The following is a 58,482-nucleotide window of genomic DNA, read 5'->3' as shown; positions in this document are numbered from 1 at the left end:
AAATTTCTATCCTGTGGATTCCAGTGATTTCCGAAACCCAACCATTAGATAAACCTGGCTTTTCTACCGCGTTTTTCAAACAATGTTTCAAATTTGGAACGAGACGCGTACCGCTTGCTTCTGTTTGGAGAAGCTTGGATAAAAAGTTGCTTGAAGAGGCACTCTCCGATAGTTCGATAACCAACGATCTTCCATATACTTAGCGCCATTTCTATTGTTGAACTGTATCGAAATTATGTGCTGTGGAAGATCCAGTCTGACCTTTTTCGATCAGTTAGTTAAGGATTTTTTCAAAATGAGGTGTAATGTGCTTGTTGAAATCTTGCAGCCGTGCCTTCACCGCTGGGAAGAGTTGCTCTGGGACGTCATCTCCTCTGTAACAAAATCAGGCTTCGGTATTATCAGGCCAAAGTGGGGGCATTACAGTCTTATTCTTGAAGAGTTCGAGTATCTGTTGCACCGTCAATTTTACTTCTGAAACTCCTCTAGGTTGTGAGTGATGCTCTATTTTATTTAGTCTTTTGACATATTTGTTGGTTAGCTTGGTATAATGCTGAAGCCTATCTTCTGTCAACGCCTCTGTGTATTATTTCTATGCTCCTTTGAACTGCCTATATGTGTCGACGTCTCTAGTTCGTTCATAACCCGCTTATCACTACTTTTTAAAGCTGAGCATGAATGCAAGCTGCTAGTAACATTTTGGGACCATTTTGGATCAGACTGGTTTGTACAGCGTAATACATTGTTTAGTAAGAAATACCAGTGGACGGCAATGTCTAGTTGAGGGCGGGCTTCTCGGCCCATTTACCTTAGATTGCCCTATAAAGCTAAAACTTTCGAACGTTTGAAGTTCTAATGTCTGTTGTTTGTAGAATGTCTTCGTTCAGTTTTGTCAATAAAACTGAAGTCTGTGGTGGTGGGATAACCTCTTTCTTGGAGAGCCAGGACTGAACGTTTGTCAATCAGGAATTCATCGTTTTTAAATAGGCAACCTTAGCTTGGTGGTGTCTGACCGTTTTTCCGTCGGGTCGTTTACTGCGCAAGTTCTAATATGCTTAATTCTTCCATGAGGTTGAAGATTAGAGATGCGGCAAACTTGTCTCCCACTTCACATATGTGTTCAGCGAAGTTGGCTTAAGGAAGATTGAAGTATATGTATATTAGGATATTAGAGTCTCCGAGACGAATGGTACCGGATAATCCCCCTAGCATTATTTTGTCGTACTCGTTAGCATCAGTTATTTTTCTGTAGATAACTCGAACTTAACATCTTGAGGTGTCAGAGAGTCTTGCCAAGCACCATAAAGATTCATCAAAATTGATAAGCATTTAGGTGTACGCTTGACATGCCACCAAGCACGATAGCAGGTACAGGAATCCCATCCATCCTGTTCTTAGTGTTTTTGTCGTTAAGAAACAAGGATATGACGAGTATTGCCAGCTCACCCTCTGGGATTTGGGATGACCATATTTCAAATGGGTGCTCCCAGCGTTACTTGATTCTCGAAACTCGTCGATGTTGTTCAGTAAACTCTCAATGCTTGTGCATAAGTGGTTAGTACTTCCAATATGAAACGCGTGAAAGCCCTTGTCCCATTTGTCTGAATGTGTCTCATATGAATGAACAGGCGACCTTGGTATACAGAGCTACTTGAGTGGGTTGTCCCTGTCTCTTCCACGTACTTTTCTTGTTCATGACAGTGTAAATTAGAATAGTCAGTTCCAATATGCTTTTGTACAGTCCGTATGCATGTGGACCGCGGTTGGTGACCGGCGTCGACGGTCCACTTGTTGAGTCAATGTATGCTTCAGTTACTGCTTTATGAACGTCTAATCCCTTCTGTGAAAGAACGTTCCGCGTTTTCCTTCAGTATGTTCATGATGAGTTTGTAGCGTGGCGTCGAGTCGAGATTAACTATGAACACCGCTACCAAGAAAGCACGTGCCAAATGACTCCATAAAATCCCCCAGAAGCCAAATATCAGAAGACAATTAATGGACCAAGTCGAGATATATTTGCTGGCGATCTCGTGATATCAAAAGGATACCGAGATCGTGCCAGGATACAAGCTTGGTCCTTTCGAAATGTGCCCGCCCTTTCGTTTCAACGACCTTGAACGGCTTGACTAGAGGCGGTCATTCCGTATTTCAATTGCCGTGGGTTGGTTGGATTGCATGAGTATCAAGTTTTTTCATATATAAGTCATCTTATGTTACATAAAAAAGCACGAAATAAATACCAAAACCATTAATTTAGCGTTCTCTGTTTTGTAGTGTACACTTTGGCTCTGTTGTTGCTTTGTAATTTGATCTTTGATCCCAACAGCTGTAGTAAAGCTCAACGAAATGTCAAGTCACAGGTAAATCCTAAGTATTTGTAGTATTTCCTTGGGTTACTATTGTTGCAAGGAATAACTTTTTAATAATTAGTCATTTCTGTCTTTAGTGCTTCATGCTCAAGTGACATTTCAGTCGACCTAACCGATGCCTTTCGAAGTATGATACTGAAAAAGCGTTTCGTGTTGTGGGATGATTTTGAAAGCGCCTTAAAAGAGTTCCAGAAGGTATGGAATTATAATTTTATCGCTTCTCAGACTACTTATACTCGTTACATCCACACAGAAAGCAGATTGCTGAAGGATGTCAGGTTCAAATACCTGTTTGTAACGTTTAATTGTACGTTTGGTCATAAACGGAAATCGGAAGGTTTGAAAGTGAGGCAAAAATCGTAAGATCTTTAACTAATATTTTATGTTTAAGGTCTAAATTCCGTAATTGTCAATCTAAATTCCGTGTAAGACTAGAGGAGCAAGGATATGTCATCAAATCCTACAACATGCTCCACAATCATCCATGTAGTAGTTCATGGATGGTATGTGATCCATGGACAAGGAGATTATCGTCAGAAGAAAAAGAGAACTTGAAGCCCGTAATACTTCACTGTGAGTTAGCAGATAAAGTTATCGAAAGTATTAAGGAGAGAACTGGTAAGCAAGTAACTGCTGCCGATGTCAAAGGTATGAAAGCTACACTCTCCACTGGTAAGTGTATGTAAATATATTTCAGGTTGTTTTACTCGGAAGCAGGTAATGGATATGCTGAGACAGAAAGGCGAAGTGAGGGAACATTTAGAAAATGGATATGCCACGAGAATATGTCTCAGTAGTTATAACCAAATACAACTGTACAGGAAATATCCAGAAGTTTTGTGCATTGATTCTACGTATAATACTAATAATAAAAAGTGAATATGTTTATCGTTGTATTTTACTATGTAGATATTCGTTATTCCAGTTAGTGGTGACGGATAATTGGGGTCGAGGACGAACTGTAATGTTTGCGTGGACACGAAGGGAAAAGCGTGCCGATGTGATATGGATTTTAGATCAATTCAAAGAGATAATGGGTGACACAATGTTGACTGAAACATTTGTGATGGATTGCGCACGATGCGGCTGTCTGTATAACACACGGACATGCAAACATAATTTTGTGCGCCTTTCATGTAATTCGCGCTTTCCGGAAAAAGGTACACCAATGGTTGCTTGTATAAAATTGCCCTTAGACGAACGACAAAATACTGAAAACGTACTTAACTCGATTGGTAACTGCGGAGACGGTTGGAAGGTAATTTTTTAATGTGTTTATTCACTAGATTTAATCAATATTACAGAATAATAAATCGGCGGGACAGATTGATAGGTCAGTACCTGTCACGTTTTTGGATGACACGTAAGACAATGTGGGCGCGTGCGTTTTACGGTCATGTTTTAACATTGGGTAACAGCACGAATAACCGTGTTGAATCGCTAAACAGGCAAATAAAATGATATGTACGAAAAAGTGACAGTCTGTACAAATGTATGTACAAGGCTTTAAAATGAAGTGAAATGACGTCAACAAGAAGAAGTATCGAAGATCAAGTAATAGCCGGAAGATCTTATAAATATAATGCTCCACAGCGTCTTATACCCCTGCTAAACATTTTGACCCCATTCGCAAGATCTAAATTGTTATACGAACTTAAACAAATGCGTTTCGTCTACGTGGAATATGAAAGCGGCGACTGGTTGTTTATGGTTGACCGCGGACAACATTGTGAAGTGGATGTAAGCAGTTGTCAATGCAATTGTAGCACGTTCATGATGTGTCGATATCCCTGCCGTCACATGCTACTTGCCTACGTTAAAAGACGAAATCTTACAGGTAAGCTATATCAATTATGAAATACTAACTGCATAGCTCGTCAACTTCTTAGGTATTGTAGCAGATGGAAGTTACATAATACCCAGAACTTCCAAAATTATACATTAACTGCATTACCACGACGGAGTGAAGTGTATATAAGTATTCAACGAAGCCAAAGAATCCATAAGCATCGCATCATTGAAAAGTATGGTGAACGTTTCGCAACGGAAGTTGAGAAGAAAGTGGACAATTATTACTTAAGAATTCTTAATACCAACTTGTAAACTTGATTTTCTGCTTTAGCAGCAATGATTATTCAATAAACTTTCATAATTTTAATTTTCATCTTATTCCTACTTTCATAGGAATGAATAGCAATGATGTTCACGTGTAACTGTCTGTAATAATAAAGAATGATTAAGAAACCCTACATCCACGTACAGTCTTGCAGATTAGGCACCCACATATCATATTCACCTTCGTCGGATTACGTTTATCATCAAAATCGTATCAGTAGCTAAGTAGATTTTAATTTCATGTGATTAGTTCCGCTTATGAATTAAAATGAAACCAGGAGAAATGTTGATTAACAGTGGTATGCATTCATTATAACTAAATATGCATTAGGATTTAACAGTGATGTGGGAAACAGTTGACATACCTGAATATGAATAATTGAAATGACGTAGGTTATCAATAATGACTATATATATATATATATGCAGTTTAAGGTCAAAGGTCATTTGTTTTTACAGTCAATAACACATTAAGAATGGGTGGTGTAAAGTGGACTGGAGTTCACAGACAGATAAGTGGTGTGAAAATCTTATAGCTTATAAATGATCCGTGGATTTAAGAACTGAAAACTTGGGTTACGTAATAATTGATTACAATTTGAAGAGGTCACATAATTACAGAGGATTAAGTGAGCAGATGTAAGTGACAGGGTGCTGGAATAGATCGGTAACTAAATTTTAAAAGTGAAATGAATTATTACATAATCCATCTTATTACTTGTTCATTCCATGGATTATAAGGAGTTCATATTATTCTGTTGGGATATTCAGGAAAATATCCCAAAAATTATCCTGTTAAGCCTAATGCTATCCTTGGACATGAAATAGTATCATCTTATTGGTCAATATTTATTTAACGTGTTATTTTCCTGTTGGCCATTATTGTACAATGTTATTTTCTATTTTATGGTACGTTGTGGACTGCTTGACTGGTATATAAACAAAGTATGTTTGAAATATAATGATTCATATATCCGAGGCTGTGACTTGTGTTCTGGACTCAACTGGCTGGGTTAGACAGGGAAGCGAGACCAATCAGAACCCTAGGTCGTTCTACGTGTTTGTGCGTCTTTGGTCCGATCAATAATTCGCTACCCTTAATCCGCAGCAAATATTTTTCACGTTATAACATATTCTCTATCTATATTTGTTCTAGAGTCATATCGACTATTAATAAATACGGACACGGTTTATAAAGTAAGACACTGAGTGTAGTTGCTATATTTATATTTCACTAATTCATTAGTTGAATAAAAATGTTACTAGGCAATACGGAACACAGTTAACGTGAACTTGTGAACCGGTTTTTAACATGGTCTTCCATAATCACAAATTCCATCAGTTGTAGACCGGCGTAAACATCATCACAAAGCTTTGACGACTTTAATGGATTCATACAATTCTGAAAAACAATAAATCAGTCGTGAAATAAAAAATTAGACTTAGTTATCAGTATCACATTCAATAAATCCATCAAATAGCAGGTTACAGAATGTACCTATAAGTCTCTCATTTGCAGACAGCGCTAATCATTAGAGATTTCTATTTCCTTTAAAAAATTAATAGGTAATCTTTACAACACACATATCAGTGTTATTTACAAATTGCTGAAGTTAGTTTCGTCACAACATACAAGCGTAGTCTGACTTATGAAGAAAATGTAATTAATTAATGTGGCATAAAGGAGATATGAATACAAGGAACTTGTGATTCTGCTTCCATTGCTCATTCACTTTTCGTCACGTTGTCTGCATGAATTACTTCGGACGAGTCAGTCTGTAATGCAATGGGAATTCATGAATTAACTCATTATTAGTTGTTTTTTATTCAAGACTGTGTCGTAACAAGCACTAGGAATTTATTCAGTGTCTAACCCTTGTAGTATTTCGTCTATACATCTGGTATTAGCAAGAGAAATTGGTAAGCACCATTTAGATATTACTCGACAATATGCATCATAACTTTGTTCACATTTTCGTCTGCGATTGTGCATTTCGTTTACAGAAAATTGTTCGTCAACCCTATAACAGACACATCATAAATCAGTATTAAGTACGACATGGTTTTGTCACCATGCTCAGAAGAGACACCCATCGTTTTACTTATGAAGATTTTGTGCTTATTTAATGTGGTGTTATACACTGTTCCTGTATACGTTCAGAAAGCCGGTAAAAAAGACTATCAACGTCAATTGTTACTCACATAATTTTTCTCTGATACGTTACACAGTAATATGTCACTTCAGTACAAAACAATGCTACCTATAGTCCAAATTACCTTTTATGGCTAAATACAAACAATTTATATAATATTCATAGTTAGTTTAACGCTTACTTCTTTCTGATTACATTTTATAAACGACTACGGACATCTATGTTTGCCGTCACCATAATCAAGGAGGTGAACCATATATAATGCCTTTTAACGGCTTATTTTCATGAAAACTCAATCTGTAATCTATTTTTGACTAGAAAAATGGTGATTTGACTTGTTTGACTTTGTATTGTTAAAAATAACCATATTACGCCAACTACATATTTACTTAGGTGGTGAGCACGAAATACGTCAAACTGCTTATAAATTGAAATAAAAACTATCTTCCAATCACAAAGATTACGCGAAGTCACGTATGATGGATAAAAGGCTGTTAATAGCGGATAAATAACGATACATTAAATCCACGACAATATGTTACATGTGCGCAAAAACCCGTGACCTAACACGCATAGTGTGCCGAATTCGCGCGAAGTCACAATCAAATATGTGTATAAGAATGGAAGCACAATCTAGCTGTAATTATCACAGTCAAACAAAAGCACATTAAAACAAACACTAGTACAGTTGGTTATAATAATAATTGTTTCTATTAAACCAGTCGTGTTTTCGTGATAAATGTGGGTCACTACAAGTTTACCGTCTGAATTTGTTGTATCAGGAGCTATCCTCACATTCCCTCCAGACTTCACTAAGTTACTATCTGCACAACATCCTTCATGTTAGCAGTGTTAATGAATGTTACACAGGGTCTCGAATGATTTGAGTTTTCTTTAGGGTTAACTTAATGTTATATTCACTTGTGGCTTTGGTTGAGCCTGTTAAATGATACTGTTCTCACCTACAGGAACTAGCCTACAAGTTGCCATAATGTGATAAACTCAAATGTTTTTGTGAAATTTGGAATGATAAGCATGAGAAAGTAATATGTTCTTCTGTGTGTTAGGAATATTTGGTGAAACGCAGACCCAATAACTCGTATAACTGCAGTAAGTTACACTATCGCTTTTTTTGTATGACATTCTAAAAGTAATCACAACAAAGGTAGCATAGGTATTCGGAGTTTGGTAAGTCGTTTACATTTAAAACTTTTAAAATCAAATCACACCAACCCAGTCGAATCAAAAGTTAGAAATAAAGAAGTTCGAATGTGTATTTGGAAAGCTATCGATGAGTCGAGGAGCATTCGGTCCAAGTTGGCTTACGGTGGCAAGAGATGCGTAACACGGCGCACACATTCGAGATCTGGTGGGGATTCTTAACAGACAGTCTTTATTTTGTGGATTTATCTACCGCTACAACATTTACAACCAATATCTACCATTTGATTTCATCAATATAAGAAGGCTTAACTTGCAATTGATTGATGTAGCTGTTACTTTTGATGAGCTCGTAAATGCTATCTACATTGTTTCTTTTTCTGCTCTGCTAGCCATAGCCTGTGACTGAAGAGTATGAATGTTGTAATGACTTTAGGCTGGCAATCTAACTATGTAAGAAGTAACGATGAATGAGCCGTAAAATACTAAAATCATATTTTGGATTCCCTGAACTATATTTAGTCCAACTTCTTCGAGCAGTAGTTGTAGCAGGAGCAAAATATGAACTTGATCAAAATTGTATATTTGACGGAAATCAATTTGTGGTTGCATTTATAAGTTATTTATTACTTATCACCAAACGTTTAGTAAGTCAGGGATTCCGAAAACAAAGTGGGCTGCAATAAGAATGTTATCAAGATCCAGTGTCACCAGTTGCCGCTTGATGTTAGAGGTAAATGGATCAGACTTCTCACGGATTTATTTTGCTTCATTTGTCCTCTTGCACTTCCTTTATTTGGATCAATAGGTAATTTCGCCTATAAGTCAAAAGGCGATTTTTGTTTAATGATCGTGGCATCTGCTCGAGTTGTACGAGGATGGCGTGGCCTCCCAGCTTACATCAAAGTCACACCTAGAAGTTAACATGGGTTACTCTTTCGCTGTATCCATGCACTAAGGTTACTTTAGTGACTGTATGGCTAAGACATTACGTTATGACGAAAATGTATCTGTAAGAATAGGCAAAAGAACAGAGGTTGACTACTGTCTCATGGGCCAGTCCATGACTTGCAACTAATAGATGCGCGTTTGTTGTCCTTGGGATTGATGAGGGTCGGTAGACGTTCGACATTCAGTGGCCCAAAAGCCGAGAGACCTGGATAGGATCCTGTGATATCTTCCTGGTTCTTCACAAGAACTAAATAAACGCCAAAATAAAGCAACGGTGAGACTACAACTTTATGGACGGAACATTCAGATTCATAACAGTTTTTGGTTTTGGCGCGAAGCTCATCCGATTGACGAAACAGTATGATGGCCGACATCAGTTCGTAATGAAGGCCCTGAATGCAATTTTCAACCTTAACGTTCAATTTAAAACATTTATCATAGTTCCTTGCACTAATATACTACCCTAATTTGACCCGGATAAATGGGTATTCTCAAGGTCACACAAGGTCATTCCAAGGTCGTCCGTCAGACATTCGGATTTGTGTGGTAAGGACAGGAGACCGACGGCCTGTTATTCTTTTCCTAGTGTGATTCTGTGAGTATCTAGTCTTCTCTTGAATGTGTCAATTGAGGGGGCGAACACCAATGCTTCGAGTAACATGTTCCAAGGTTCGATTGAATGCTTGTATATATATCCAATATATATATATATATATGCCTTGGGTATTTTGTTCGTTCTTGGATTTTCTACTCGCCTTTTATGTCCTCTGAGATGTCTCAATCTAGTGGGAAAAAAGAGGTAATGTATTTGGTCCAAAATCATTTCTTAGTATTCTATACATCAAAATCAGATCAACTCTTAACCTGCGATAGGCCAGAGTAAAGAGGTCTAGCTTTTTAAGCCGCCCTTTGTGTGGTAGACCCCGAAATTCTGGAACTGCACGGGTATCAGCCCTCTTTAATTTTTTCCAGGATATCCGAGTCACCTTTTAAACATGAGCTTACAGGCTGAATGTAGTTTTCAAGCCTTGTTATATCTAGTGGGATCTATTTTATTTATTTATTTGAACACATAAATGCTGGTACAAGGGGCATCAGATACATATGCCTGGGTGCCCAAACCGAAGCAGGTGGTTTTCTTAGGGGCCCACACCCGGAGCCTTCGACCCAGAGGTCTGATCCACAAGGCAGTGGAGTATCGTAAGAATTAGTCCCATGTCACCCAGTGGCCAACTCTTCTTCAAGAGAGAGAGCTGACTCCCTCGACCGTACCAAGGCAACTGGAGCTATTACTATAGTTGATACTATAGTTCACCCTCTCACTGTACAAATAGTTTTCGCTATTTTCGTACACATATCTTTATGGCTCTAAGTGTAAACAATTCGAAACTGCCGTTGCGTTGTTATTCACAGGTGCGAAAACAGTGAAGAAATATCTTTTTCTTCTAAAGATTATTGAACCTTTGTTTAGACTATTACACCTTTATTTACAGAGCCTTCTTTTAAAATGCTGTGCATTATCTGACCCGAAGTTATGGCCTGAAAAATAACTTCCCGTTGATAAAATAAGTATATTCCCGTCTTTGTATCGAACTAGAAGCATAATAAATAAGACTAATTACTAGACCTATTTATTTTGAGAACGATTCTAATACCTATGGTTTACACTGCATTTAGCTGTAATAGGTGTTTCTGTGCAATTTATTTTTCAAATTCTTCTATTCAAAAACGAAGAAGAAATCTGTTCGCTCAATTGACTCAAACACAGCTCTAGTATTTCCAACTAACCCACCGGTTACTACAACCGGTAGTTCTGTTACTTCACGAGAAAAAAGACGTTGATTTCTGTTTCAATATTGAATGTGTGATTTTTTGTATCACTTACAAAATGTTTTGCAATAAATATTTGTATTTGATTCATTGTTTTGATTTTCTCCAGTAACATTTGTAAATAATTCGCGTCTTTCACTTAAAATATCGTCTTCTTTTTCAATAGAACACGGTCAAGTTTATTCTTTATGTAACGTCATCTCTTTGTTTCAGTCAATTCCCTATGTGTTATTTACATTTCACAACTTATTTAAAACATATAGCTAGTAAACTCGACAACATTATGTCTAATTAGATGAATTATAACCTGGCTAACTAGTAGAATAATTTCTTTGCGCATAAGGTCGCACGTCCTGAAATCGGTTACACTTGAACACGATGGAAGTAGATAAGTGATGCTGAAATGTGTATCATCTGTTGTACATAATTTGTTATCTGATCATGAAAGTGTGTGATGCCAAATATAGGACCAATCCTGAATTTTATTCTATGAATCATCACAGTAGACAACTTGTAGTTTCTTATTTCAAGCTACATCAAGAATATTAGCTTATTTAGGTATTCGATTACAATTCGATCTGCTGCATTAGCGTCTGGAATTGTTTTGAATAACTCACCGCCCCGGGCATTTCAGCCTACATCCATAGTTTGAAGTCTACAGCACACAATCCTTACACCATATGATTGGCTCACAGTTGTATGTATAACTGGTTTCCTGCTGACTTCCACTACGTATATACCGAGAATTCACGATCTGTAGCTATTTTTTAAAATTTGTAATCTTGGTAGAAATCTATCCTATTTTTCCATTCCTAATCTAGATTTTTAAGGTGCAAATACCTCACAGACTATTTTTCTATTGATTAGTCATACGTGTTAGTGTAAATAAATGTGATTAAAAAAGTTAGTAACATTAGCAACTTGCTTATTTTAACCTTTTAGAAATAATGACCATCGTATTGGGCATTGAGGGTAGTGCGAACAAATTAGGCGTTGGGATCGTTCGTGATGGTTCTGTGCTAGCAAATCCGAGGGTGACATACATTACTCCACCCGGCGAAGGTTTCCAGCCAACAGAAACTGCTAGATTTCATCAGTCTCATATTATTGAGCTTGTTCAGAAAGCCATTAAAGAAGCGAAAGTTGACCCTTCCGAATTGGATGCTGTTGCTTACACGAAGGTTTGTTTGAACAAATCCGCCCAACTGTACATGATGATCATTTTTAGTAATAAAATTGATTCTGTTTTCATCACTATAATTCCGAAAGATATTTTAATTATCTTAATTTAACTTCATTTCGGGGTTTCTATTTTATTTCATTTAAACACAAATATTTGTACGAATAGAGACCAAATAGATGTACACCTCACAACAAGAAAATGAGACTATGAAGAGACCGAGTTATAAACGAATAAAAAGATTTACGGGAGTATTATATGATAAGAAAAGCAATTCATCGAAAACATACAAACAGGAAGAATCCTTTCACCTAAAGAAGTTCCTCTCATCGTTAACTGATGACCGTTTAGAATTCTAGCTTAGTATATTATGTAACTTGAAGTTAGTAACTAGTTCGTAAGTGCATTTCACTCGTAGTTCTACTTCGAGAACCTTAATTCCATCTATTTATAAAGCAAACAGAGATATTGTACATTAGTTAGAAAATTCCTGTTATTTTCTTATCGAGGGTAAAATAGTCTCACGAATAAATGTTGTTTATTGAATCATCATAGTTGCTTGTAATACTCAGTGGCATTTTGCTTAATTCTACTGTTTATTCAGGACATTCCATCTGAGAAGTCTTTTTTGGTTAATGCTATTGCTTTTGTTTTTATTGATCAACTTCCATATAAACTGTTAGTTGTAGTTTTTTTTGAGAGGATGGAAAAAAGTGGAACTGATTTTATCTTTTAATTTATAAGCATGAATTATTACGATATATGCTTTCTTTGTCGTTTTCTTCACCGGAAAAAAATTGTATTCCTACTTATTAATCAAAAAAGTCAATAAATCCAGTGTACATGCTGTTAGCCTAAAAAAGTAAACCCACTAAATGTATTTCTTGTCAAGATTTCGGAACCTGTCTCTAAATACATACTCAAATATACTCAGTTTTACGTCCCACTTTACCTTGTTCGTTTTAGGCACCAGGGTATTATCACTAGCCTTCACATACAAGGTGTCGCTTTTAACGGCATGCTGGAAACCGTTACTTCATGAGTCAAATCATTATTAAATTGGGGATCACTTATCAGCGTTCATCATAAACATTTGTGTTTTTTACTGATTCCTATTTTTTGATTAGCTTAAGTGAACGAATATTATCACATGATTTAGTTCATTTCAGTGAACATTTCTAAGATCAAAATTTCTTGGATTAATAGATTTATTTTATCACAGTAACATTTTGATGATTTATACCGACTGTTAATGGTCGAGTTATTCTACATTATTTCGACCATCCACTGATTGTCTACAGAAGTCATTAAGCCTTGGTTGCAATTTTATTCTCTTTTGTTTGACTACGTGTTAAACCTTTAAATAATTTCAATGCCCTCGTACTGAAATCATTATGAAAATTTCAGTTTATCTGGTCTAAAACATCCAGTTTCATACATGTTTGTTTACTGGTAGTATCAATAATTATAATACATACTAATCTTTTATTAAATGATCGTTTACACAGATTTGGACGATGTTCTATAAATATTCGATTACATTTTAATGACTGTTTACTGCATTCTTCGTATGTAATAAACTACGATTAAAACATTATTACAAAATGTGTAAAACTCTGATTATTATTGCATTCTCCTACTATTATTAGGGCTATTCATTATTTATTCTTCTAGGCACAATTTAAAGTTTTAAAATTCCAAATGATTGAAGTGACTTTGGCCGTTTTTAAAAAGGGATTGTTATTAGTCTTTCTTTACCTTAGTGACAAGCATTCCTTCATTGCACCATGGAATTTCGTTAAACTTTTTCTTTAAATTAATTACTTCATTACGTCTTTTTAATTCAACTGTCTTCTATATTAGTAATTAAGCTTTGCTTATTCTTATTATCAACGTTTGTTGATTACATAACCGCTAGTTCCTAGCCTTTTGAACTTTTGCTACTATCATTGTTGTATAATGTTCTTCCACATAAAGTGTATATTTATCATATTTTATTTAGTCTGTTAAATCTATTTGCATCCTTTCTATACTATACTAATATGTGGCCAGAGCAGCTCCCAACTAATGTTTTTCATGTAAGTTATTTGAACTCACTTTGTAATTAGGATTCTTAAAGTATGACAGGTAGTAAGCAGCTGACAAGAACCAAACAACATAAAATGAATTTATGTTATTCTTCTGAAATCTTTGTCCTTGCTCTCTTCATGATGATAAACTGAACCATGTTTATGGAATGTTAACCACTTGCAAAAATCACGAAGATTTGATGCCCAATCAAAATTCAATGGGCTCAACAGGATTTAACGAATTAGATTGCACTTAAGAATAGTTTAGGACTAATTAAATGATTTCTGAGTAAACAAAAGGTGTACACCTTGCTACACTGAACGCAGTTCAATAACACTTAAATCAGTCACCATTTTCTAAATACTTGCAGTCGTCTCTTAGTGCTGATCTCTACGGTTAACGAAAAACGACCACAATGATATTAACATCACAATTGTAATATCTTGTTCAGTGAAGTAAAGAGTAAAATCATTGGTTAGTGTTGCTTCCAGTTTCAAACACGAAGCCACTAATGTGTGGATAAACTACCATTTTTTGCACCTGGACACATCGAGCACATTATGATAGCTCTAGAAGCAATTACTGTACCCTGGAAATTTAACGTTAGGTTTGAAAAAAGCATAATCGTTTTAATGTCACTCAACTACGATGATCGACCTTATATAACCCATCTTTAATTTTAACACTAAACTGAACTGTAAACCATCCTAGTTGGTAACAAATCCATGGGTGTTTGCGAAGCGGGAACGACAAGCGTTGTCTGATTCATTTCATTTCGCGTGCTCTAATTCTACCATATACTCACTTGTTTGTATAACGGCGAGGCTATAATTCATGGACCAACCAATCAGATTTAGGATAACAAGTCTTGGATTTTGGCACGAAATTCATTCATCCATTTAGTTAAATAGCGTTTGGTATTTTAGCTTATGACAGTTCGCGATGAAAACCATAAATCCATTTCCTAAACCTAACCACCAACTGTTGATCATAATCCTTATTTTTCACACTGCTTTATAAACGTCATTTAGCCCTAGTAAGTAGGTGGAAATTTTCACGATCACTTCAGCATCGCTCAAAGGTCGTCTATAATTATAGTCTCACCGACTAGTTATAATATCCGTAAATTGGGAATGAATATCTGACTAAAATTAACAAAAAAATGTTATTGGGTGAATTCAACTAAATCGAATTTTGGAAATGAGAGGATTAGAGAAGTGGATGTTATCAGCAGAATGATCGCCTGATGAGGAACTAATCGAAAACAATACTGTCCGCTTATGATATGTTTTTCTAAATCACATGGGAATTTTTCAAATTGTAATTAGAAATATTTTACAACTGATTAAATAATTCATAGTACACAACGTGTGTATTCGGTCATGCTAGGCACTTAATTTGATGACATGTAAATCAATCACTGTCCTTTGTTTCTATGAACATATATCTTTATGAAATTTGCATCCCGTCTTCAGGGTCCTGGTATGGGTGCTCCTCTTCTCACTGTTGCAATTGTTGCTCGTACTCTCGCTCAATTATGGAACAAACCTTTAATTGGAGTTAATCATTGCATAGCACATATTGAAATGGGTCGTCTTATCACTGGTGCAAAATCACCCATCATATTGTACGTCAGCGGTGGTAATACACAAATTATTGCTTTCGTTTCTGGGCGTTATCGAATATTCGGAGAAACGATCGATATAGCATTGGGCAATTGTTTTGATAGGTTGGTTTGTGTTAAGATTTTGTACCTATTATATGTCTAACGTACTCTTTATAAATCATTATTTTTCCGAACAAACATTAATCAATATTTTCCACCTCACATAATTTGTATTATGCCTATATCCTGAGATTGCTTAACATTAGTCTTTTTTATAGATTGTAGAAGTACTGTCCGTTTTCCAAGCCTCACTATTTACTCCACTGATGTGTCCAATTTTCACTTACCCATTTTGAAAGGTATTCTAGTTAAAAGTTTTTCGAAAGAGTTGGTACAATCGTATTAATTTTCAATGGGTATGTTAAATATGGTAGTCAAGTAAAGAATACCATTACAAAATGCTAAAGTTGATATTCCTGGTGAACAAGTATCAGTGATGTGGATCGATCAGTAATGCCCTAGTTGGGCAAAACTCCAACTACTGTTTGCTCCACCTTCCTGTGACGTTAGGAAGCAACAAACACTTGTGGCGTTTTTATTTTAAAACGTCTACCCTTATAAGCATTGATGTATCCATAACACGATATCATTGATGCCATATTCCGACGTACTTCGCGTGTTCTATCGGTCCTGATTTCATTGTTCCAAGTTTTTCGTAAAATCCCAACTGTATGTTTCAGATGATGCAATATTTTTTGGCAAGTCAACCACTTCTAAAGCTGATTAATCGATCTCTTTCTTACAGAATTATATGAAAAATACATCGGTTCGCTACTTCACTAGTTAAAATATGTAAACAAAATAATGTCGTTTACAACTTTCTTTATCCCATTGGTAGTACAGTGAACAACATTTGTAATGTTTAAGATTCGCTCAATTGCGTTTTGCTGCACAGTGCTAATTGTTAAGCTCCTAAATAAAACTTATGCGAGGTCGGTGCTGAGTAATATATATATATGATTGTAAATCTTGATAATAAATTGATTGGGAAAATATCCTTTCACTAGACTTCATGTTTTTAATGATTTATAAAGGACTTAATGTGATAGTTATCTCAATAAATAAAGTGGTGGATTTCTGAAGTTTCACATCGTGTAACTTCTTCAGTAGAAGTAACTTTCGTAAGACAATATAAATTTTAACAGTAAGAGGAATAAACCATTACCAAATTAGCTTGTTAATACAGAAAAAACTAGGCCTGACAAAGTCATACCTGGCACAGTTTTGACTAAGCGGTGTTAGCTTTGCTCGTATTAAGGTTTGTGTTTGCTGCGGGGTGAGTAAATGTGAAATTTTTGGTGAGAATGAGCGATTCAGTATGTGCATGCTTTTGCAAAACCGTTTTAATTGGGTTGCTGATCTGACTTTTTAACAGACTGTCCAAATACGGAGGTTGTTGAAACCTTCTTCTTTACTGAGAGTAATCACAGATGCTCCAGCTAATTCGTCTTCAATCAGGTTAGATATTTTGAACATTTTCATCTTCAATATTTTAGTTGAGTATGAGATGCACATCGTAATTTTCCAATTCTGCAGAAGTGTTATTGGTTCTTTTATTGCTCAAAATGTCGTTGACATGACTCAGGATATCACAAAAGGGAAACAAGACTCCAACATAAAATGCACCACAAGCGACGCAACTTAATTTGTAAACAGTACTGCATCAAATTATGACTTTTAGTCGAATCACCGGTCATGAATTTTCGATAGACTATAGAAGCGTGATTTCTTGCATGGTTTTATGTGGAATAGAAAATGTTTTAAAACACGGATGAATGGTTTTAGGCTTTCTCTAGAAACTTCCACGTTGCTGATTTCACCCTGTTCATAACCATTTGAAACGTTTTTGACTAAATCTATTAATATGGTCCTGTGGAGAGTTATGAAAGCAGATGATCATCATAATAATTTTTTTATTTATAGCAACAATAATAATCTATTTCCCATTTATCACGATCGCCATAATTTTCACCTGTTTTAAGCTCTGAAATGTCTACTCGTTAATAAAAACGATTTATTTCCTTGAATACAGATGGGACTTATTGCCTAACAATTATTCAACAATTGGTTTTTGAATTCGCGTGTTTTCTTTTTTTGGGAACTAATGCTCGAACACGTTTTCAGTAAGATGATTTCATGCTCGTTCTAACCCAGTCCACCTCGTCGACATTTGATTGCTGGGATGCTTTTTTTAGAAAAACCTTTAATTGTCTCTTTTTATTGTGCATCAGTTATTTCAGTTAATCATACCTAACCCAGAGTGTTTCTCACTTTAGGTTTGCCCGTATTGTAAATCTTTCGAATGATCCAAGTCCTGGCTATAACATAGAGAAGCTAGCCAAACAGGGATCCAAATTTTTCGAGTTACCATATGCAGTAAAGGGTATGGATGTTTCTTTTGCAGGATTATTATCATTTTTGGAAGAGCGTGCACCAAAACTTTTAGAAACTGGTGAATACACTGTGGCTGATTTATGCTTTAGTCTCCAAGAAACAGCTTTTGCTATGGTTGTAGAAATTACTGAACGGGCTATGGCACATTGTGATGCAAACGTAAGTTTATTTGATTTTAAGTGTTACTAACTAATTTATGTATATGATTAGTTTTAAACTGTAATAACAATAAACCATCAGAAAAAAATGAACTGATTTTTCGTTGTTTCACAAGTTATCCCATAGTTAGTCGCTTAATTACTATCTTTGTCAAATGTCTATATTAGTAGTTTGGATTTTATTCATTTATTTTGTCGGAAAAGGTATATATGATTCTGATTTATTTTTGTAAGTTGTACAGTATATTTAATTAGCTTTGAAATTTCTTTAGTTATACATGTGATCTCACTTTACCTTGTGAATTTATATGAGCTTTTTTTAAATAGAAAAGTATGTTTCATAATGATTTTGTCAGTACTTGTCACATTGCACAGTTCCTCGTTGTTTCGAAATTCTTCATGAAAATTCTGTAAGATTAGATTTTGCATATACTTAACAATACAAATGGATCATATCTGAAACCAGTAAAATTTTTATGAAAATTCTGTACTTTTATCAAAGTGTATAAACACTGAAGTTTCCCAGCCCTTAATTGTGTGACATCCTTAAATCAATTTGATCACAAAACCTGTAGTTTGGTGAAAATTGGTTCCTTCAAGCAAGTGGACATCGTGCTTCAGCACTTGTGTCAAATGGGATTATCAGGAATCAGCATGGGTAAATTAAACAATCTTTCCAGACTAATCCAATAGCTCAAAATAACTGGAATTCCTGCGAATGCATCATAAAAGGTAGACTAGGCGATGAAAAAGCATTAAGTGCTGTTTAGAATAAACAATGAAATATTGAAAGAGGAGTATCGTTGAATGGTTAGTTACGACAAATTAACTCAACCCTATAAAACAGTAGGTCACCAATTATGTTTGTAGATAACACAAACTACTGAATATTAAAAAGTAGCATAGCGTAGCGTACCATAAACGTGGTCACAGAAGTCATGTAATTGATATAGTAAATATATTTAGCAATTTCAAATGGAATTGTTTTGTTGCCTCTTAACTTCAGGTTGGAAAATCTAAAAATAACGAATCAGTTTCCAAACCATCTCCCTTTTAGGGATCTCCTGCTTCGGTTTGGACACCCGGGCAGTATCACAGCCCTCACACATATCGAATGAGATTTGTGTGGCGCATATGTATTTGGTGCCTCATTGTACCAATATCTATGTGTTAAAATAAATAAGTAAATCTTAGGGATCTTTAACATCTATAGCATGTCGTTTTCCAAATCTCCTCGTTGAAATTCTCCTGAAACACTATATAGTTAAATAAATTATTTGCAATTTCTTGTTAATTTCCAGAATCTGCTCTTTCGACTGTTATGTATCGTTTTCTATTAAGCATTTCACAGAGTTATTTTAAACTAATTCTGTTTGCTAGAAGGTTTGATCTATTGATTTTTTCCTGATTCCATGTAATGGACCCAATACTACCTTATGTTAGTTTCTTAGTTATTCTCACAAATACCTATATCAAGTTCGACATTAAAAAGCAGGTATACTAAATTTATAAACATGATCTTATAAATAAACTTAGTTTACATATGGTTACTTAAAACGTATCTTACATTCTCCTAGTCACTATGATTGTAGATCTCAAATATATTGTGTTTTACAATGTTTACTACCGTTGAATTTAAACTGTACATAGCAACAAAATGATTATAGCATCGAACGAAGTAGAATTATTCAATGTGTTTTAGCTCTTTTTTATTCGCTGTGTTGCATAAAGAAAGAAAATGGATGAAGTGTATGTTTGTTGGATTGTATATTATTTTAATGTATATTTTTGGATTTTGGTCATGATTTAATGTTCTGTAAACTCATTTAGATTTCTGGTCAGTAAATTAGCTACATTCAACATCCCAACGAATTATGCAAGATCGAGTTGAATTCCATGTTAGTTAACTGCAATAGCAAGACCTAAAAAAAGTTTCTGTAAATATTCAGCTAACTCTGTAATCGTAAACACTAGGTTTCTTGTGATCTTTAGACAAATGATAGTTAATCCTAGCTCATTTAATCCCACATATTGTAGTAATCTTCATCCCTGAATTATCGAATATTTTGCAAGGAATACTTGATCTGATAGTCAAGACTCGAAGTGGCAGTCGATAAAGCTTATCGCCTGTTCGTCTACGTCACTTGAACAAAATTCTTAGTGCCAATGAAAAAATATCGAAATGATAGCCCACTCAATGCATATCTTCAAAGATCCTTAAAGCACTACATGAAGCCCTCTGAACGATGGTTTAACTGACCCCCTGTTTTGGGAAATTCTGTAAATCGTACCCCAATCGACGTAATGATATCTTAGGAAAGAACTCCAACTAGTAGGATGTCACAAGATACTCGGCTCAGAAGATTTATTTCTAGGTCTTTTTAGTTGGACAGTTGACATTCTCAATCTGAAACTAACTAGTTTGCCAAAGTAAAAGCTTATGGTAATTTAGCTTATCTATGTCAAAGTTTCGCTGTATCTATAAAAGGTACTGTACTGAAATCAGCTCTGCTCTTTACTTGTGAATATTTTGTCGGTCTCTGTCTTTAAATAAACATGATAAGCTAAGTAATATTATTAGTCATTAACTAAAACGTAACTATGATGTAAAATGAAGTCACTAATCTTTATTCATAGGAAATAAAATTTCAACATCGTGGTATAGATACGTCATGGCTATTTTATGTTGGTTGTACCGTGAAATTTTTCAAAACAATCTAACATCTGATCCTGTTTATGTTAGACCGGGCAAATATACACGGTATCGTGTTTACGTTTTAGTGGCCTCGTATATATTTATCGACTTGATCCGCGTTAGTGAATAACAGAATTAAATAAACCAAATACCAGAATGAATTTTTGAATGCGTATATTTTGTGCAATCATTGATCTGGACAGACAATCAGAGGGACGAAGCGAAGCGGAATGATGCGCGATGAAGCCCTGTGGACCAACTCGATTCAACCAAGCGGTAATCAATATTTATAGTCACACAAATATAAGCTAAAGACATGTGATGATTAGGATACGATGTACACATATATGCGCTCATATAAAAACAGGGTTGATAAGTGGATAATTAACAAGGTCAAAACGTGACTCGAGAAGAATGAATAAGTTGGCTTGTTCAGAAGCTAGAATAACTTCTATGGGCTTAACATAGAAACTGACACTACAACGTATTCGGTTTTCTATTTGTAGTTATTTTTAAGGGTATGACATTGATTTATTGTTCTTAAGTAATACCCAGTCAAACTATTCAAGTCTGACTTAGTATGACTATGTAAATCATATAAAGAATTGTGTATGCATATAACATTTTGATTTATTTTGGGAGTCAAATAAATCATTATCAAGCACTACACGTCGTCGTATTTGCGATTTTCAGTACTACGTGCAAGGCAGCTAAGACATAATAGTGACAAGCATGACAATTTTCATCTTAAATTCTTTTAATTACTAACTAATTAGTCTTATTATATTGGGATGAGTATTTTACATTTTGTAATTTTTCAGGAGGTTCTCATTGTCGGTGGTGTTGGTTGCAACGTGCGTCTACAGGAAATGATGAACTGCATGGCTGAAGAGCGTGGTGCCAAATTATTCGCAACTGATGAGCGATTTTGTATTGATAATGGTGCTATGATAGCACATACTGGATGTCTAATGTTTGATGCCGGTTTGACTTTTCCGCTGAAAGACTCTGTTGTCTCTCAACGCTATCGTACAGATGCTGTTGATGCAGTTTGGCGTGATGAATAACATCTCCATATGTATATATTTTTAAATATATTGCTCTTCTGACGATTCAATATTTTTCTATGTGAACTCTATTTATTTGCATACGCTATTGCTAAATGGTTAGGTAGGCAGACATAGAGATAAATCATTCATTGTCTCTAGATACAAGCTCATCCTTTTATTCATAAATCTCTATAAGTTGCTTCTGGAATATCGATTGTATTTCGTATTTTCTGTAAGCAAGCTGCAGGTCATTTTAGTACCAAGTTGTTCTAAATCTGTTTTAGTAAAAGTAACCAAGCATATAGTAAAATAGCGACCGAAGTTATTGAAGAAAATAAACTGGTCTAGGAGAAATAGAAGGTTATTATTTGATTGTCAAATAAATGGGTTTATTGTATCACTTACCTAGTAATGAATATTCATTATTACACCTTATAAAATTTCTATCCACCCAGTTATTCATTATTATGTTTTATAGGTGTCAGGTTTTCTACATATCTAGATGCGAACGTTTTCTTCTTTCCTTACCTATCTGTTATTCTTGTTAAATATTCTGATACTCGTAGCACCTCATCTTTTAGGACAGATGGGTATCCGAGGCTTGTGGACGTATATTCAAAGTAACAGTGAGAACTTCTCCTCGTATGAATTGCATAACCAACCTTTAGTTATTGATGCTGAAAACTTCGCTTCTCTCTGTTATCGTCAAGCTGCTTTGCGATGTGAATATGGTGGAGAGTATTTGGCATTTAAATGTTATGTCCAGTTATTCCTAAAACAGTTTCGTATCTGTCGTGTGGACCCAATCTTCGTTTTTGATGGATGTCATTCTAAAGAGGTATGCTTTCAATATCGTAGTACTTTTTTGTCCTTACTGCCTACATTTTTTCCAGTCTACTTAAATCTTAGGGCATTTATTTAAAATAGAAAGTTATTGTGTAGTATACATCTCATCACTATTGTATATAGTATCATAATTGATCTAAGCAATCACTGCATTATAGGAATTATAATTGTTTACCTTAACTGCCTAATTAATTAAATCATCAGAAAGTGATGTACACGTCAGAAAATATGCGTGTCAAGCGCTGTCGTCTGTTTATAGGCCATCCACTTCGCTAATGCTGCAAAAGATCAATTATTTTGTGTATTTAGGATTTTGCAACAAACATTATGTTTCACATTGAGACTCGAGTTATGAGCAATGACCTCTACAAATTAACATATTTATACAGTCATGTGTATACCTAGAAGTCTATCTCATACAAGGATAATTTGTTTATTAAGCGTACAATTTAGCAATTATTTAGTGTTATTCGAGCTTTTATACGTACTAATAAGTTTTTTACTACCTCTCGAGGTGTAATTTCATCACTACCCTTTCGTTTATTGGTATATTTGTCAGAGTGATAATAAAACATTTACAACCAAATGTGATAAATGTAAAGAAACTGAACACAACATTTCGAGCAATATATTTTTCGAGTTTGTTACATACAGTGATTCATTTTATAAGTTAACTAATGAATTTTTTCCGCTTTCCTAAGGGATCAAAATTGGATACTTTGTTGAAGCGAAACGTTGACCAATTTAATAAACTCTCATCAGCTCTTCGTAATATTAAATCAATTTCTAATCTAGATAGCCTAGACTTGAAAATCGATATAACTCCACGACTTTGTAGACATGTTCTTGTGGAAATTCTACGGGAATCTTCAGTTCGATACATAGCATGTGAACGTGAAGCTGATATCAGTATAGCAAAACTAGCTATTTATCTTCAATGTCCCATTACTAGTGGAGATTCTGATTTTTTGATTTATCGACCAATTGATGACAATCAAGTCTATAGTTTTATTCCACTTTCATCTATTCTACTCGATTGTAAGCAGAGACCCCTCCCTTGTTCTGTTTGTAAACTTGATGGTGCTCCATGTTTTTTTATATCGTGTAAAGTTCTTAATAATTCAGGACCGTTTTATAAACTCAAGTATCCTATGTTACCACTTTTTGCCATTCTCGTTGGTAATGACATAACATCAAATATTCACCTTCCAGCTATCATCGATTCTCTAATCCATACTTCTGATCTACAGAACACGTCCTACTATCAAAGACGTATCCATGCTATATTTAACTGGATCTTACAATTTTGTGACATGAAACAACCATTGTCATTAATTCTGTCACTTTACAGCCAAAATGAAAGGGATGATATTGAGGAGACAATACGTTCGGGGATTTCGGATTATTTTCTGAATATTTCAGGTGAAAACCTGGCTCATGCATTAGGATTTTCAAACAAACATTATGTCTCATTAAGTGTCCCATCATCAAGCAAACTTGAAAAGTCAAACATTCAAAACTCCACAACTTCATGGGGTTCCTGCTTTGAAGATCCTTTCAAATTTTCTAAACCTATTTTTGAGCGGAATAATCATAAAGTTAGTATATTTCACCATTGGCCGAAAGAATTGATTAAACGATTTAAATCTTTGGAATTAATCCCAAGCTTTTTGGACTACATGTATGTGCGAAATGGCGTTGTCCCTCGTCAAGTAGTGGAGGATATAAAGAGTCCTAATTCAATTAACGAATGTATGTCTAAAATGAGAAGTATTTTAAATGGACTTATATATGGCCTTGAAAATCACTTAGGCACCAATGAAAAGTTATGTGGAATGGAGAATGAGTGTGTCACTGAGTACAGAAGAAGTTCGAATGGTCAATTGACGAAGACTTTAATTTCCGTGAAGCCTCTGAAACCCCCTTGTGCTAAAACACCTGAATTTTCGTTCGTATCTTTTTTCTCCCAGTCTTTTAATGTTAATTTAGTAAAAGATTTTAGGCCTCTTGAAATACAAGGTTTAGCTGTTTTATTAGTTCTATGGTTCAGATCTTCATTTCATGCTCAATCTAAAGCTAAAAACATTCAAACATCACCGGTTGGACTTGCCCTATCATGTTGCGCAATCGCTATCAATTCAAATTGTGAATTTCTTGGTAGAAATAATACTTTTGAAGATTTTGTCAACTCTATTTGCACACATTTCAATAAATGTGCTGATTTAGCAAAATCAGTTTATTGCCAAAGAAATTCACCTTTCTTTTGTATCGAAGATGTTCACCAACTTAATGAATTGCAAAGTATGGCCTCTGGATTAAATCATTTAGTTGCACTGATTGAGGTGCTTTGTCCGTTTTATGTCTCAAATATTGATGAATTTGATACTTCACATTTAAAAAATTCTTTCATAAGCTTTTATCCACTTTGGATGTTATTTGCCAGTGGACGTCTTATATACTGGATTGGTCGACTTTTACAAAGTCTAGATCCGTCTGAGCGTTTCCATAAAGTCATAAATGATTGGCTTCCAAAATTGCTCATTAAAACCAATCTTATCAGTCAACAACAGGACTGCGCCCAAAGAGATTTTACCAAACTTTTCAATCTAATTGATAAGTTGAACTGATAAAATTTGTAGTTTCTATTATCAACGGTAGTATTTATTTTTGATAGACTTTCATTTATGATTGTTTTACTTAATTTTATAAACATACATAACACTTCCATGGTTTTTGTTTAAACTTTTAACTCATTCATTTGCACACCTATTTTTCTAACAACTATAATCATCTACATACTTTAATGTATACTTCATACTGTCTTGCTGCACCTTTATTTTAGCAAAAGTAGTAAGGATGTAAAAAAGAAGTATTTATCCGAAAAACCTACTTCACATTCTGTGAAAACTACTTCCCTAACTACTTGGATTTAATAGTTTGTTGATCGTAGTATAACTAGACATGTTAACGGTGGCTTTTCTGTAAATAGTCAAAATTTCCACCTATTTTGTGTTCGTTTAACTAGATGATTATGTCGAAGTATGTGCCGATGTTGTCTAGAAGGAAAATGAAAGTTTCGCGACTAAACCATCCACCTCAGAGAGCACTACACTTCCGAAATCGTCATCCTAAGATAAAAGTACCCCCCATTTTATCCGTTTATGTTTGCTTATAGCTTAGTGGAAAAACCAGTGATAACTATTTTTTTGCTTAAGCAATTGACCTTGCATCGTATTTTGTTCAAGTTATGATTGATACGATTATAGGTTGCGAGTTATCTCTTGATGAAATATTGCTCCAATTACTTGATACCACGAATACTCGTTTGGTTTCATATGAAGTATTTCATCACAGTTGTTTGTCCCATATCCATAAGTATTCAGACGCTAGTTTATAAGAAACCCCAGTAGCAAATAAAAAAGAGGATGGGACTTCTCAACGACTTATGGATTATACCAAGGGGGTTAGAAGTACGTAATGTCGTATGCAACTCCAAACTTGTACACTCCGTTGTTTCATGGTCTTTCTAATTGTTAAAAGTGGAGGTTCGTAGTATGAGGAGTTTAAAAATGGAAAAATTACTTCGTGTGCATTCACAAATTAAAATCATTACTTGATACCTGCCACATAAGATTGGGCATATCTATGTCCAAACGAGAAACTTAGTTCCTTTCAGCGAGTGTAGTCCACCTAACCATTCACAACATTAAGAAACGACCTAGTTACTTGTATATATTGTATCAATAAAGTGAGTACAATCTTTGTAAGATATTATAGGATTATCTACGAAACCGGAAGGATTTATTAAGTCTGATAGATATTAGGTTCCCTGAGTCATTTAAAGAGGAGTTAAATAATACAAACAACATTTTGATTACTTTTTGCATCCCAATAGATTCTTATTCAGATCGCACGATTAATGTTAGAAAGCATGGTTCGCAAAATTTTCCTCGCCCAAATCGAATGTATAATGTTCATGATCCTAATTCACAGTCTCCCACTGCTTTTCGGGACTGTGGCGCATGGTATTTCTCTTATTAATTCCCATTCAATAAACAGAGACGCGCAAAGTGCGGAATAACTGACCATAAGTAGGGATTTCACAATCTCTCATCCCATTATTAGATGAAAAAAGGATCAATTGTGTTCATGTATTGTCAAATCCACAATGCTTACGCAAGTATTTATCCATTAATATTAATGATCGCATTATCACTTTGCAGTTGGACACTGCATCCGTTGTCAGTTTGATTTTCGCGAAACTTGGTCAGCCAAGCACTCATCCTACTAACGACTGTATAAAGAATGCATCGGGCATCCCAATCAAAATTTCTATAATCATCAAATGTACAGTCAAATTTAATGATCTAGTAATCAAATCCACATGCTATGTTACTGATGAATCCTTCAATATATTAGGTTTTGACTGGATCACAGAATTAAAGATGTCTGATTATCCATTTAATCTTATTTGTAATCCAGGTCCATAAATGCTCGATCAGTTATCTAACCTTATTTGTAACCGAGTATCTCCCTACCTTCATATCACGTGATTTTAAAAAATGATTACAAGAGGAGTGCACGACTGAGAAAATCACTAGCGATAATCTTGAATCCAGCCTTACCTAGGGTTTCTCTCCTGCTGAATCAACGTTCGGAAGGAAGATTCGAACATTTTACAAAGAGGGAGACAAGATTATAAACCCAATTCGAAGAGAATTGAACATCAGTTTTCGAAAGCGCAACATTTAAACCACACCCATGACAGACGAATAAAGAACTTCCTAGCTCGTACCTGCAACTAGATTATTTGATTGATACAGTCAGCTGGGAGCGTCAGGATCGGCGCGGGCGAAGTGATAACCAGACCTCAAGAAGATCATGAAGAGGAAATTTCCCTCAACGCTTTCAGTTAAATCCAAGCGATAAGATTTATTTTTCCGGAGGGAAAGGTGATATGTAGTGCCATTTAGAAGTAGCGTAATTAAAATGTCAATCAGAAATAATCCGAAGGTCAAGTGCATTTCATTGATGTCAATTTCCTAAGGACAGAGTGGTATATATATGAATGAGTACTTACGCACTTCATTAGGTAGTCTAAAACACTTTCATGATCAAGTAGTCAGTTGGTGGTTAGCGCATAGCATACCGTGTATCAGTATCTGATTCCAGACACTGCATGTCATAACAATGCTACATCGGTGAAGTAAACCCTTTCTAAACACAGAGACAGCAATCGAATAATTCCACAATATCGAAATACTCACTAATTGCCAGAAATTTGTAAACAACTTAGTCAGTCCCCTAATCAGGTCGTCGCTATCTTTAAAAGGGGCCGGAGATAAATCATCTGGACCTGGTGATTTGGGGCGGTTCAAGATTTGGAGTTCATTGCGGGATTCCATGTCGTTTGGGGGACCAGTCGTCACTGACTATTAAGGACAGGACAGTCTGACTGATGTCGCTGGGGCAGTAGACCAGTTGAACTGCTCTTCACAGAGCTCTGATCGTTGTATGAAATTTCGGTAAATGTCATTTTCGGCGTCCCATCAGCTTTATAAATTGCATCACTCATACCGGACTTCCTGCTGGCAGTGAATCGGATGAGTTGAAAGAGCTCCGAGAAGTTATCATGTCCAACTGCTGTTCCCAACTCGTTAGCACGCTCAGACCACCAGGCTTATTGGTCCTAACGCAAGCTTTGTCCAGTTCTATTGCGTAACAATCTACGTTTGTTATCGAGCTCGCGTTTACCCGGAGTAAACCCACGTGCCACCAAAACCGGCCACACTGAACAAGGACTCTGGATAGACGCAAGTTAAACGAGCATTTGGAAGCAATAGATAGAGCGAGTTTGTAGTACATCACTAGTCTTGAGTACGAATCCAGCATAGAAGACAAACGTCAGTATCAGGGCTTTTTAAAAACATAACCAACCTTCATGTTGTTGAGTCTGGATTAGTGAGGACTTAAAAGCCTAATTTGAGTGGGACATATTCGAAGAAAGACTGTGGTGCGTGTTACTTATATTGATATAAGTAGTATATAACGTGAGTTAAAAGATCGTAATGTCTGGCAGCAGAAGATGGAGCAGATCAAGAAAGGAAGAGCGAGAACACAATGGAATTTGTAAGAAATCGCATGAACAATGAAATGTGAGACAATGGATTGATGTTTGCAACAGCAACAGTCCGGTTTGATATGATGGAATGATATTTTGCAAATTAACGATTTACTATATGGTTTTTCTATTTTACCAAGTAATTCTGTAATTTGTGCTAGATACAGTTTGGTTGTCCTCACCCGTGTTCGCCTTCACTACAAGACTGGTTCAAAACCCGTATTCGATGGTAGCATTCAATTAATCACTGACATCAGGTTTTTTAAATCGCCGTAGGTATAATTCATAAGTCAGTGAACCATTAGTAAATACCGTCGCATAGTAGTTTCCCTTGGGATTCTGCAGCCCATGTGCACCATTGGACTGGGTTTTCCCAACAGATCTAGTGTACCCGCCAAGACTGGTAAAGCACCAAACATTCGACTGTCACCCTCTCAAAGGCGGACTGTGTTAAAAACTCCTTATCAACATAAGGTCGGATGTGGACAATAAATTCAAATTACAGTTTCTATAATGTTATTCAAACTGATGCACTGTCGAACGAAAGACTAAACTTCGTGCATAAAAGCGAACACGGTCCCATCCCATCTCCTTCCTAGTTGCGATACTTATTAATCAGTTGCTATTACTTCCAAGTTTGCCAGTTATTCATTAACTGTGACCATATAATTCATTTATGATTCTCTTCAATTATCTCAAAACCAACTTTATATTGAAATAAGCTTATCCGGTCATTACATCACATCCCTATCGATTGTCACGAACGACTTGCGATGCGGTTTTACTTTATTCGGTAACAGGTGACTGTATATATATATAACCCTATGTATATAAAACAGGAATAATTAGCGGTGGGCAAACTGCCTATAACAAGTCATCTACCACAAGTGCTTATTCGATAAAATTTTAACATCTAATAATGGAAAAATGATTGTTGTTCTCTTAAAATACTGAAAGGACAAGATATAAAGCACATGATTTATAGTGGGATTTATTTGAAGTAAATGATGCTGAATTAGTTAGTTGTACGTCATGTATCGTGGAGTTGCACTGAACTTAGCATACGACTTGATAACTTTGTTCACAGCTTCTAGAAAATCTTTCTCAGTAGCCATTTTCCGTCTTGATCTAATAGCATACATTCCAGCTTCAGTACAAACGCTACGAATCTCTGCGCCTGGAAAGTGGAAAATCAAAAACACCGAAAGGAACTTAGCTTTTCACTCAAATAACATGAGCAATAAAACATAAGTTTACAATCCGTTGGAAGCGAGGCTCAAAATATAATTAGCGAAATTGCGTTATATAAAGTTTGTAGATGAGAAAGTACTTATGTATAAATAAACAAATCACATTAATTCAATGCACTAAGTGACCTAAATGGACCAGGATATAATGAATATTACTTCCTTTTTATTAGAAATTACTTATACAGTCCATAATTAAAATTATAATTACACACAAATGACCAACCTTCTTGTTATAGGTTGACACTTATGAAACTTTGAGCAACATTAATTAAAGAAATTCATTACTCGATATAAATGCTATTGATATCGTTTTAGTTGCTTTTACAGTCAGTACAACATATGGAAAGATTTTGGCTACACTAACTAAATGTACAATTTGTCACTAAATATACACATTAAATGATATTTGTAACAATCATTGATGAGATTTATCTTAATAATTTCAAATAAATTGTAAATGATAAAATAAATATATACTTGTGACATCTCAATGAATAGAAATTCGAATTTCTGATATTTTGCGAATCGTTTTAAGTTGCCTATTAAAAGAGTATGTAAATAACCGATTGAATTTGTGCTAATTTAACTCGGTTATTTACTTAATGTTTGAAAAAGCAACTTCAAATAATCCGCAAAATGTCGGAAATTTCAAGAAAAAGAAGATAGATTCTCATTCAGACATCGAATTATCCACATTAATGTGCATCGCTATTTTGAGTTTTGTTATCTAAATTGAATTTAGTAGTCACTGCGAGAAACGAATGCGATTTATTCTACAAACATATGTTCAGAAAACAAGTACATGGGGAAAAAACTCAGCCAGGTTTATGACAAATAATTTTTCGCAAACACAACAACTAGACCATAAAACTCACCAGTACTATTAGGACAAAGACGAGCAAGAAGCTCGTAACGAATATCTTTCTCAACGGACATGGAACGGGCATGTATTTTAAATATATGAGTCCGACCTTCAAGATCAGGTAGACCGAATTCAACTTTTCGATCCAAACGGCCAGGTCTAACAAGAGCAGGATCGAGAGTATCAGGTCGGTTAGTGGCCATGAGTACCTAAAACAAAAACATAGGGTTGAGCACAAAAGATAAACGAGACATAAATAAACGTGAAAATACCTCTAACTGAGAGCTCTACACAATTAGACTTTTCTGTGTGAAGGACCAGTACATTTAATACGAGATGCCAGTTTAATATGAGGTTGTCCATAAGTACAAATCACATGTAAGCAGCTTAAAAATACATTAAGTGTGGCTAGTAAATATCAGAAGTCATTACATGAATGTAATATTAAAGAGTAGTAAAATTCTCATACCGTGATTACTAAGAAAAAATATGACCGCTTTATTTCAACGTATATAAGTCCACAGGAAAAATTCATGCTATAATTATAACTGGTAAATGTAATCAGTTCTGATAATGTAAAGATTTACCTAGCACCTATCGAATAAATAACCAAACCAATCAACGTTCTGAAAAATAAATTATTTATTGGTTTGACGCGAATTTATTAACACGATCTACGAAGTCAAGAAGTGAAAAAAAATGTGATTTTCCGGAACGGAAACCATTGATCATGCTTTGTGATGGCGAAACATGTCCAAGTACGAATTATCTAAAGAAAACTAGTTAGATGAATTTAAAAAGGTTGTCCTCATAAGATACTGTGGTTTGTTAACGCAAAATACTGTAAACGTAATGTATGTCGTAGTCATTACTTTATAAAAATTGAGGGTTTCCTACAAATATTTAACATGCTTAAAACAAATGGAGTAGTAGGACTTACTTTTATGTTGCCTCTTGGATCAAAACCATCTAACTGATTAATTAGTTCAAGCATAGTTCTCTGAACCTCATTTTCACCTCCCAGTCCATCATCGAAACGGGCACCGCCAACAGCGTCTATTTCATCGAAAAATATGATACATGCTTTTTTTGATCTAGCCAACTCGAACAATTCTCTAACCATGCGCGCACCTTCACCTACATACTTCTGAACTAATTCAGATCCAATGACGCGAATAAAACAGGCATCGGTACGGTTAGCAACTGCTCGAGCACACAATGTTTTACCTGTCCCAGGAGGTCCAAAAAGTAATACACCTTTAGGAGGTTCGATGCCAAGATTGACAAATTTTTCAGGCTAACCAACAGAAAAGATAAAACCTACAATTAAATATACTTATGACTGACTTTTAATAAGGAAGAAAAAAGACAACACGAGTACCAAGTGGATGAAAATAAATAAAAAATCGTCATAGTAAAATAAAGGTCTTAAAAACTCTTCATTGAATAATGAACTTGAAAAAAGAGATATATACGCTAATTAGTTACTAAAACATGTTAAGATTACTCTTAAACAAACAAATGGCATGACGATACCTACCTATAACATAATTAGCCTTTACTTTTATCTTCAATAAAATACGTGAACTCTGTTACATCCATTACATTTACGTTTTATTGGACGAATTTCTACTTATGGATGAACTGAGCTTTGTTGACTGATATTTTAAGTCAGGTCAATCACATGGTAGTTCGATATTCACTCGACCTTGACTATATGAGTAACTATTTGATCTTTCAGTAATTTATCCAATGGTTTATTATCCAGAGCTTATTTCAGTATTTCCACAATCAATAGCTATTATAACATTAAGCTATATTAAAAGTTGCATATTGGAAATTAGATTTAAAAGCTAACCGAACAGGCCTAATTATATTTGCCAATTATATCCTGTATAATATCGGGAATGGTAGGCACTAGAAACTTCTGATTTGAAGGCTCATTGATTGGTTAGATGAAAAAATATCGTTGAGCAGTCTCTGCTGGTAGAACGTTCATCAAACTGACAATTTGTTTGGATTGTGCCCATAGATTTACTTCAGGGGTTGCTTTAACGGAAAGAATTTCGACCCGACTTACCAACTGGATTGGTGAAGTTACATTAATCTCTTTAGTCTAGCTACTAAAAGTATATACAATATGGACAATACTTTACTTCATAGTAACCGATACATTGGATAAAAATGGAACACGATTGCCTTCTAACACTGGAATAATGGAAGACTGTCGGTTTTTGGATAAATAAGGCCTTGACTGTCGGCTGTAATTTCATCTGAGTAAGTTTCGTATCACTGTCTCAATCGATACGGAAAGAAATTAGCTGAAAAGCTTTAGCGAACTCGGATTCGAGGTAAGAAGATAAACCAAATGCGGCATCAGTCCATGAAATCATTGACTATTGATTTAAACCATGTAGGTAGGTGCATACTACCTGTTTGAGATCCGCAATAAATATCTAAAGACTTAAAGTGACATGGTTTAGAACCGCTCACAATACCACAACTTCACTCATTTTTTTATCCTCCTCTAGATCTTAAATCCTAGTATCCAATCAAATACACCATTTTACTTTTTAAAAACTACATTTTCAATGTTTCTTCTTTATTACTATCAAAGCTAATACATTTTTACGCCTTTACCATTTATGAGAACTTGGGTTGACGCACATTTGCATCAGGCTCTAACCTTGGCCAAATATCAGACTGATTCAAGAGAATGAATGTTTATTGAAAGATTCAGGAAACAAATTAAAGTGATATCACTAAATGAATGTCTTAAGATATTGAAGATTTACGGCTTAAAACGATTACTTCCATGAAGTTGTGTTTCTCGAATAGGATGATTTGATACTGTATCTTTGACGGACTTTCAAAATAACAACTTTAGTACAGCTAATCGAAACGAAGTTGATAATATATTGCTAGTCCAGATCCCAGATAAAGAAGAGTTGAGTGAACGGTTAGTAAACCCTCACCTAACAAAAAATAAACCGCTGCAAAAAAGGTTAGCAGCATACCAGATGCTAGGCTCGCAGAAGCATCAGAATAAACAGTAGATCTCCGTAGATGCTCTCGGCAAGACCCAGAAAATGGAAAACGGAAGCCGACAATAGTAAAATATAAGCAAATAAAGTAAAAATACATGCTGTGTGTACAGAAAAAAACAAAGGAGTGAAGGGTATTATAGCTGAAGAGCGAAAATATGTAGAAGACGGAGCAACGACACCAGAAGAAGCTGCAAAGGATAAATGAGAGAACTATAAGACATAACACATAGGCCAGAAGCTAAATACATTAAACCAGAACAAAGAAGGCAAATCAATCAGAGGTTCAGGAGCAGCGGAATAGAACATTTCGAAGTGCTCTTGAATCGGTCCGCGCTACTTAACCCACCAGGCATAAAAGTAGTGGTCAGCAGAGTCATCAGACAAACCAAGAATGGAAAAAACAGCAGCAGGACCAGATGGCATACCAGTCGAGACAACGAAGTCAGACAACTGCAAAAATGATCGATATTCTTTTCATAAAAATTTGGGAGGAAGAACGAGTACCAACAGAGTAGTAAGAAAAATACTTCATCAAAGATACGGAAAATAGGAAATCTTAGTAAATGTCAGAACTATGAAGGCATTACACTGCTATCGGCGCCAGGCAAAGTTTTTAACAAAGTCTTGCTGGACCGGATGAGTGATTCAGTAGACGTCCAACCTTGAGATTGACAGGCTGATCCTCGTAAGGACAGATCATGTACTGATCAAGTAGTGACATTGCAGATCATTGCTGAACAGTCAATTAAGTGGTACTCATCACTAGACACTAACTTCATGAATTACGAGAAAGCACCTGATAGCATGGATAGGAAAGTCATATGCAATCTCCCACACTACAGAATATCTGAAAAGATCGTCATCACCATATTAAACTTTTATGGGGGACAGAGTTGCAAAGTTGTGCGTGAAGGGTTAGCTTACGGATCTATCTCAAGTGAAGAGTGCTATCAAAAAAGGTTGTTCATTCTCACCTCTTTTCTCCCTTGTAATCGTTAACTGAACTAAGAGAACCTGCATACATCAGGAAAAGCACGTCAGTCAGTCAGTAACAACGCAGAACTTCGTACTTGCGTACATCAGTTCGAGTTGCCACACCACATTAGCATAGAGATGTAGTGGTCGATTCAAATCCCGTAGTGGTAGAGGTAACAAGAGTATAAGCAATAATCGGGAAGATTAGTGTTTGGAGATGTTACTTAAAGAGTATAATACAGTGAAATAAATTTGAGAGGAGAAAAAAAAGAGACGAGGAATAAGGAGATCAAAATTTGGGAGAACGCAAAGAGTGAATGCACCTGCGCCATTGCAGACGATTTTCAGCCATGTCATTCAGGGTCTCTAACCATCGGTTGCTATCATCTCGCGGTCCCCAACCAGGTAGTCTACACCTAACAACATGACTCAGTCCACTTGTCAGTGACTTCATGGACTTGTGCCATGTTTTGGTTTGGCCGCCCCTAGCTTTCTTCCAACCTACTCCTATACAACAAAACATCGCACGTCGAGGCAGTCGGTCGTTGGGCATACGTAACACGTGTCCAAGCCATCTCAACTGATGAAGTTTCACTACTTCATCAATTGATTTGCCATCCTTACCTAGTACCCGTTTCCTAACAACTGAGTTACTTACTCGATGGTCCCATGATATACGAGCAATGCTTCAAAGACACCTATGATCAAATACTAGTAACCTACGAATATCCTCTACTCTTACCGGCCATGTTTCACTGCCATAAATTAGGACGGAACGAACTGCTGCGCAGTAAACACGTCATTTGGTTGATAGACGGATATCTCGCTTACGCCATAAATGACGCAAATTGGTTAAAGCTAGTCAAGCCTTCTGTATCCGTGCTGAGATTTCGTCATACACCAGACCACAAGGGATGATGAGACTTCCAAGATAAGTGAAGGGATCGACACGCTCAATTACTTCACTCCCTATCATTAGTTCGGGTGTCAATGCAACCCAATCCTGAAGCAACATTTTGCATTTCGAGGGGGAGAATCGCATCACGAACATGCTTGCATTGTTGCTTAGAGTGGTCAGAAGACTCTGCATTTTGTCAGCATCTTCACCAAATAAAACTATGTCATCGGTATATTCTAAGTCAACAAGTGAACCTCCTGGTAGAAGTTCAACCCCTGGAAATTTAGACGAGGAAAACGTTATCTCTAAAAGTACGTCGACCACAAAGTTGAACAAGAATGGAGAGAGTGTGCAGCCCTGATGAACACCACTTGAGGTAATCAATTCTGATGACAGTTCGCCATAAGCTCTCACTCAATCAGTTGTGTTCGAGTAGAGAGTCTTTACAAGGTTAATGTACTTCTTTGGTACTCCTTTCAGTGACAAACACTGCCATAGAACCTCACGATCAACAGAGTCGAATGCTGCCTTAAGGTCGAGAAGTACTACGATTGTGAAGCGTCTGGGTGTGTGTCTATGTTCTAGGACCTGACGTGAATATCTGGTCTATACAACCACGTCCAGGTCGAAAACCAGCCTGATTTTCTCTAGTCTGCTCTTCACGAGCTTTGGTTAGGCGTCGAAGTATTATTGAAGCTAATATTTTAGACACTATATTAGTCAAACTGATTCCTCTGTGATTTTCACAAGAGGACTTTTGTCCTTTCTTATAGACTGGCACAATCAGTGATTGAAACCAGTCAGATGGGATTACGTCCAGTTCCCAAATTCTACCCAAGACCTCAGTTAATCTCACTGCTAATACTGAACCGCCATCCTTAAAAATCTCAGGAGTAAACCTGTCAGGGCCTGCTGCTCCCCCACGCTTCAGATTTCCTATGGTTTTTTCAACTTCGTAAAAGGACGGGGGACTTACATTAACTTGCCATTCAGGTAGACTAGAGATCGTGGGAAACCGAAGTGTGGCTGAAGTCCAGTTGAACTGATCCCTAAAGTGTTCTGCCCATCGATCCAATCTCCTGGATTGAGAATGTATAATATGTCCATCTTTCTCTGAGAGTGTTTCGCTAACAGTCAGTTTCCTAATACCGGTTTCCTTAACAAGCCTGAACAATTGTCTGCTATTACCTATTGCCGCTGCCTTTTCCATCTCTCTTGCTTTCGCTACCCACACTGTTCACGATCATTGCGTAGACTTTTTGTCAGCTTGCGCTTAAGCAGGAAAAGCACGGAAGATAGAGAATACCTCATACTTACCAGATGATTTACTTCTACCAAAGCACAGCGACAAATGTAGTCAAATCAGTCAGCTACAACGTAAGACCATGTACATATGTGCAATTGTCCAAGTTGCTATACCTCATTAGCACAACACGATGAACACCGAATTTATAGAAGTAGTTAATTCGATGGTGGTAATATATAAAAGAAAGATTACTTATAAGGATATAATACAGGAAGAAAGAATTAGTTCGTAGAAAGAAAGATATGAAGCAATTTTAATCTCATAGTCTAAGAGAAGACAGAGGGTGAATACACCGACGCCATTGTGACCGATTCTGAGCCATGTCACCAAGAGCCTCCAACCATTGATTACGATAGTCACACGGACCCCAACCAAGTAGTTTGCATCTACCAACATGGCTCAGACCAGAAGTTAGTGACCTAATGGACTGATGCCAGGTTTTGGTTTGGCCGCCCCTAACTTTTTTCCAACCATCTCCAACACTAGTCAGCATTGCACGTCGTGGTAATCGGTGTTTAGGCATACGTAACACGTGGCCCTTCATCGACTGATTTACCATCATTCCCTAATACCTTACATCTAATCTCACTAATACTTACATGGTGATCCCAGTAGACACGAGCAACATTTCTAAGGCATCTGTGATCAAATATTAGTAACTTACGAGTATCTTCTACCCTTAATGGTCACGTTTCGCAGCCGTAAAATAGGACAGAATGAACTGCTGTACAGTAGACTTGTCCCTTAATTGATATGAGCATATCTTGCCTTCGCCATAAGCGAAGTTGGCTAAAGCCAAACGAGCTTTTTGAATCCATGCAGAGATGCAGACAAAGACAGTTAGTGTAGCAGCGGTCTACGCAGAAATATACCCCAACACTCATAAAGGGAAAAATAAGATTCTGAAATACAATGATGAACATCGAGGAAATTACATTTGATGGTGAAGCCCTGGAAGAAAAGACAGCATTCACGTACCCGGGCAGTATGCTCAATGAACGAACTGACAAAGCAGCATGCTTACAATTGAATAGTATCTGAAATTTAGGAGAGAGTTTGACCGAGACCTAAGTCAGAATTTCCAACACTAACGTTGAGACAGTCCTACCGTACGAGCTGGTACTTGGGATACTATCACCAGGAACAACAAAAAAGTACAAGTATTTATAAACAGCTGTCCGCTCAAGATCTAATGACGACAATCTACTCGGGAAAGATGGTGAATAGCACATACTTTACGAAACCATTCAAACTGTATCACAAGGAAAAAGGAAAAGAGCCATATCAAAGAATAGATAGCGCCGTAACTTGAAGGAAAAATTCAAGACCATGAACATCACATGACAACAGCTGGAAAGTGGAGCTCGGAACAAGTTTGATCGAAGATCCCCTTTCGGAGGCGTTTTGTCAAGTGGAGGTGGCAGACTTAAATGTGTAGTGATACAAATCTTTCGAATGTCAAAGTTTAGAAGTCAAAGTGTAGGTAATCTCATCAGCTTGAGTATAGCGACTTACAATTAGAAAATGAAATGTGCAAACAGGCATATATAGCACCATCAAGATCACCGTTACCCGGGCTTAATACAAAAGTAGTAATACAGTGATTGAATGCTTCAGTATTGCTAATGACGAAGCTCAAAATATGGATTCGCTTCATGGACGACTTATTCATTATTCTTAAAAACATGAGTAAGGAATTGGGTATAATTCAACCAACAAGGTTTTTGATGGAATGAAATCCACAATCGAAAAGAATTCCAAAGGAAAAATATTACTGAACGCACTGGTGATCAGAACGAATATAATAAACTGCAGACTCGTGCGTCTGAAGTCCACACATGGAAAACCAAAGCTTCATAATAGGAACAATCAGATTCTCAAGATCAGGTGAGTACAACTCTTCCCTAACAAATGAAGACATACTGTGGCTACATATTATAAATGGAAAACAAAAATCTGAACAAATTTTACGTTGAAAAACTACGCTCAATTATTATTAAGTCCAAAATTAGATGTGAAAACTAGAAACTGGGTTATCTTAAAGTATGTGAATGAGATATCAGAGATAGTAAACGTACTGTTGAGGTCTTCTAAAAAAAGCTTGGTTTTCAGTTTAGAGTCATCGCTCCGATATAATACGAAGTAAAATACACGAAGACTAAAGAAAACGACCCGAATTACGATTACAAAATAAACTGTTCAAAATGAAAGAAACTAATAGAGAAAACTGTACTCCACTTCGTCCCCTTCAACATCGATAATATCAAGGATTACAACATACAGTCGTTCATATTAATTTATAAAGTGATTTTTTGATAACAAATCAGCTGTGAAAATGGAGGTTTTAGGTAGAGGCAGCCCGAAGACAAAAGGACTTTTGTAAACTTGATACTTAGAAACTTGTTAATTAACCAGATGAGCATCAATAAATATGTGAAAGACAAATTAAAATTATGGTTAGCACTACGTAGTATGGAGTTGGAATATCAAAATGGATCTAATTTGATAATAGGTTTCGTACTATTCATGAATAACTTGTTTGAACACATAAACATCGGTATCAATAGTACAACTAAAAATGAGGTTGGATCATCGTGGACCTATAATTTGAGCTGTGTATGATATTTCTAACCATCAACTTTCACGACCTACAAAAACCAACTTAAGAGCAGTGACTATTCAACAGACAAAAATCTAACATATCTTCCAAGTGTTATTTTATAAACCAACTACCTATCCGTCTTTTTTATTCACTTACAGAATAGTGAATAAACGCGAAATTTGAAAGGGACTGTAAGTAAAATATGATGTTGCAGACAAACTAACCAGAGGAAATTTTAACCCCGAGTACAAAGGTGATATCATATTAATCCTAATCATAAACAATGTAGAATCTGAGACTTGTATTTTTTCAAGTTGCTACCCACCCCATAAGCAGAGATGAAACTAACAGAATGTATAACAGACACACCAAAATAGGGGTAGCACCTATGATTGTGAACGGTTAAATGTAACGATCCAAAAATAATGGATAAAACAAGGGAACATAAAGTAGAAAATAATACTGAATTGCAAGATCTAGAGGGGGGGAACTAAGCACAACTAAGTTTGTGCCATTTGGACTTGCTTTGAACCATGTTACCTATGGTCTACGACCATTGATCATGATGATCGTGAGAACTCCATGTTATCACTGTTACTGTAAACAGACATTGTACCAGGTGAATGTACTACAGTAGTCTTACTTACTTACACCTGTTACTCCCAGTGGAGCATAGACCGCCGACCAACAATCTCCCACCCACTCTATCCTGGGCCTTCCTTTCTAGTTCTATCCAATTGTTGTTCATTCTGGTCAATTCTGTCTACATTTCTCTGCGTAATGTGTTATTTATTCTTCCTCTCCACCTTTGGCCTTGAGGATTCCAAGTGAGGGCTTGTCTTATGACGCAATTGGGTGCTATATCCACTTCCTGATGTCTTCCTCCATTGGAATCTGGTATGCTCTCTCCCACAGTAGGTTGTTGCTGATAGTGTCTGACTAACGGATTCGAAGTATTTTGCGCAGACAACTGTTAGTAAACACTTATATCTTCTGGATGATGGCTTTCGTAGTTCTCCAAGTTTCCGCCCTATATAGTAGAACTGTCGACATTTATATTGAAAATTCTGACTGGTGTTGGTTGACAGTTGTTTTGAGTCCCAGATGTTTTTCAGTTATAGATAGGCTGATCCGGCTTTGCCGACCCGCGCCTTCACATCTGCATCAGATACACCGTGTTCATCAATGATGCTGCCCATATATGTAAAGGTTTTCACACCCTCCAAAGCTGCTCCTCCAAGTGTGACTCCACTGGTGTATGCTGTGTTTTATCAGTGAATGTTGCTTTTCCCCTTGTGTATGTTGAGATCTACTGCTGCTACACTGGTTGTTTTCTCCTGTATTTGTTGTCGCGTGTGCGATGGAAGAGCCAGGTCATCTGCGAAGTCTAGATCGTCCAGCTGCATCCTATTTTTTCAATGTATCCCGTGCTCCACCCCCCAGATGTTGACGTCTTCATTATTCAGTCGATCACCAGGAAAAAGAGAAAAGTTGAGAGTAAGCAACCTTTTAGATTGGTTGAATTACTTTTTCCTGGTTAGCGTTTTTTTAGTGAGTTAGTTTTCTTCGGGATGGGGTCGCTAACCCCATACCTAACCCTCCTCCTTTATCCGGGCTTGGGACGGGAGCAGCTTCGGAGGGACCCCAGGCGGAGTTTTACAGTAGTCAGGATACTGTAAAAATGCACATTTAATTGGCAATGTCTCTTTAAAACAGTGGCTTAGCCTTACTTAATGTATGAAGTGTTAGTAAAAAGAATCTAAGGTGCACGTGGACTACGTATTGAGTAATGAAAGTTAGGATCTTGGTTATACGCAATAGAACTTTTTAAACTATTTACTCAGTCACAAGTCTAACACTAAATACAAATAATCAGTGTGACTCTCGTTAACGCTAAATAATCTATGATGGAAAACAAGGCCCTTTCGTTTGAAATATCTAGGTATTAAACAAACTGGTTTATCTGGATTTAACTACTGCTTAAAGACTGAGTTAATGGAAACATTGATACGAACAAGAAGTCAGTGACACGACTGAAATCTTTGGGATCCTGCAACATATGAATCCGAATATTGTAATGCATCAACTTAAGAAACATTTGTGTTGTTATCTTGCAAATAATTTGTACTCGATCTACTTGCTATTGCTGACCAAGGAGACGATCGGAAGGGAAGACTGAAAAAGCTTTAGAAAGGCTTATAACACAGAACGCATGGCAGATATGTGAATTCAATGAGTTCTTCTGCAACTTTGGTCTGCTGGCTACTAAAAATCATTTCTAATAGCCGTGAGAAATCATAACGTAATTAGAGGACTTTATTGAACTCTGAAATCTTGAGGGATTGTTTACAATATAATCAGACGTGGGTTAAATTTTATTTGATTTTGATTGTTGTCTTATTCTTTGAAGTGCTCAGGACACCATAAGTTTGAATCATCTAAGTACATTAATAAAAACCTACGTTTTTGTTCCACACGATTGTTTGTGATCTTAATTATAAGTACTTCGTATGTGGCTAGTTGTCAACTCTATACGACGTCAAACAATTAAAAGCAAGTCTTTATGACACTCACATGGAGTAGTGGTAGTTCAACGACTTCCCTTAACTTCTCGATTTGTTCTTTACACCCACCAACGTCACTATACGTGACATCCGGTTTGTCCTCCACCTGCATCATAGTTACGCTTGGATCGATTTTTGGAGGTAGAGGAATGTGAATTTGGTATTTTGTGCGGTCGACTCCAACACGCATTCCTTCTTCAATGTCAGTTGGAGCTACTGAGTCGGCCAGATCAACAACAAATTTAGCAAACTGTTTGACGTTAATGATATACTTCGGTTCCTCGGTATCAGAGTTTATTATCTTTGTACACCGAGCAACCTGCAGTGGGTGTTCATCTAAGTGTAAGTTATAGCAATGAAAAATATACTTGATAAACAGGTTTTGTCGGCAGCTAAATCCCAAAGGGCAGGAGGAGCTAAGCCGGTGTCCGACTCTTTTAGACCTACAAGAGAATATAGGGATAACAGAACAAACCTGTCAGCTCATTTACTCGTTTCATGTAAGTCTGTATATCTTCCTCACATTGTTTTATTTCTTTGCTGTATGCAGCCGAACTCTAAGCAATGAAAAGATAGGATCCTCGAGGGAAACTTACGTATGTTTTCAACAAGGCTATATCGCCTTCATCAAGAGCTAAAACGAAAATTAGAAGTGGCTTTGCTTCTTACCCTTAATAGGTTTCTCATCATCTTTCTGATCTTTCGTTTTACGTTGGTCAGAACCCAAATAATCTGGCATTTGCTGTGTAATGAAGTAAATCAAAGTAACCTCCACAGGACAAAGTTCAATTTCAGACAAAAAACTTGCTTGGTAATGGGGAGGGTAACAAACTGTTATTTTTTGTGATTTACCATACAGATAAATTAACCAACATCAGTCCTTGCAATCTGTTGTAATCTGGAAATTCAGACTCGAAGTAAATGTATCAACTAGTGTTCGTTTCAAAAAGGGCAGTGATTTTTGTACTTGTTGTGATTATACTTGCTTTGGGTACTTATTGCACTAAAAATCATTCTTGGTCTATTTTATCTGAAAGTACCAGTAGGGCTGATAGATTAAACCGAAGGGGAGGCGGGGTTATCCTGTACACGAAAAGTACCCTAACCATAAGATTAGCTGAGACAGTAGCACATGTTTCAGGGACATGTGAACTGGTGAGATGTAAGTTGAAATGCCGACGGCAAGATATTGAAGTAGTTGTAGTATATCGCAGTCCAGAATCTGTAGCAGATGATTTTATCCTAAGTAAACTTAGGTCCTGGTGTAACAACTGCAAAAGTCTTGTAGTAGGCGACTTTAATGCACCATATATAAACTGGGTTAACTTAGAAGTAGGGTCATCGATATCGTCGTTCGACTCCAAACTGTTAGAAACCTCGATTGGACTAGCATTATTCCAACACATTAGAGATCCCACAAGATACGACTTAAGAAACTCTCCTTCTATACTATATTTAGTCTTCACACACGGTGATGACGTTGGTCAAATGGCTTTTCTCCCACCACTTGGGAGAAGTGACCATGTAGTCATCTTATTCAAATTCATGGCTGAGATTGCTTGTCAAACAGTTGCGCCGGCCCGTCCTAACATATGGAAGGCAGATATGCAGGCAATTAACTCCGCAGCATCGGCTGAGAACTGGGAAATTGACTCAAAGGCATCAGTACAAGAGGCATGGACTCTATTCAGGCAGTTATACAATCGGGTAACTCAACCATACATACCCTGGACTGTCCCAAAGAAAAAGAAGCACGGACATCCCTGGTTAGGGTGGGATATTCGACGCTTACTAAGACAAAAGAAGAAATGCTGGGATGTTGCCATCTGCCTTGGCACAGCAGGTACGATGGAACACTACAGATCGATAAGAAACGAGTGTATAACTAAAATTCGGGAAGCGCAAAGAAAATATGAAATGCAGCTGGCAGAATCTGCACTCAAGCAGCCCAAGAGGATATTCTCGTACATAAACTACAGAACAAGGATTCATCACTGGATTCCCAACCTAATTAAAGTAGGAAGTGAATCTGAAATGATAGAGGAAGATCAGGAAAAAGTAGAGGCTATGGCTGACTATTTTGGGGCAGTTTTCACTCAGGAACCTCCTCTAGAGAAAGAACCAGACCCAATTACAGAGTCAACAAACCAGCTGCTCACCGTGGACTTCGACCAAAACGATGTGCTTAAGGCTCTTAGCACCCTAAACATGGAGAAGTCAACAGGACCAGATGAACTACACCCTAAAATCTTGAGACATATTGCCGAATATATCGCAGCCCCACTGACTGTGATATTTAATATGTCACTTGACCAAGGTGTGTTACCTATGGACTGGAAGGACGCAATCGTCACTCCCATACACAAAACAGGTCCACGACAAGTTCCATCGAATTACAGACCCGTAAGCCTCACCAGTGTTGTAATTAAAATACTGGGAAGGATAATCAAACGGACCATAACGGCATTTATGGAAACCAACAACTTGCTGAACATCGCACAACATGGTTTTAGAGAGGGTCTATCCTGTACAACGAACCTCCTTATAGCTAGGGAGCTCTGGATTAATGCGCTAGACAATGGAAACTCAGTGGATGTTGTCTACATAGACTTCAGTAAGGCTTTTGACAAGGTGCCAACTAATAGACTGCTATTGAAGTTGGCAAACCTTGGTATTGCCGGACCTCTTTTAAAATGGATTAAGGATTTCCTATTAGGTCGTAGACAGAAAGTTTGAATGAATTCCAAGTGCTCCATCTGGAGACCAGTACTAGTGGGGTACCTCAAGGTTCCGTCCTAGGTCCTTTACTTTTTATGATGTACGTTAATGATCTTACAAGTATAGTACAGTCTCTAATGTTATTATACGCTGATGATGTAAAAATTTGGCGAGCAGTTCCTGGAGACAAAGACGCATTTACTCTTCAGACAGACTTAAATAATATGATAAACTGGTCTAAGGAGTGGCTGATGCCTATCAACTCAGAAAAGTGTGTCTACATGCACTTGGGGGATTCAAAGGTTAATACGTACAACAAAGGGGATGTGTCATTACCCGTAGTCCGGTCTCATAAGGATCTAGGGGTGACGGTGAGCAATGATCTTAAGACAACGGCCTATTGCCTGGAGGTCGCAGCCAAGGGGGTTCGAACCCTCTGGGCTTTAAAAAGGACATTCACTAAGCTTGATACTACCATGTTCACCACAGTATACACATCCTTAGTGAGAACTAAGTTAGAGAACTGTGTTCAGGCTGCAAGCCCCTGTTTAAAAGGTGACTCAGACATACTAGAAAAAGTACAGAGGGCAGCTACGCGTGCAATTCCGGAACTCCAGGGTTTATCATATAAAGAGCGGCTTGAAAAGCTGGACCTCTTTACTCTGTTCTATCGCAAACTAAGGGGAGATCTAATTTTGATGTACGGAATACTGAGAAATGATTTCGGACCTAACTTATTCTCTCTCTTTCTTCCCACTAGATCGGGACACCTCAGAGGACATAGCAGGTTAGTAGAAAAGCCAAGAACGAACAAAATACCCGTGGCATACAGGTTTTCACACCGAGTCATCAATACTTGGAACCTGCTGCCTGAAGCAGTGGTGTCCGCTCCTTCAATTGACGCTTTCAAGAGAAGACTGGACACTCACAGAAGCATACTACAAAAGGAATAACATAGGCCGTAGGCCTTCTGTCCTTACTACACAAATCTGAATCTGAAATCTAACATGTCGTGTTCTTGTGGGGAATTCCAGTAATTCACTGCTCACTACGAGAAACAAAACCCTAAACGCTAATGATTTGATCTAAGTTTTCGAACTTTCCTAGAATTAGCTTCCACATAATCATCCTTACATTAAAATGAAAATATGAAGCTTATTAATAAGAAAATCATCATTAGACCACGGTAATCCAGTATTTTGACCACTTTTAGTTTTAGTTTCGGGAAGGATAGGAGACTGACTATAGTGTTCTATCAGTTGGTTCAACTTTTTTCAAAAGCATTGACTGAAGTAGCTTCAATTGTGTGTTGAGCTAATGAATTCTATTCGTTGATGATTAGATGGGAATTTACTCTGGGCTTGTAAACATTTTTAGAGTTTCCTCGTATATTCTCTGTTCTGGAGGGCAAAGAAAGCGGAGGCATATCATGTGCAAATTTGTTGTTGCGTAATTTAAAAACCGTGATCAAGTCACCTCTGGTTCTTTGATATGACAATGGAAATAGGTTAACTTTAGCCTGTCGAGAATCGTACGACAGCTTTGCCACTCTGAAAATCAGCTTGATTACAGTCCTTTGAACGTTTTTCACCGTCTCAACGTTTCGTTTTAGGCAGGGGCTAGCCGCTTGAATGCAGTACTCGAATTTAGGACGAAAGAATACTGTATAAACACTCAAAAAGGTTTTAGCATCGACATTGCTAGAGGCCCAAGGTATTGACTACAGTTATCTAAAAATTTCAGCTTTCATGGCACGGAAGTGCGCAGTAGCCTTTATATTTTGGCTACCGATGACTCTTTAGTCGGTGTGCTTCTGGACAACAGGTTGCTTAGTGTTATTCACCGTGTATATATCTACACAACAGTGACCAATATGCACCGAAATGCACTTGGAAGTATAAGTCGGCAATTATCAAATTTTAGACCATTCAGATGATTTCTCCATTTCATTTTGAAGCAGTAAACTATAACTTTTACTTTTATTCATCCTACATATCCTGAAAACGTCAGCATATAATAAAATGGATGATGATAGGGGACTAGGAAAGTCATTTACCTACTGCAGGAACAACGCTGGCCTCAAAACTGTACTCCGAGGCATTCTGCCGAGCCCTGTTTTCCAGATAGACAACTTCGTGTTCACCCATACTCTTTTTTGGTGCCCAATTAAGTCCTTATTTCACATAGATAAATTGCTTTCAATCCCGGTGTTAATTAATTTATATAATAGCCAGTTGTGAGTAACGTTGTCGAAAGCCTGACTGAAATCGATGTAGATAACTTTTGATCTTTAAGAGCGCACCAACTTTCATAGGTTACTAATAAGTTAGTGAGACAGGAATAACCCGATCTAAAGCCATGTCACTTTTCAGAAAGAGCCCGGTTTTTCGTCTAACTGCAACCACGCTGGTTAGGCTTACGGGTTGACAATATTCACGTTCATGTCTCATATGTGTTTTAAAGATAAGAAATACTATGGCGTTCCAATATTTCGGTAATCTACCATGTATTACAGCTAGATTAAAACAACAAAATTCGACAATTTCTCCAGTAACTTGGTGTTCATTTCATCAAGTCCTGTGGGTTCACCTCAATCAAGCTTATGTAACAGACCAAAGTCATCGGGTTCTTCAGTGATCACAGTGTTCAGAGTGTGGGTGTACAAACTGAAAAAGGTGACATACACTGCTTAGTAATTTCAGAATACTTACGGATAGCTCACATGACTAATAAGACTTTGGCAGCGGTAGCCTTGCAGTTGCTCGTAGTTTTGATGTCACTGCTTATTGAAACTCCTAGATCTTCACAGTTCATTACTTTAAGTAACACAACTCCGCATGTCGTATGGTGATATGAATTGTCGTAGTTATTTATTAACATCACTAAACTCTTGTTAGAGTTAACTTCTAATGACCATCTGCCCATCCATACAGTTAGTGAAGTTAGGTCATCCTGTATTATCTTTATCTTTCGCTGTAGCCCAATCTTTTCTTGCGATTAGAAGATTTTTTGAGCACGATAGGTCTCTGGTAAAACCATATTCATTTGATAAAAATTCATGCTCTTCCGCGCAGTTCAAAATAGCCATCAGAGTAGTCTTTTCTATCAGTTTGACAACTACACTGTTTAGACTGGTAGGTCGATAGGTACTAGCCAAGTCTCCTCTCCCCGCCTCATAAACGTGACTGACTATTGCGTTTCCCCAGTTTTTGGCGGCTTAGACTGCCTCAAAACATGCCAGTCAGTATGGTCAGCGATTCAGTCATTACATCTGACAGAGCCTTCATAATCCTGGGATTGTATAGTATTCTAATTGTCGTATGAATTAGGAATTCCAGGATTAACGCAATTGAATTAAGAAGACACAAGCACAACGAATGAACTGTATTTAGAATTCGAAATCAAACATTCAACCAGTACAAAGGTATCATTGGTTCATTCAAACACCACATCCGCCACAGCTTAAATTGGAGTCTAGGTGTTTGTAATCAATCGTACGTCTTCTTCTCAAATTCATCCTGAGTCTGTCTGACATTGTATTGGATAAGGATTCTGTATTATCTAGAATATGCTCATTAGCATTAGAATTAACAATCGCAATTGGAACTGACTCACCTGGTTCCTGAAATTGTATTTGATCTACATGTCGACTGTGTGTACTTAAGCCATCGATGTCTAGAATTCGCACCATCGATTTTCCGACATTCTTCAGAACAATACCCGTAGATGGTCGAAGATCATTTCCTCGATAGTATGTAACTTCTGCAGACTCCAGACATCTCATATTCGACCGAAGAATTCTTCCTTTCAATAGCTTCGCTGGAGTCTCCTTCGTCACCGAATGTTTGGCATTTCTATATTGCAATAGAAAGGTATCTACTCCCCTCTCCAGCTCATTAAATGTTGAGCGGGCTATAGAATCAATAGCAGTCTTTAATGTCCTAACAAAATTCTCTGCCTGACCATTAGAACACGGATGTCTGGGAGCAGTAAATAGATGTTTGCACCCTATACCGTTCAACCAGGTAGTGACTTCATCTGCAGCAAAATGTGAGCCATTATCAGTCACCAACACCAAGGGAACACCTTCTCGACTAAACACCTTTCTTAATGCTTGTATTGTGAAATCAGAATTTGGTGAAGTTGTGAAAAAAACTTCAGGCCACTTTGAAAAAGAATCAATGACTACTAGTGCGTAGTATTTATCAAGAAATGGTCCACAATAGTCAGCATGAATCCTCTGCCAGGCCTCAGACGATACTGGCCATGGCACCCACTTTGAAGGATGATTTTTCAACTGATGACATTTCTCACAATTGTTTGCCGTGCGACATATATCTGCATTTATCTCTGGCCACCAGCATGTTAGCCTTGCCAAGGACTTCATTTTCTCAACACCTAAATGACCACTATGAAGATCTTCAAGAACAGATTTACGCAATGAAGGAGGAATGACAACACGATCGTTTAAACACAGAATACCATCAGGAGTAGTAGATAACTCATCCCGCTTTGAAAAATAGATAGGAAATCTCCGTTTCAAATTAGCATTCCAACCTTTCCTTATAGCACTGAGTATACATCCAAAATATCTACGAGTTTCTCTAATGAGATCTGAACGTCTCACTGGTAAAGGTTGCACTAACAAACAATCCGAAGTATTAATAGGTTTATCTTGTAATGACTGTCGAGAAATGTAATCAACATGTTGAATCTGTTTGGCACTTCTGTGCTGAACCGTATAGTCATATGCACTCAAAGCAGTACTCCATCGCTGAACCATAGCTGCTGAGGAACGTGCTAAGGATTTTTTGGGATGATAAATAAACTTTAAAGCTTCATGATCAGTAAGAATAGTGAATTTCTTTCCGAATAAATATTTATGAAGTCTAAAAAACAGCCCAAAACACAGTTAATGCTTCTCGCTGAGTCTGTGAATAACCTTGTTCAGTAACAGTAAGTTTACGTGAAACACAAATAACTGGTTTACCTTCCTATTCCAAAACTGCACCAATTCCCACAGGTGATGCATCAGTAATAAGCACAGAATGTACATTAGGGGAGTACGTTCGAAGAACAGCATCACTTTGAAGAAACTTCAGCAGACTTCGTAAGCATGACTCTTGTTCCTCACTCCATTTGAATGAATTGGATGTTAAAATATTAAATGAACAATTTGCGCGACAAGAAAAATTAGGAATAAAACGGGAATAGTATTGAAGAGCACCCACTAGTGAACGTAATTCTGTAAGATTTTTCGGAGACGGTGCATTAGTCAGTGGAGCTAGTCGTTTCATATCTGGTCTAAAACCATTACCATCAACTAGGTATCCAAGGCATTCAAAACTAGATACACAAAATGAACACTTATTTGGATTCACTGTTATATTCTTCTCAATTAAACGACGCAATAAAGCAATAAGTCTCTGGTCATGAACTACCTTATTAGAACCATGAACAATGAGATCATCTTGATAAACTTCAACACCTTCAAGATCACTAACTACTTTATTCATAACTTCCTGAAATATGGCTGGAGAACAACTTAGACCAAATGGAAGGAAATTGTATTTGAACAGACCAAAAGGAGTGTTAATTGTCGTCAAAATAGATGAAGATTCATCTAAAGGAATTCGAAGATAAGCATCTTTTAGGTCGACTTTCGAGAACACTTTAGAACCATGAAGTCGATTTAGAATATCTTCAGCTTCTACCATCGTGCACGTTTGCTTCAACAAACGGGAGTTCAGAGTTATTCTATAGTCACCGCAAATTCTAGGGGTCTTGCCGTCTGACTTCAGTGGCGTAACGATAGGAGTACCCCATGCTGAAGACTGAATTGGTTCAATTATGCCTTGCACACACAAATCGTTTAATGTCTTATGTACTGCTTCTCGAAGACCATAAGGAATTATTCGTCTTTTAAGAAAGACGGGATCACCCTGTACTTGAAGTTTTATAGGCTTAATTTTCATACCTCCACTGCACTTAGCACACATAGCTATCAAATCTTTAAGTCAAGTATCAGAATTTTCTTTAGAAACTAAGAAGGACAACTCCACCTTAAGCCTTTTCAAATTCTTTAAACCCAATATTGACAGTCCTGTTTCGCTAACTAAAAATTCACAAGGTATGTATGAAGAATTATCATCTCTGATTAGCAATTCACAACATCCTCGTATGGGCAGTCTGTGTCCAGTAATCCCCAGTATTGATACTTCAGTGGGTCGTACAACAACGTTAGGATCTAAAGCTTTCAAGTTCTTGAATGAAATAATGGACTCTATACTGCCTGTGTCCAGAATAAAGTCATGAAATGAACCAAGCGATGTATATAATCGCTTCTGAATATGAGCATTACCTTTCGAAATAGTGGACAAAGACAAATGATCACTAGAAACATCCGAATTATTGAAATTTAAATTACAAGATTTAGTACAGCTCGAAGCAAAACGGACAGTAGCTTTGTATACTGACTGAATGTGTCCTACCTTACCACATTTAAAACATTTAGCATTACGAAATACACATGAATTGCGAGCATGAAACTTTCCACATGATAAATATTTACCAAACTTCATCTCACCTTTGTGATTTGCTTTGTAATTCCTCGTTGAAACACCTTTCATATTTACACGAGAATAGGAATCACTGTTAAATGAACGCAAGTTTGAGTGACCCTGAGATTGTAGTTCATCATGACGACTAAGCAAAGTATTAGAAATGTTCATCGACTGGATATCAAGTTCATTGGCTGCTTCGTAGTTAATACATGTAGTTCTAGCATCTTGAAAGGAACAGTTTGGCATTCTTAACAGCTCTCTTTCCAAACTCGGCATGTTAATTCCTGCAATTAATCGATCTCTCAGTTGCACATGAAGTTGATCACCGAAATTACACTTGCCAGCTTGTTTCTGTGATTCAAGGATGAATTCCCGAACCTTTTGGTCATTTTGACGAACCATCTTATGAAACTTCGCCCTTTCATGGCATTCAAAACTGGTGTATTTTACATGACTTAACAATAGTTCTTTAAGAGTTGCATAAGGGAGTGAGATAGGTTTTTCTGGATATGCCAAAGTTTTTAATAAGCTGTACGCTTCTCTCTCAATGAATGTCAGAAAATGTGCCACAATTTTCTCACCTTTAACATCTTTCTTGGTCATGCTCCAAATTTCGAACCTTTCCAAATAATCCTCAATAGCTTCAGGAGTTGAATGAATATCCAACTTTTCCATTGCAGGTTCCATCACGACGCCAATATAGTATTCTAATTGTCGTATGAATTAGGAATTCCAGGATTAACGCAATTGAATTAAGAAGACACAGGCACAACGAATGTACTGTATTTAGAATTCGAAATCAAACATTCAACCAGTACAAAGGTATCATTGGTTCATTCAAACACCACAGATTGATATCTTCAAGACCACTGGACTTGTCTGGTTTTATACGAAATCGTAAGAGAGTTTTTTTTCTTAATAACCATTACATCCATCAACGTGCTGGTATTATCGGAATTAATTACCGGTCTTTCACCATCGCCGGTTAAAACACCACTAAAATATTCTGATAAAGCTCCAGCGTTCGCAACATCATTTTTTGCCGAATCAATAGGTTTTGTTGTAGAGAGTGTTGTGGGGTTCCATCATTTCACTGAGCTCGCCTCTTTATGTATGATAATGACCTTTTCAAACTATTTTCACACTCCATGGCTTCAAGGGCCAGGCTCGTGGTTGGCACTAAAATTCTAGTGGCACCTACAAAATTATCCCGAATATCTGGACAACTAATGTTTGCCCTGAAATCTTGACTATCTCTATCGTGATCTGTCCATTTTCGATGGTCTATTTACATTTGTAGTAAATACTGTTATAACTGAGTCTCCTGGTGGTGGTGTTGCCTACGCTGTATCGTAGTTAGGCCACATGGCATAACCTCTCCAATATAACCCGACCTATAATAATAACGAAGCAAAATGAACAGTTTTCCATGCGTTGTGAGTTCAAACAGTGTTAGATTTAGCATGGTTGTTTAAATTAACCTTGGAGATGATTTGATAAATGATTAGTGACCTACCACCTCTTCTTGTAATGGTTGTAGATATATTGTTCTATTCCCATCCTAAATACGTTCTTCAGAAGTCCTAGACACGATGTTGCTGAGTAACACGCTAGGACAGGTCAGTACGAACAATGACACAAATTCCACTTAATATCTGATAGATTGGGTGATTATGTAGAATTATGGTCTACTTCGATATTAGTACTACTCTAATAATAGACTTAATCCTAAAATTGTAGATTTGTCGTGATGTAATTGCCTAACCTATAAGATCTAACGAAAATCACATCATTGTCAACACCAACTCATCGCATCGTAACAATCACAAATAAATGATGGAGAACAAACTTATGCTAGAGATAGAACAATATATTTAATATAAATAAAAGACATAAGACAACAATAATGAGTGAGCACGCCCGCATGGCCGAGTCATGACACCCAATTAATCAACCAATTCAATTCATTGTTCCCGCCTTCTCTATCGTAATGTTTTTCTCTGCGCTAAATGTTGAACATCTGTTTTCCCAGTTGTCTCGTGTTCAGCCCTGAGGATTGTGTGGTTAGAGCCTAATCAGACGACAATCACATCATTCCAAACCTAAAATTGTGCTATAAGATCTATCATTCTAGACAAATGAACTTAGCGCCGGCCCAGATCACGGTTCTACTTTCTCAATCGACCCTCTGAATGTTATTGCAGCTGAAAATCAACATTTATTTACGGATTTCCGTCGTGCACATTTACTGCTTTTCTTCTTTAGGCCATGGCGGTGCATACATCAATTAATAACACCATCACTTTCATTGTGAGATGCGTGCTTTTTATGAAAAACTGCAAATCACTTGTCACTGCAATATATCAGCCCCAATAATAAAAAAATCGTTCACACCTTGTTATTCTTTATTATTATTGTTGTTTATCACTCAACATGCAAGGTATTATTCTACAGTCAGTTACCTTCGCCTCCTTTCTATTGATCTTCCAGCTCATCAATCCCTAGATGATTTTTAGTATTCTCGTAGTGACCTCCGATAGGCGATTGCTTCCGGTTTGTTTGTAAACGTAGATCGCTGATGTAGGTGGTCCACATGGATGGACATCTCTATTATATGTGGACGAGAATAAGCAGACCTGTTAGCCTACTTCACAATCACACCTCACAGTTGATACCTAAAAAGAATCACCCTTTCGTTAATTCATGTACTATGACTAATCTAACGACTGCTTAGAACGAAATTGAGGTCAGTGAAAAGATGTATCGGTTAGACTGTGTCGTATGTTGAGTGCATATCTCAAGTATCGTCTTTTGGGCAACAAGAATCGTGTGGTTGAATACAAATACCACCAAAACAGTATCAAAATACAACCACGAAGGAAGGAAATAGTGGTTTCAGTGTATGAAGGACCAATCACTTAGTTTTAACGGGTTCAAAACTTGATGACTGTAAGTTGCTGCAATCAGAAAACACCACAAACTATATATAAATGTGGAAAAAATGGAATCATCTTTCTAGGAAAATAGACGGCAAACACTTTATTTGAAAGTCAAACACCGAGTACTTAGCAAAAAACATCAATGTTGTTTCGAACTTATGTCAGTGATATTGCATATTTCAGGGGTGATCATTGACACATAACACGAGTTTGTAAATGAGATGGTAACCAGGAAATGTAAAACCGGTGAAAGTTAATGCAGCACAATATTTATGCAGATACCGGTTAGTAAATATGTTTGTGAAATAGCATTGTACAACGAGTTTACAGTCGCTTTAATCTGTCCAAAAACGGCTTCTCGTACAGACTGTAACCTTAGCAAAAAGGAGATATAGTCATAACTCCATAGTTGCGTGTTACATTTGCATTATTGAAAAACGTGACAAAGCCAACAACAAAGAGTGGTTGACAACACCTGGCTGTAAACAATAAAGCAAATTAAGGTATGCTTAGTTAGTAGGTAGAACTCCAGCTGACAGACGATTCTAAAGTAATACTATCATCGAAGCAACTATTGGATTAAGGTCTAGGTCGGCGTAAGTGCGCTTAACGTAGTCACTAGAATAATGAACCTGGATCCAAAACTATCAGCGTGGTATGATGTGACTATCTGGTCTATCAGACCTGGCCTGCAAGCAGCATCATTATCTATACTGATTCGTCTGACCATGACAGTCAAAGATTACTACTAAGGACTTCTGATGAACACATGTAGGATGGGATAGATTAACATAAATAATAATATATACAAGCATGAGTTTATACAGAGTGAGTTCACTTACATTAGCGAGACGGCCCATGTCAACTAATTCTTTACGCTTCCTCACTATATGCGATATTCTCCGAGTGAACAACGTTTAATGTAAAACTTCTCATTTGTTATATATTCGGCTTTAAAACTCGTGTTGTTGGGGACCAGTACCGCTACAAAAACTACAGGTAAACCACAGACACTAAACGCATTTTGTACTGAAATATAACAGTGAACAGGCCTTAGCGTATAATAAAGTATTTCATCCAGAGTAGGCACACTCCAATTTTAAATACGTGATCTACAATTTACAACACTGTTTTGCATATAAGATGCTTCCTCAGTAGGGTTGTTAAATAGATGAAATCAATAGAAATATAAGGCTGTATTTTTGTGTAGATGTATCAGAGAGGCTGCAAAGCAGGATAAATGTTCTTTGATTCCAAAGGCTTGACAGAAATAGGAATTATTTAAATGCCCAGATAATTTTGTCGCTGTGTCTCGTAGTTCAGTAGTCATTTGTCTTATCATTGTCATGAAATATCAACCCTTTAATCGTCGTTCAAGAGCTTGAATTCACAAATAAAAGCTCAGCTTTGTATAACAATGAAGTCAAAATGAGTTTGGAAACATGATTTCAAGAAGTAAAAGACGTGGCAAAAGATCACGATAATACTGGATGGTTTCCATGTCACCAGTCACAGCGAGTCCGAAACAAAAAAATGTTTTTTCTGACAAACACTTGTGGATTGAAGTAATCGAACTCGTCATCAGTTTTTGACGGTCAGTGATCCTACCCTTCCACCATCGTTATGTTAAAATATTTTATAATGATAGTCAGACTGTAATTAGGCTTAACTGCAGGCTTTATGTTCCACACTCTCCTAAAAAACATTATTTTCACAAATATAATGTATAAGCATATCAGACAGCTAAGCTCGTGGACCTTTTGTAGTACGTCATAACTGTATTGAATAATAACTAAGGACAAAGTGTGGGTTCCAAGACTAAGTTTATGAGAATGTACTAGTAGGTGGAAACTTTTAAAACACCAACAAGCAATTGAAAATCAATTATCTTACAGTAAAATATGTGGTGAAAAGAGAAAACTGTGAGAACTAAATATTAAAAGACCCAACTTATTTTCATTGTAGGCTGTTGCTGAGTACTTCAGATATTCTACCGGAGTACTTTCTAAGTGCCTTGCTTTTTATCGGGTCATGATGAGAGTGGTTTCAATGCTTAATGTGTACCATAACACCATCGGTTTTGAGGGATTCCATGAGGTCCAGGCTTATATTTTTCTGACTGCATGTATTTGTTCACGTGTTATTAAAACGAGTTTTCTCCTTCGCCTTTTCCTCTCTGCTTTGCTTTCCTGTCTCTTGTTTTCAATGCTTGTCTGAATAAATGAGTGCTTGGAAAAATTCATCCAACGCAACCCGTACATGGATTCTTATTAGCACTGTCACCCTCGCGAGGTTAGTTTAGGTAATACACTGACTTAAATGAAAGATTTATGTACATATCATCTTCGTCCGAGCAAAGTTGTATCACGGCACCACAAACGTGGTGGGCCCGTCGACAACCTCATCGATAATCTCATCAGACAACTACACGTTGAAGTCGTGCACCACGATTAGTACCTAACTTGGATTACTCTCTCGTCGTATCTAGATACTATGACTACTTTTATGACGGTACAACACAAACGGAGTTCTTACAGAAATACATTAGTAAGAGCAGGTAAAATTGACAAAAAGAGAACACCACGGCACGTCCAATGCATGTCGTGCAGTTAGCTGATACTTGTTTTTTATCCTTGACATTGATAAGGATCAGTGTACAGTTCGAAATTCAATGGCCCAAACATCGGATGATTCGCCCTGGGCCCAAATGGTTCAATTGGTTCAGATGGCCCAGTAACACTTCACTTGCCCTGCAGCTAACAGATAACGATCTAGATCACTATCACTAAACCGGCAGAATTCAACGAATTTTCTGCGGACACAATTTTTGAAATAAAAGAAATTACTGACATGGGTCTGTTTAGTGTTAAGTTTAATAAATACATAGCTATTAGGTTGGCGGCTGTTATATGGGACGCACCTGCTCGTTCTTCTGTTAGGTACACGGTAAATCAACGGTAAGGCAGGTTGTGATAGGTGTACTGTACTTGTGAGACGGCTGGAAGGAAAGACGACCTTTCCAAATGGTGTATAAACTTTAAAAACGGACGAAACCTCCCGTCGTCGGACTCAATCTATTCACCATCAAGAACATTCTATTATGGAAACGCTTTCTATTAATATGACTCTAACTTTTCCTTTAGGTCCTATGCACATGGTGTACCTTGGTGTCAGAAAAAAACTGGCTAATTTATGAACAGATTTAGCACCCAGAAGACTACTGAACTTTAACTCATGTGCAATTAGGGACATAAATAATTTAATATCAGGTTGCATGGTAAGTACTCCTTCCGACTTTCCGTACACTAGACTTTGTATCGGCATGGAAAGCTTCAGAATGTAGGTTGTCCCTTCTGTATTTAGGCCCGGTGATTCTTCAAAAAACATTGCCACAACCTTTGTATGTTAATTTCCGGCGTTAAGCGTTATCCATTTACCTGCTTGCACATTCTAAATTACATAAAACTGTTGTAGAATTCGCCAGAATAGATTTACAAAACTTCCTTAAGGAATACGAATGGTGTTATGGGTCTGAAAACGTAGTTTACAATGTGCATTCGTCACAGCACCTCCCTGACAACGTTCGTGCACATGGACCTATATGTAGTTTTTCAGCCTTTCCATTCGAGTCTTATATGAGACAAATTAAGGATTTTGTGCATAGTGGGTTTGCAGTAGCTAAGCAAGCAGCTCAGCGTTATGCTGAAAAATGTCCTTCTGAGATAGGTTTCAACCTACATGTTTAACAAATACTACCCCAATAAGCGCTCAAGATGTCTCCACTAAACAAGTGATTATGTTTAAGAGTAGTAATATAACTTCATTTAAGCCAGATAAGGTAGTAGTAGTAAACGGACAGCCTGGTTTCGTCACTGATATAAAGGAGGATGGACTACTAAAATGTAGGTCTTTCACTGACCCACGCAATTACTTTGGAGATCCTTTCCCATCTAGTGATATAGGAATCTTTATGTGCTCCGTCGTTAGCTATGAACACACA

At 36.9% G+C, this 58,482-nt stretch overlaps 3 protein-coding genes across 10 annotated transcripts; 2 read left to right on the top strand and 1 right to left on the bottom strand.

The window, feature by feature from the left end:
- Positions 1-9,258: 9,258 nt before the first annotated feature.
- On the top strand, positions 9,259-21,855 carry MS3_00010105 (uncharacterized protein; the record flags this gene model as incomplete). 6 transcript variants are annotated; one of them, XM_051218443.1, is made up of 6 exons in its annotated part: positions 9,259-9,418; positions 11,522-11,760; positions 15,305-15,558; positions 17,772-17,878; positions 17,921-18,048; positions 21,564-21,855. In XM_051218443.1, the coding sequence occupies 6 exons, from the start codon at positions 9,409-9,411 to the stop codon at positions 21,807-21,809; spliced, it is 984 nt and encodes a 327-aa protein (XP_051073822.1). In that variant the 3' UTR covers positions 21,810-21,855. The 6 variants fall into 6 exon arrangements, with proteins under 6 accessions (XP_051073822.1, XP_051073824.1, XP_051073823.1 ...); XM_051218445.1 differs by having other exon boundaries at positions 9,259-9,295; positions 21,564-21,854; XM_051218446.1 differs by having other exon boundaries at positions 9,259-9,344; positions 21,564-21,854.
- A 1,459-nt stretch (positions 21,856-23,314) lies between these two features.
- Positions 23,315-25,264, top strand: ASTE1_9 (Protein asteroid 1; the record flags this gene model as incomplete). The annotated part of the gene is made up of 1 exon (XM_051218448.1): positions 23,315-25,264. The coding sequence occupies one exon, from the start codon at positions 23,315-23,317 to the stop codon at positions 25,262-25,264; it is 1,950 nt and encodes a 649-aa protein (XP_051073821.1).
- Positions 25,265-29,686: 4,422 nt separating this feature from the next.
- On the bottom strand, positions 29,687-43,333 carry PSMC2_1 (26S protease regulatory subunit 7). 3 transcript variants are annotated; one of them, XM_051216677.1, is made up of 8 exons: positions 42,932-43,333; positions 42,859-42,896; positions 42,738-42,819; positions 42,631-42,705; positions 42,273-42,598; positions 31,811-32,167; positions 30,884-31,079; positions 29,687-29,935 (listed from the first exon to the last, which is right to left on the bottom strand). In XM_051216677.1, the coding sequence occupies exons 1-8, from the start codon at positions 42,999-43,001 to the stop codon at positions 29,778-29,780; spliced, it is 1,302 nt and encodes a 433-aa protein (XP_051073818.1). In that variant the 5' UTR covers positions 43,002-43,333; the 3' UTR covers positions 29,687-29,777. The 3 variants fall into 3 exon arrangements, with proteins under 3 accessions (XP_051073818.1, XP_051073819.1, XP_051073820.1); XM_051216678.1 differs by having other exon boundaries at positions 42,631-42,896; positions 42,932-43,028; XM_051216679.1 differs by lacking the exons at positions 31,811-32,167; positions 42,273-42,598; positions 42,631-42,705 and having other exon boundaries at positions 42,859-43,028.
- Positions 43,334-58,482: the final 15,149 nt, after the last annotated feature.

The sequence above is a fragment of the Schistosoma haematobium genome, chromosome 1 (assembly GCF_000699445.3).
Source record: "Schistosoma haematobium chromosome 1, whole genome shotgun sequence".
Taxonomy (NCBI): Eukaryota; Metazoa; Platyhelminthes; class Trematoda; order Strigeidida; family Schistosomatidae; genus Schistosoma; species Schistosoma haematobium.
The sequence above is the reverse complement of the archived record's forward strand: the minus strand, read 5'-3'. Positions and strand labels throughout refer to the sequence as shown.

Coding starts and splice junctions, on each gene's coding strand:
- PSMC2_1 (XM_051216677.1), bottom strand. CDS start 43,001: ATGCCAGATTATTTGGGTTCTGACCAACGTAAAACGAAAGATCAGAAA. Junction 42,706..42,737: donor ACGAGTAAATGAGCTGACAG/GTTTGTTCTGTT, acceptor ATTCTCTTGTAG/GTCTAAAAGAGTCGGACACC. Junction 29,936..30,883: donor TCTTTGTCCTAATAGTACTG/GTGAGTTTTATG, acceptor TCCACTTTCCAG/GCGCAGAGATTCGTAGCGTT.